At 35.1% G+C, this 72,089-nt stretch overlaps 6 protein-coding genes across 6 annotated transcripts; 3 read left to right on the top strand and 3 right to left on the bottom strand.

Moving 5' to 3' along the window:
• Positions 1 to 5,535: 5,535 nt before the first annotated feature.
• On the top strand, positions 5,536 to 10,986 carry LOC113692643 (uncharacterized). Its single transcript, XM_027211109.2, has 5 exons — positions 5,536 to 6,332; positions 6,804 to 6,907; positions 7,128 to 7,304; positions 7,986 to 9,862; positions 10,661 to 10,986. Exons 1-5 carry the CDS (start codon positions 6,142 to 6,144, stop codon positions 10,796 to 10,798), a joined length of 2,487 nt encoding a protein of 828 aa, XP_027066910.1. The 5' UTR covers positions 5,536 to 6,141; the 3' UTR covers positions 10,799 to 10,986.
• A 7,327-nt stretch (positions 10,987 to 18,313) lies between these two features.
• On the bottom strand, positions 18,314 to 28,043 carry LOC113694070 (uncharacterized). The gene is made up of 5 exons (XM_027212922.2): positions 27,858 to 28,043; positions 23,663 to 23,877; positions 19,957 to 20,199; positions 19,594 to 19,748; positions 18,314 to 18,752 (listed from the first exon to the last, which is right to left on the bottom strand). Exons 1-5 carry the CDS (start codon positions 27,954 to 27,956, stop codon positions 18,565 to 18,567), a joined length of 900 nt encoding a protein of 299 aa, XP_027068723.1. The 5' UTR covers positions 27,957 to 28,043; the 3' UTR covers positions 18,314 to 18,564.
• Positions 28,044 to 38,895: 10,852 nt separating this feature from the next.
• On the top strand, positions 38,896 to 44,282 carry LOC140008814 (uncharacterized). The gene is made up of 10 exons (XM_072053704.1): positions 38,896 to 39,357; positions 41,082 to 41,194; positions 41,275 to 41,403; positions 41,480 to 41,528; positions 41,658 to 41,810; positions 41,889 to 42,494; positions 42,728 to 42,871; positions 42,974 to 43,078; positions 43,769 to 44,125; positions 44,226 to 44,282. The coding sequence occupies exons 2-10, from the start codon at positions 41,088 to 41,090 to the stop codon at positions 44,280 to 44,282; spliced, it is 1,707 nt and encodes a 568-aa protein (XP_071909805.1). The 5' UTR covers positions 38,896 to 39,357; positions 41,082 to 41,087.
• Positions 44,283 to 45,889: 1,607 nt separating this feature from the next.
• LOC140008813 (uncharacterized) lies at positions 45,890 to 47,488 on the top strand. The gene is made up of 7 exons (XM_072053702.1): positions 45,890 to 45,919; positions 46,044 to 46,202; positions 46,274 to 46,396; positions 46,517 to 46,648; positions 46,741 to 46,847; positions 46,950 to 47,022; positions 47,129 to 47,488. The coding sequence occupies exons 1-7, from the start codon at positions 45,890 to 45,892 to the stop codon at positions 47,258 to 47,260; spliced, it is 756 nt and encodes a 251-aa protein (XP_071909803.1). The 3' UTR covers positions 47,261 to 47,488.
• A 6,581-nt stretch (positions 47,489 to 54,069) lies between these two features.
• LOC113708462 (protein FAR1-RELATED SEQUENCE 5-like) lies at positions 54,070 to 58,443 on the bottom strand. The gene is made up of 6 exons (XM_072053701.1): positions 56,326 to 58,443; positions 56,122 to 56,202; positions 55,883 to 55,954; positions 54,451 to 54,558; positions 54,269 to 54,337; positions 54,070 to 54,141 (listed from the first exon to the last, which is right to left on the bottom strand). Exons 1-6 carry the CDS (start codon positions 58,441 to 58,443, stop codon positions 54,070 to 54,072), a joined length of 2,520 nt encoding a protein of 839 aa, XP_071909802.1.
• An 8,051-nt stretch (positions 58,444 to 66,494) lies between these two features.
• Positions 66,495 to 70,868, bottom strand: LOC113693310 (protein FAR1-RELATED SEQUENCE 5-like). Its single transcript, XM_027211867.2, has 6 exons — positions 68,751 to 70,868; positions 68,547 to 68,627; positions 68,308 to 68,379; positions 66,876 to 66,983; positions 66,694 to 66,762; positions 66,495 to 66,566 (listed from the first exon to the last, which is right to left on the bottom strand). Exons 1-6 carry the CDS (start codon positions 70,866 to 70,868, stop codon positions 66,495 to 66,497), a joined length of 2,520 nt encoding a protein of 839 aa, XP_027067668.2.
• Positions 70,869 to 72,089: the final 1,221 nt, after the last annotated feature.

Below are 72,089 nucleotides of genomic sequence, written 5' to 3'. Positions count from 1 at the left end.
AGATTTCGATTATGTTTTTAGGGTAGTGTGGCACGTGTCCCAAAGAAACAATGAGATCTAATTTTCATGCGCCAGAAGACTCTGGCAGTTATGAATTTTTCGTTTTTGGTGGAGTTTTGGAAACCACACGTGGCAAGACAGTCTTGAGGATGGGAAGAAGTATGGTGATTTTATCACTTGATTGTCTCAATGGTTACGGTTAGAACTCACAGAAAGGGATCCCAGATTGCAAGTGGTGGTGAGAAGAAATCCTACAAAGGGAGATGGTGAATTGAAGCACCGTCTCACGAGTCAACTAGAGGTTGGACTCGGGGTAACTATACATGTTCATTTGCCGATTGAATCAATTTAGTGTCAAGACTGTATTGATTCAGGCGTGTAGTTTGGTACCATATTATTTTGTAGTTGAAGGCAAATGGTTGTTATAAGAAATTTTCGTCAAGGTGGAGATTTGTTAGGATATTGACTTAATTTCTTTTAGATAGAATTTTTATTTGTGTGAAAGTAACTAGTTTCGTAATTGGTTTTAGTTACTTGAAGTAGTAGCCAAGAAATATTCTATTTAGTTTAGGATTAGAAGTTATTTCCTATTCTATGCAAGTTTAGGAATTAAAATTGGTTTCCTATTGTTATTTGGGTTTTGGCCAAAAAATGTTCCTTATAAATAGATTGGTTGGCATACTACACAAGTGACACACAAGAAGACACAAGGGCATCATGTAGCCTTATACATGGGATGTGAGAGAGGGTTCTTGGGAGATGAGAGATGGTATACAAGGGTTGGACTTGAGTTCAAGTTGTATTCTTGTATAGGGTTTTCCTCTCATAATAAAAAACGAGTTTCTCTCTGTGAATGTAGGCTCAATGGTGGAGTCGAACCACATTAAATATTGTGTGTCGTCTATCCTTCATACTTGTGACTTGTTTGCCATTAAATTGTTATGCACTTGATATCTCAATAGTTGTTTATTTTGCATTTTGATCCTAACAGGATTATTTATAAGTTGAGTGTTATGTGTAAATATATTATAAAGAGCATCTCAATGCACTACTTTGGTTAATAAAGGGAAAAAATTATATATAAGAAAAAGCAAGTATTAACTCATAAATAAAATAAAATAAAATAGATAGAAAAAGTGTATATTATGTTTGGTGGCAATTTCAATTGGTTTATTCAGGTTTAACAAGTGCTAAATATTTTAAGATAATTTAAAATATTGTTAAATATTAATGTATGAATGAATAAAAGTGAATGAGAAGAATGCACGTTGTGTTTGGCAGCAATAATAATCTTTATCTTTGTAATAAGTCGGATTCAATTTTAATTTTTTTTTTGTTTTTGAAATTACATCCCTTTTATTTATATGCAATAATATAAAGTTGAAATATTTAATAAACTTTTCAAACTGTAGATTTTTTAGAGATATAATTTAACCGGAGAACCATTTACATGATCATTTAAAGTTATATTTGACAAACTAACTTAAGTTTTAATTGAATTACAACGTTATTATCATTATTATTATTTGAATTTATATTTATTTCAACAGTTTCAATGTTCATTGCCTGAGTTTCCAATCATAAGTTACACAGTGTATATAATTCAATACTAAGCTGCTAGTAATAGTTTATTTATGAAACTTGTGAATATCTACGAAACTTAACCAGCATTTTATCAAATATTAGGCATGCTAATTATAAGTGAAGTGACTAACCTAGAGTAAAGTGAAAAACAACAAAAATCTTGAGTACTGAAAGTAATGTTGCAAAAGGAAAACACGATATATGCAAAAGAAAGTATATGATACTATAGCAAGGTATAAATTCATAGATTTGCTGAAGTAAAAAGTAAGAAAAATTGTATTACCAAACATGAGAAAACAAGAAAGTGAATTCTAGCAAGTATATGAATTCTAGTAGTATTTCATTTGAAAACTACATATCAAACAAAAGGAGGCACCGACAGAGCCAAACACTACCTACATAGGTTACAATGTAGGAGGTTGGTGGGTTGAATGTGATGTCCAATTTATTGTGCTAAAATTTGGAATTATAGCATTGAGTTGTGTTTGGTAATAATAGTCCAAAAGAAAGCATTATTGGCGCTAGATGTAATGTTTCAATCTTCATTTTTGCCTTGAATTGACAAAAAGCCAGGTGATCTTTTTTTTTTATTAGATTTATTTGCATATTTTGAAACTAGTGAAAATATAAATTTTCTCAAATAAAAAGCTTTGAATTAGTATTTATTTTTGTTCCAGCAAAAGTTTTGCCAAATCATGTGTTTGATAATTAACCAGAAGTTGATGTTTCGTGGTGGTTCATGCCAATTATTTAGATTTTTCTCCCCAATAAAATATATGAGAATCATTAATCACTAATGAACAAATCTCAGTGATGCTACACTTGACCAATCATATATTCTTAGTAAATCAAAATTAAATCTTGCAGAAACAAAAATGAATCTTATTAATATTCATAACAATTTCGTTGTAATTCATTAATCCTCATCAATCTTCTAAATAGTTTATCATGTGGTCCAAAGCTTAAATTTTATTCTCCATAATCAAAAGATGGTAAAAATTACCCGGGATTCTATTTTTCTTTAAAATTAATCAATGTTCATGTAAAAAAAAAGAATTAATCTTCTATATACTGACAGTGTATACACTTTCACCATTAGATGCATGATATATAATTCGAATTTGAATTCGAAACTCAAATTTTGCATATGTGTCGTATATACAACTGTGATAGTGTATTATATACGACCAGTGCATATAAGATTTACTCAAAAAAAAGTGAAATATATAGATTGCCTTTAACTGAATTTGGTAAAATGATTCCTAATTATGTAACAACCATAAGATTTAGGTACAACTAATGCAAATCTCATGTCCCAACAGCATTTCAAAGCTTTATTCAGTTTCTTTCCCTACTAAGTACAAAAAAATTGGAGACATAATGATGCACAAAAAACCTATTGCCTTGAATAGATTATACCAACTTCCTTCAAAAAAAAAAAAGGATCATACCAACCCTCTTGAGTTTTATCCAGCATCCATCTTATTTCCAAATATAACTCAAGCTCTTTCAAATTTTTTTTGAAATTACAAAATTAACTAATAACAAACCAACATAAAGACAAGGCTGCTATAATTTCACATCAAATATACCTAATTTAGTTTGATCAGCTTGACGTCGGATCAAAAGCAACTTGACAAATGAATGACTAGGTAGTCAAGCACTTTTCCAATAGTGAGACAGACTTGAAAAAGTTTCTATGCAATTGCACAAGTGTCTAAAATTTAGAGGGCACATAATCTCCAATTTTCAATTGTTTATCTCTGCTATAATTGTTAAAGATTCCACGTCAATCCTTTGTTTGGATTGTAAGTTATTTGGGATATTTTTACTGTAGTACTTTTTATGATATGATGTATATAAGAGAAAAAGGTAATTGAAAAGATAAAAAGGTATATTAAAAATTGTAATGATGATGTAAGCAAATAAAATTGGAAAAATAAAAAATCATTTTCTTTTCTTAAACGTAGAAAGTTGAAACAAGTGATTAAGGGATTAATTTCATATTCATTTGGAACCAAAAAAAATGCCAAACAAAAACGTAACTCAATCATTTTCATGCATCATGCTTTGCCGTTGCTCTTTGAGATGGAGTCTACCACACGGGTCTTCGACTTGACTTGAGGATATTCTTGGGATATTTCCTTTTTCCCCTTAGAATTGGACTTTTCTAATGATCCCATTAACCAGTAATTTCTAACCAATTTCCAATTTAGTTGCCTTCTTCAGAAATTAAGAAAAATCCCACACTCCATGCTAAACCACAAAAAAAAAAACAACAAATACCGGTGGTATTATTGGAAATAATTAATTCTATAATTGAACTTAATCCTTATGGGGTGTTCTCTATTTATACTATAGTCACACTCCAAAATAAATTAACACTATATAGTTATCTTAGGATTAATATTATTTATAGGGTTCGTGTAAAGAATTTTTTACTCTAATAACTCTAGATCCATGCTTTCAAACCTACTAGTATTCTGCGGTCGACGTGTTTAAATATTTAAGTTAATATATTCAAACTTCATTAGCAACTCAAACTTAGTATTATGATCTACAAATAAGTGTTTTAATATGATTATAAGTATAATGGTGCCAAACGATTATTTTCATTTTTGTTCAAAACAGTTAAAAAAAAAAAAGGTCACAAAAATTATAGTTAAATAAAGATGAAAATAAAAAGAGAGCGCAACATGATTGAAGGGGCGCGCCATGAAGTCCTAAGCAGGGTGCATGCAAATTATGATAGCAAGGAAAGTCCCCACCAAATAATTTTGCATCCCATATATTTAGTCACTCGAGGAGTTTTTACCCCACCATAGTTTGACAGTTATTATTATGATGGTAAATCATGAACTCCATTTGGCTCCACCATTTGACCCAGACTTGTATTTTCCATTTTGTGATAATTTAGATTTCTTAAACATATATATGTATATATATATATTGTCCAATCATGTGCAATGTCTTATTAAAATATCCAAATTTTGGAGCATAAATCGAATTCCTAATAAGCACCATTCCTGGAAATTGAGAGAGGAATTTCTTTTGCAATTTCTAATTGGACATTGAAATTTTAGAAAATAAGTAGTCAGGGAGAGAGTACAAATGATTTATCTTCAGCACTCTTTTTTCTTTCTTCTTCCTTTTTTTTCCTTTAGGAATTTCTGATGCAATAATCGAAATATCATTTTCAAGATTACTATCTATATATTTAAAGTTATATAATCATAATATATATATATATATGTGTGTGTGTGTGTGTGTAATTTTTGTTTGGCAAGAAACTACTTATAATACAATATTCAGGCCTTATTTGATAATCCAATTCAGCACTTAAATTTAATGAATTCATATCTTAACATATTCAGACCATTTAATAACCAAAAATTGAATATTTAAATTAATTAAGTAGCACTGAAATTTCTAGACAAAACCTGCTTCCAAAATTAAGTGATAAGCTATTCACTTATCACTAAATATGATATACACTCAAATGTATTATATTTAATATTTAACAATTTAATAATTTAATGAATTCAGACTTTAGATTTTAGATTTTAAACTTCAGTTTTCAGACTTCAGTTTTATCTGACGCACCCTAAATCAAACTTTACTTATGATATACTTGATCACTATAATAATTAATTTTCATTTAGTACTACAATATACTTGATTTTACTTACATTTTACCTATTAAATCATCCTTTTATTAATTGCTACAATACACCTAATTTTAAGTTTTACTATAAAGTCAATTCAAATGGAAATGAAAAGGATTGAATTTAAAACTTAGAAGAAGTAAAATATTTTTGTTATGTGCATTAATAAAACTATAAAAGAAAGAAAGGCAAATCCTCAACTAAATTGTACTATACAGAAAAAACCAGCTCATCCTGAAAAGGACACCCTTCTACAATAAACCATAAACTAAAAGCGACAACAACCGAGCAAACAAAAAATTGGTCAAAATCCAAACACTAAACTATTGCACAATCACCACTTTTTTCTTTTTTCCCTTCCCCCATTATTTCTTCTTCATTCTTTCTCTTCAACCTCTTCTAACCAGAAAGAACCAAATTTCTTATTCTATCCTTCTCTCTCATCTCTTATTATTACTTTTTTGTATCTTAAAGAAGAAATCAGAAAAATAAAAGGGTGTAGAAGAGAAGATATAGCTGATCACCAGAAGATTATATTAAGTATCCCTCCCAATTTCAGCTCTTACCAGCTTGATTTTCTCTTATTTAAAGAATTCATTTAGCCCCTCCTCTGATTTTCAGCTCCTTTCTCTTTTAGTTTTCTGCAACTCTCTGGCTAATATTTCTCCATAATTGCCTCTCTTGTTCCCTAAATTTCTTGTTTTCTTTGCTGTAAAGTTCCACGATTGAAGCGAACCTTTTAATTTTATTGAATTTTAGACAAATGGGTCTGATCAAAATCCCAACTTTTTCCCATATCTTCAACCTGTAGAGCTTTTTCAGGAGCTTTTGCCAACTGGGTCTTGGAAAATTTAGGTTTTCAGCTGAAGAATCTGTAGAAATTAGGACTAAGATGGCCATTTCTCCGGTGCCAATGGAGCCAACTGGCGGGGCATTGACTGAAACGACCTTGAATTCTGAGGATTCTCGTCGTTTTGGGAATCTTAGAGGTGTCCAGTGGCGTATTGATTTGGGGATTTTGCCCTCTTCCCCTTCCTCCTCCGTTGATGATCTCCGCCGTGTCACAGCTAATTCCCGTAGAAGGTATATTTATAACTTTCATTTTGTCTGCCTTTTCATTTTTGGGCTAAAGCTTCTGTTTTACAAAGATTTGGATGTTATATTTTTCTGTTCTATTGGGGAAAGTTTCTAATTTCCGACTATCTATTGTGAATATTCATATGTTTGAATTATGGGATTCCTCCCTTTTTTTTATGGTAATTTTCTCTGTTCTTAGATATCATATTTGGGAAGTTGTCAAGTTGCTTTAAATAGGATTTGATGTACTTGAAAAATGTTTTAAACTTTTTAGTTTCTTTGACTGTTGTTGTTGTTGTTTTTTTTTTTTTTTTTTTTGGGAGGGGGGGGGGGTGGTTGCTATGGTATTGATGTTACGAATTGCTGTACCAATCTGGTAATGTTTTGTGGTTAGCTTTTCTGCTAAAATGGTGGCGAATGCTACTTAATTTGTTGGTTTTGGTCAACCAGTCTAGCTAATTCTGTTGCCATCTGCAGGTATGCTGCTTTGAGGAGGCAGCTTCTAGTTGATCCACATTTGCCAAAGGATGGAAGTAGTTCTCCTGATCTAGTGATTGATAACCCGTTGTCACAAAACCCAGGTCAGAATTTGCACCATCAAGGTCTTGTTGCATGATTTGGCATTCATTCTGATTGACTATGCTTCTAACTGCTATTCAAATGCTAACCAGCCTTGGTGTTTGCTGCAATAAGAATCTTGTCAATGTTATTTAATTGGTCATTTGGGACTCTATATTTGTGTTCAGATCCTCATTCAGATATTGATACTGATAATTGGGTTTTCTTCATATTGTTATGCAGATAGTATGTGGGGTCGCTTCTTCAAGAATGCTGAATTGGAGAGAATGGTTGACCAGGATTTAACGCGTTTATATCCTGAACACGGTAGTTACTTCCAGACATCTGGATGTCAGGGCATGTTAAGAAGAATTTTGTTACTGTGGTGTCTTAGGCACCAAGAGTATGGTTACAGACAGGGTAAGTTAGAAGGATGTCAGGTGCTATTTTCATTGCTTTATGTATGGGTTAGACATCTTAGTTAATGCATATTAGCTCAGTGTGTTTTAGGCAGTTTTGGTATTACATCGTGTTTTTTTTTTGGGGGACCCATGGAGTCCAGACTATCAAAATCCACTTTTCAGTGTAGTAACAAAAGGTTGAATTCGGCAAACCTATTTGTTCTAGATACTTTCTGGCATTAGTTGATCAGTGGAACTTCACCCCATTGATGGAATTAATCAATTTGTGCCCTTTTCTGTGAAATCAGTTTTAAAATCAAATATATTTGAACTGCTATAATCCATTGTGGTATAGAAGTGATTTTATCTGTTCATCTTCACAAGTCTCTTCCCTTCTTGCTGTTGTTGTTTTACAAGTAAACATATTGCTACAAATGGCAGGGCTGTGCTCTTCATTCTTAACTCTGAAGCATCTAAAAAGCCTCATAGAAGCATTGCATATGAATTTGGTAATAATATTTTGGAAAGAAGATGTGTGCTTTTTTTTTTTTCCTCTTTCATGATTTGGGATTGGAATCTATTCTAGTTGGAATGGTATTATTATGTTACTCTTTGCAAACTAGTGGTAAAAGAGTTGTGCAGATGCTGCTGATTTATATGGCCTTGCTGATGTAACTGTGTTCCTTGGGTTTGTTTACAGGAATGCATGAACTCTTAGCACCGCTCTTATATGTTCTCCATGTTGATGTTGAACATCTTTCTGAAGTGAGAAACACATATGAAGACTACTTCACGGACAAATTTGATGGATTCTCTTTTCATGAAAGTGACTTGACATATAAATTTGATTTTAAGAAATTCTCAGAGTTGATGGAAGATGGGAATGGATCTGGAAAAGTTGCCACAAATGCTAGCAGCCTCAGTCAACTTGATCCCAATATACAAACTATTGTTTTGCTGAGTGATGCATACGGGGCTGAAGGTGAACTTGGTGTTGTCTTATCTGAGAAATTTATGGAGCATGATGCATATTGTATGTTTGATGCTCTGATGAATGGGTCTGGTGGTGCTGTTGCAATGGCAGAGTTCTTTTCTCCATCTCCTTTTGGTAGTTCACATATTGGGTTCCCACCCGTGATTGAAGCTTCTGCTGCATTGTACCATTTGCTTTCTCTTGTAGATTCATCTCTTCATACTCACCTTGTTGAGCTAGGGGTAGAACCACAATACTTTTCACTGCGCTGGCTGCGGGTCCTATTTGGGCGGGAGTTTGCTCTGGAAGAACTTTTGATAGTCTGGGATGAAATATTTGCTTGTGAGAATTGCAAGTTGAATAAATTGGCAGAAAACGATGTGGATGCAAGCTCTGGAGTACTTGACTCATCTAGGGGTGCATTTATCTCAGCTTTTGCAGTTTCAATGATACTTTATTTGAGATCTTCTTTGCTTGCCACTGAGAATGCTACTTCCTGCCTAAAGAGATTGCTGAATTTTCCGGACAATGTAAAACTGGAGAAACTGATTAGGAAGGCAAAATCCTTGCAGGCACTGGCAGTGGATGCAAACAACTCAAACCCACTGCTTATTCAAGCAGGAATGTTTGAAAGGAGTGAGTCAGGAGCTGTTAGAGGACATAGCCTTTCATTTGATGCCACTTCTCCAAGAACTCCCCTGACTTTAGTGCCTGATAGCTACTGGGAAGAAAAGTGGCGGAATCTACACAAAGAAGAAGAACGCAAGAAAGATGCCTTAGAAAAACAAGCTCCAAGCATCAGGAAGGGTTGGTCAGAGAAAGTGAAAATGGGCTTGTCTAGAACTGAATCTGCCCCATCCTCATCTAGTGTTGATAAGAGGAAAAAGGACCCAAAACTATCTGTTAGGAGAAATTTGTTGGAGGATCTGGCCCGGCAGCTTGGAGCTGATGAAGACACACAGAGCATTATGGATGATGAACGTGCAGATGTGAAAGATCAAGGGGTGGAAGATGGCCAGGATTTTAATGATAAATTTGCTTGTACAACCGAGCAGACATGTTTGAGTGGTAATGCAGGTAGTGAAGAGAACTCTTCTATTTTCTCTGATCCACCAAGCCCTATAAATGGGGTTAATGATCATGGAAATGAATCAGGGAGAAGTAGTGTTGCTTCAAATTCATCAATTGATGAACATGATGGTGGTACAAATACAGCAGAACTTTGTGCACATAATCCAGAAGGCTCACCTCTTCCAGTGGCTGATTCACCTGATGATGTCTCTTTAGAGGCCAGTCCAAATGATCAGACTGCTGCAGAAAAATCAACGGTTAGCTTGAAAGAAAGGAAGCTGCTATCTAATAGTAAATTTCAATGGCTATGGAAATTTGGACGGGGTGGTGGTGAAGGAATACCTGAGAAAGGGCATGTCTCTGAGGCAAATAAAGGTTGCAGCAACAGGTTTGATCATGATAGTGTTACTCGCTGTTCTGCATCTAATGGAGGAGTCATAGTGTCTTCTGAAAGTAGCAAAGGGGAGACTGTTGACCAGAATGTCATGGTCACTTTGAGAAATCTTGGGCAGTCCATGCTTGAGAATATCCAGGTATTACCAAGTATCTTTGATCTTAATACTAATCTGATTGAACATTTATTGGTTCAAATCTATTGGCCTCTTATTACCCCACTAATTTGCTTGTTACCAAACCCAATTTAGTGGACTACCGTGATGTTTTGATGAGATGATGGCATGCCGAAAAACTTACTGATTGTTTCTCCTGCGAACATGGGTCTAGAAAGGAATGATGTTTGTTACTGAAAGCAGAATAAATTTTTGCTTGGTTTCAGGGTAAAGATGTCGTAGAGGAATTTAATGAGAAAATGATACTAGTTTGTTCCATTTACTACTATCTCTGCTTGTTCTCAGATGCTTCTAATTTTCAAAGCAGAATCAGAAGCTGAAAGCATCTTTTTATGTTGCTTCTCATTTTCAGCTTTTTTTTTCCCTAAAAGGTGTTTGAAGCAGTATTTGAAAAGCAATTGTGAACAGAAGAAAATAGCTTTTCGCAAGTAATAGCTAGAATCTCGCATCTAGAATCAATCAAAGATAGGCTCTGTGATTTCTCCAGAATCTTTTGGCTTGGTAAAAGCACATGAGAATACTACCTGCCCCTTTGGAAGTAAAATAAAGATACAAAGCGTAACAAAATTTAGTGAACAGGAAAATGAAGTGGTCTGCGCAAGTTCTGGTCTTCTTTATGCTTCTGTATCTCCAATAAATTTTATTGCTTCATAAGTAGGAAATGATTGCCTTGATGACTAGATTCCAAAACTGATTTTGAATCTTTTGTTTCCAATTGCTTTTCCACAAGGTTTGATAGATAACAATGGTAATGTCTTGCAGGTGATCGAATCAGTTTTCCAGCAAGATCGAGCTCAAGCAGCGCCCGCCAAAAACGTTCTTGTTGGTAAAGGACAAGTTACAGCTATGTCAGCCTTGAAAGAGCTTCGGAAGATTAGCAATCTTTTGTCTGAAATGTGAGCTGGGAATTATCTGTCAACTTTGTACATACGATTTTTTTTGTAATTACTACATCCTGAGTGCGAAATAAAGACCATTCATCGCCTTTTTATACCTCTTTCACGTCTGGTCATACCAATTTTGTAATGTATCAAGACTGTCATGTAAATACAGATTTGTTTCAGTAAAATTTGATCAATATTGTTAAAGTTTGGAGAGCAGCAAGTACCAAAATTAGTCCAAGCAGAAATGAGTTTTGAGACGGTTTTATTTGGTTGGTTTGTTTAGGCTTTCATTATCCATCTCAAAGGCTTGATTCTTGATCATGTTTTGAGTTGATGAGCTAATTTTACTTGGTTCATAATTTCAAGAATTCATGTGCTGATTGCATGTATGGTACGCATTCACTACGCAACAGCCATGGCCTAGACTAACTCCATAAAATTTGAGAATTTCAGGTAGGAAATATTCGAGTTTGACAACAAAAAAAAAAGGAAAACAAATAATAAATCAAAGAAAGAGAGAGAGAGAGGGAGAGAGAGAGGCCCATTTCCATTTGGTAAACTTTACCGTACGAACCAATCAGTCAACTGGCTTAAAAACTAGCTTGAGAAACTACTCATCACGAGAATTTGAGATCATTGTGTGTACTTTCCAAATGCTAAAAAGAGTACTTTTCTTTAAGTACTCTTTATTATTTTTTGTACTTTAAGTGACCATTTACACTATGTTGAGAAACATTTTGGTGGTTAGTGTAGTGGTTATTACCAGTATTATTGTTATATCTTTGGTTTCTTTGGCAATACATAATTAGTGCACATTTTGTTGGCATGGGAGGGATACATTTTATTTAAGGTTGATTCTTTGATTACTATTCTGCTAGACGAGGGAGGTGTAACTTTTTCTTTATTTGTAAGGTAAGCAGTGGAGGTGTTCGGGCCGGGTTGAAGCGCCGGGTCCGAGCCGTAGGGGATTAGTCGGGCCCCGTAAGAATTGACCCGGACACCCCTGTGTCGACAAAAAAAAAAAAAAAAAGGTAAGCAGTGGAGGTGGGTGCCTGTCCCACGGGAAGAAACATGGAGTGAGGGGCATGTGAGCCAAGTTCCGGGGGTGGGGGTGGGTGGGTTGGGTGGTGTGTGTTGAGGCTTAATTAGAATAAAAATTTTAATTAGTTCTATAATTGTAATTAACATTTTGCACATCATTTTATGCTTCTAATTTTGGGAGTATTCTTAATCCTAATGTTGGACAACTCAAGAAACCTGATTTTGCTAATATTTTTCCTCCACTATGCCTCTTTTCTTGTTGATATTATTAGAAGTAATAATAATAATAATAATAAATTGAGCTATGGGACACAAAGGGCAAAAGAAAGGGGATAATTTCAGAAACCTCCCTTGAGGTTTCTAACAATTTCTCTAGTTTCTCTTGAAGTTTACAAAATTACACAAACCTCCCATGAGGTTAAGGTTTTGATAACAAAATTAGTCCAATTAGAAAAAACAACATAAAAAAGTAGGGATAATTTCAGAAACCTCCCTTGAGGTTTCTAACAATTTCATTAACTTCCTCTGAAGTTTACAAAATTACACAAACCTCACTTGAAATTAAGGTTTTGATAACAAAATTAGTTCAATTAGAAAAAACAACATTAAAAAGTACTTTAAGGAGAAAGACGAAACCTTTATTTCATAAATACCTCTTATACATGTATATAAGTTGTATTAGTAAAAGAATAAAAATAATTAAAAATTTAAAAAAATAGTACACGCATTTTATCACTCAAAAAGTTCATATTTAATAAATTAGATAACACAAATAAGTAACAAAACTACTCTAATGATCACAAGATTTAACAAAATAGGTTAGTCATTTCTTTTGGCATGATGTTTGTTATGATTTTTGTGTTTTTTAACAGAAAAAATTTTCAAATTTTGCCTTTCTTTTCCCTCCATTTTCCTTAAATACATAAGTTGAGGTGGTGCAGGGGATCCAGAATAGCATATTGAAGACATTGCAGCAGGACTGGTAGTTAAAAACCAAGTACAAGAAAGAGTTGATGATTTTTTTTAGAGATTTTATTTCAATTAATTCAAATTATTTTCATCTCAAAATTTTTTTTAAAATTCCATGACCTAGGAACAAGAGGAAGAGGAAGTAGTGCATCATGAGGACGCTGAGTTGGTCTTAGGTCATGCTCAGGTATTGGACGAATCGGTGACTAAATTTTTTTATAAATTTATTTTTATCTTTTTTCATGCAATACCCTTTCAATTTATAGAATAATAAAAAAATTTATTCAATTATCTGTGCTTAGGAAAATGGTGTGGTAGAAGCTAGAGAAGAGAAACTTGACGTTGCGTTGGATATACCTCAAGGTTAGGCACTGGACGAACTGGTGACTAAATATTTTAAAATTTTTATTTATCCTTTTTATGCAAACCATTTTAACTTATAGAATAATTTAAAAAATTATTCAATTCTCTGTGGTTAGGAGCATGAGGAGAACGAGGAAGAGCATATGGAAGAAGCTAGAGAGGGGAAATTATGCATGCTGAGGAAGCCGTAGGGCAGGTGGTCCAACCTCAGGATCTAGATGAACTCGTGACTGAGTATTTTTTAGAGTTTTATTTTATCATTTTTTTTATTAAACATGACTTTTACTTAATGAAAAGAAAGGTAAAATTTGAAAATTTTTCTATTCAAAATCACAAGAATCATAGTAAACATCATACTAAAAGAAATGACTAGTCTATTTTGTTGAATTTTGTGATCATTAGTGCAGTTTTATTACTTATTTATATTATCTAATTTATTAAATATGAGCTTTTTGAATAGTAAATTGTGTGTATTAATTATTTCTAACATTTAATTATTTTTATTTTTTTACAAATACAACTTATGTACATGCATAAGGGATATTTACGAAATGAAAGTTTCGTCTCTCTCCTTAAAGTACTTTTTTAATGTTACGTTTTCTAATTAGACTAATTTTGCTATAAAAACCTTATTCTCAGGGGAGGTTTGTGTAATTTTACAAATTTTAGGGGAGGCTAGTGAAATTGTCAGAAATCTCAAGGGAGGTTTTTGGAATTATCCCGAAAAAGAACTTTAAGGAGAGAGACGAAACTTTTAATCCATAAATACTCCTTATACATGTATATAAGTTGTATTAGTAAAAGAATAAAAATAATTAAAAATTAAAAATAATTAGTACACACATTTTATCATTTAAAAAGTTCATATTTAATAAATTAGATAACACAAATAAGCAACAAAACTATATTAATGATCACAAGATTCAACAAAACAGGCTAGTCATCTCTTTTGACATTGTGTTTGTTATGATTTTTGTGATTTTGAACAGAAAAAATTTTCAAATTTTGCTTTTCTTTTCCCTCCATTTTCCTTAAATACATAAGTTGAGGTGGTGCAGGGGATCTAGAATTGCATATTGAAGATGCTGTGGCAGGGCTACTAGTTCAAAACCAGGTAAAGGAAAGAGTTGATGATTCTCACTTAAAGATTTTATTTCAATTAATTCAAATTATTTTCATTTCAAGAGTTTTTTAAAATTCCGTGACCTAGGAACTAGAGGAAGAGAACGTTGAAGAAGTCGGTGAAGAGGAAGTAGTGCATCATGACAATGCTGAGCTGGTCTTAGGTCAAGCTTAGGTATTGGATGAATCAGTAACTAAATTTTTTTAGAGATTTATTTTATCCTTTTTCATGGAATACCTTTTTAATTTATAGAATAATAAAAAAATTTATTCAATTCTCTATGCTTAGAAAAATGATGTGGAAGAAGCTGGAGAAAAGGAACTTGACACTGTGCTGGATGTACCTCAAGGTCTGGTATTGGATGAATCGGTGACTAAATATTTTAAAAATTTTATTTTATCCTTTTTATGCAAGCCATTTTTAACTTATGAAATAATTTAAAAAATTATTCAATTCTCTATAGTTAGGAACATGAGGAGAATAAGGAAGAGCATGTGGAAAAAGTTGGAGAAGAGGAAGTTATGCATGCTGAGAAAGCTGAAAGGCAAGTTGTCCAACCTCAGGAGCTAGATGAACTGGTGATTGAGTATTGTTTAGAGTTTTATTTTATCTTTTTTATTAAACATTATTTTTACTTAATGAAAAGAAAGGTAAAATTTGAAAATTTTTCCATTCAAAATCACAAAAATCATAGCAAACATTATGCTAAAAGAAATGACTAGTCTGCTTTGCTGAATCTTGTGATCATTATTGTAGCTTTATTGCTTATTTATGGTGTCTAATTTATTAAATATGAACTTTTTGAATAGTAAATTGTGTATATTAATTATTTCTAACTTGTAATTATTTTGATTTTTCTTCTAATACAACTTATGTACACGCATAAGGAGTATTTATCGAATGAAAGTTTCGTCTCTCTTCTTAAAGTACTTTTTAATGTTATTTTTTCTAATTGGACTAATTTTGTTATCAAAATCTTGATCTCAGGGCAGGTTTGTGTAATTTTTCAAATTTTAGGGGAGGCTAGTGAAATTGTAAGAAACATCAAGGGAGGTTTTTGAAATTATCCTTAAATAATACTTTAAGGAGAGAGACGAAACATTTATTCCACTAATACCCCTTATACATGTATGTAAGTTGTATTAGTAAAAGAATAATAATAATTAAAAATTAAAAATAATTAAAACACACATTTTATCACTCAAAAAATTCATATTTAATAAATTGAACAACACAAATAAGCAACAAAACTAATTAATGATTACAAGATTCAACAAAATAGACCAGTTATCTCTTTGGACGTGATATTTGTTATGATTTTTGTGATTTTGAATAGAAAAATTTTCAAATTTTGCCTTTCATGCCCTCCATTTTCATTAAATATATAAGCTGAGGTGATGCAAGGGAAAACTAGGTACAGGAAAGTGTTGATGATTTTTGTTTAGAGATTTTATTTCAATTAATTCAAATTATTTTAATTTCAAAATCTTTTAAAATTCTATCACCTAGGAACCAGAGCAAGAGAACTTTGGAGAAACCGTTGAAGAGGAAGTAGTGCATCATGAGGATGCTGAGTTGGTCTTCGGTCAGGCTCAGGCATTGGACGAATTGGTGACTAAATTTTTTTAGATATTTATTTTATCCTTTTTCATGCAATACCTTTTTAGTTTATAGAATAGTTAAAAAATTTATTCAATTCTCTGTGCTTAGGAAAATGGTCTGGAAGAAGCTGGAGAAGAGGAACTTGAAGCTGCGTTGGACATGCCCTAAGGTTAGGTACTGGACAAACCGGTGACTAAATATTTTTAAAAATTTATTTTATCCTTTTTATGCAAACCATTTTAACTTATAGAATAATTTTAAAAATTATTCAATTCTCTATGGTTAGGAACATGAGGAGAATAAGGAAAGGCATACGGAAGAAGTTGGAGAAGAGGATGTTGTGCATGCTGAGGAAGCTGTAAGGCAAGTGGTCCAACCTCAGGAGCTAAATGAACTGGTGACTGAGTATTTTTTAGAGTTTGATTTTATCTTTTTTATTAAACATTATTTTTACTTAATGAAAAGAAAGGTAAATTTTGAAAATTTTTCTATTCAAAATCACAAGAATCATAGCAAACATCATGCTAAAAGAAATGACTAGTCTGTTTTGCTGAATCTTGTGATCATTAGTATAGTTTTATTGTTTATTTGTGTTGTTTAATTTATTAAATATGAACTTTTTGAATAGTAAATTGTGTGTATTAATTATTTCTAACTTTTAATTATTTTTATTTATTTTTACTAATACAACTTATGTATACACATAAGGGGTATTTATGGAATCAAAATTTCGTCTCTCTTCTTGAAATACATTTTTAATATTACTTTTTCTAATTGAACTAATTTTGTTATTAAAACCTTAACCTCAGTGGAGATTTGTGTAATTTTACAAACTTTAGGTGAGGCTAGTGAAATTGTCAGAAACTCAATGGAGGTTTCTGAAATTGTCCCAAAAGGAAATAAAGTTGCTAGGCACTATAGGAGGGGGAAGGGGGGGGGGGGGAAGGGTGGAGGGTGGAGGGTGGAAGGACAGGGGTTGGGGGAGTGGGGCAGGGACATGAGAGTTTTCTAACGACGAGGTGAGCTGCAAGAGAAGAGTCTCCCGGTCGAAACCCGTCTCCTTGCCATTTCTATTTAGGGAAATTTGCTAAATTGGTCCCTCACATTTTCAGAAAATTTTTTTTTGTCCCTCACATTTAAAATTAGCCACAATAGTCCTTCAGATATAAAAAGATCTACCCTATTGGTCCCAAAGTTCGTTCTCGCTCAGTTCTCCAGCCAAAAAGTGCACACCTCTGACCTCTCTCATGTGCTCATAATTTCAAGAACAAAAATGAAAATACACTTAATTTTCTCTCTCTTTTTTTTAAAAAAAAAGAAGACGAAAATATAAGCGACCAAACCCTTTCTTCCCCCCTTTTCCCTATTTTTTTAGCTACCAAAACCCTAATTGTAAGCTACCAAATCCCCAGTCAAAAAAAATTTCAATATGATTACCTACAAGTAATAGAAGAAATGAAAGAAAAGACACCTCAAAAACTCACCCCTTGAAGAGTACAATGAAACAAACAATAATCGATGTCATTGTGGCAAAGTGCTCATGATTTTGACTTCTTGGAAACCTGCAAATTCTAGAAGGGAGATTCTTGGAAACCGGTGTTGTTGTTGGCGTGATATTAAAGAATGAAGAAGTTAAAATCTCTCTTGTTTAATCTAGGTTTATATTTAAGGATTTGGTGACTGATGTGTTTCTTAAGAGGAAACGAAATGTGTTTTCATTTTTTGCCCTTAAAATTATGGACACATGAGAGAGACGTGTGCTTTTTAGTTAGAGAAGTGAGTGAAATCAAGTTTTGGAATCAATCGGGTAGACTTTTTTATATTTGAAGGACTATTGTGACTAATTTTAAATATGAGGAACTAAAAAAAAAATTTCTAAAAATGTAAGGATCAATTTGACAAATTTTCCTTCTATTTATTTAACTATGTTGTATTTGTAATTTATATGATTTATTATATGACTATCAAAATCATTCGCACTTCAACCCGACACTCAAACCCAAACCCAAAGAAAAAAAAATTCTGTAGATTTAATTTAACCACATCAACGTGAATTCATATTTGATTTGCCATGTCCAACTATCTTCTTCTTATGCTTTATTTAATTAAAAAATTTGTCATAGTTATTAACAGATCCTTTTCTGAATGAAATTACTCATTGGTTCAACACGAATTCCTTTTAATATGTCTAACAATGATTTTGCCAAAAGCATCAACTCGAATCGGTTGCGAGTTATACTCTGAAAGCTAAATACAATCTATATTTTAATAGCTGGGAGTAAAATCTTTAGGAATATATGTGTTTTAATACAAATTCTCATCCTCCATAAATACCTGTGCCCCCTAGGAACTCAAAGGTTTACGCCCCCCACCGTGCATCACCAATCTAAGGGACTTCCTCAATGAGGACCTGCTATGGTAGAATTTTCCGGGTAAAGCCTAAAATACCATAGGGAATATGTTATTTATATTAAGGCCCTTACATCATTTCAGCGGACTGGTTCTGGGAAAATCCATTTCAACATACATACAGCCTCCAACAGTCTCCAGAAAGTTATGGCATTCACATTGGTTTGTTTTTTGTTTGTGGGGTGGGTGGGGGGAGGTGGTGAAGAAAAGGACAGCCTGTTTAACTCTCCCACCTTTGTCAGAGTAACTATAATGGATCTAAATCCATTTACAGTTTAATCTATGTTATGAAAGCCAGGAAGTAGTGATGTGATGAAGCCAAAGACAATCAGTTGGATCTCCTTCACAATTACCCACAAGCGGTTGCCACCTTCAGCTCTGCCAGGTTCCACGCCAGGTTCATTCTCTACTGCCCCATTCTCGTTAAGAGGCTGATGCTCATTTTCGCCTACAGGTTGTCCATCTGCCAAGATTGAAGATGGTCATGTGTTAGGAAATGATTACTCTTTTGGTGACAACCGTAGTCTGAAATAAGTAAGGGATCGAGAATGGAACTTCATGTAACCACTGACATATCAAAATGCAGGTCATTTATGAGTTTTGTCCATTAGATTCTGATGATAACAATCTTTTATCATAGTGCTAGATGAGCTGTAAGGTTGTTAAGCAGAAATTGCAAAAATGCAGATGGTGCAGCTAAGCAAACAAAGATGAGAATCACATCAACATCAAGAAACTACAGCAGGGAGCAACTGTAACAGGACCATTCTCTTTCCATTTGATATTGTCTATTTGCACTCTTCATGGATTCTTTATACCCAAAAAAAATTGACTTTCAGACTAATTGATTCACGAATAATGGGAACCTAGCCGAGCCCACAAACAACCTCTGATATGGCTCACCAAAAAAACAAGTAAATGAAAGTTGTTCAAGACAGATTCCTTCCCAGGGAACCCAAGATTGTTAGATAAATCACCAAATAAGCAGATGTGAGTTTCTCCGTGTGCGTGTGTGTGCAGAGAGAGAGAGAGAGAGAGAGAGAGAGAGAGAGAGAGAGAGAGAGAGAGAGAGAGAGAGAGAGAGAGAGAGAGTAGAAAGTGAAACATATGAGGCTTCCAATAAGAAGGCTATACAAGAGAATCTGGAAGTAACTCAATCAGATTAAATAAATAGCCAAAATATATTCTTGTTGAGAGCTCATCACAGGATTGGGAAAAATTAATTTTTTAAATACAAGTTCTTGCCTTTTTTTCTGCATTACATGCTTACAGATTTTCAATAGAGATATAGTTAGTCAAAGTACCGGCAGCAGCAGCATCATTCTCATTTCCAGCTCCCTCAGGAGCATGAGCATTATCTGCCCGCACAGCAGGCCTTGGTGGTTGGGGAGGTGCAGCTGCCCGGTGCATCCCCTGTGAAAGCCACCGAACTAATGGTGCCAGAGCTCCAGTTTGATACCTGCATCAGCCAGTAGAATAATTGCAGCTCTTATTAGCTGGAGAGCAAGAAAGACAATACCTGAACAGTATAAACCATGTAACAAACTTTTGATTGAGTCATGAACTTTTTGATTTTTTTCATTGGAAACAAAGAATTCAGTTGCCCAGTGGTTTTTGGCGGTGGACAAACAACAAAAGCGAAAATCCTGAGAAACTCTGCTACTTACAGATAAACTAATGAAGCAAAAAACACAAGCAGCACCAGCCTTTGTCTAGATCCATCTTGGTTAAACAAAAAGATAACTGCCACCAGCTTTAGAATAAGCAGCAAGTCAAGCTGGAAAGCAATTTGAAATCTCCTTACAACAACTTGTCGATGTCCAGGCTGCATTTGCTGCGGCTGTTGCTGCTCATGTTGCTGTTGTCCTTGATTCTCACCCACTGCTCCAGTTTCTGGTGGACTTGGCCCACTGTGAATGGTACAGAGTTGCCAAATCAGTTAAATAAAATCACCAAGACCTCCTGTACTTAGAATTCTAGATTTGCAGTTGCAGTTGGAAACAATTACGATTTTCATAAAATAGTGCATAATATGCATGTCAATGGATTGTTGTTAACTTAACTTCCTACACATTATTATTATTGCATTCACATAGAAAATATCATGACACTATTCGGAGGCCAAGACATGTTGCCCAACATGTTTGATTTCTGCATTTATTAAAATGCCTTGCTGATTGCCTCTGCAAGCTAAACAAGCAAGGTAAAAACCTTGAAGTAAGTTAACTAGTTTTTACCAAACTACCACTTCAAATCTTTTTAAAGGATATGGTAAATTCTAAAATGACGGTTTACTTTCTTGTGAATCCAAAATCTCAGCTGCGAAAGGAGTGCTTCACATTCTGCATGTCTAAAACCCCAAAGGGCCCAAACTCCAATAGTCCTAATATCCTGACAGATAGTAACCAAATAAATGGAGCCATAATATGAAGAAGAGATTACTATGAAAGGAACATCTATAACTATAAAAGATTAGGACAAAGTTTCATTTCCCTCAAAAGGTTCCATGTAGTTCTTTATCAACAATATTTGATATATAATTTGTTAGGGTTTTGGAGGTGGAGAAGGGCCGAGTCTGCAAGCATACTTTCAACAGACCTTATTTGATTCAACAAACTCTAACGCTTGTTCATAAAATTATCCAACAATCATTTCTTATGCGCACATACCAACAATAACCAACTAATAACATAATTTGTTAGCTACTGAATGAAAAATAAAAGGGCATCATTTACTTTAACAAGGATTGTACTGAATCTTAACTGAAATTAATGTCAGAAAACATACTTTTATCCTCTTGCACCTAGGGCTGTAAACAAATCAAGCCTTAAGGAATAGTTCGGCTCAATTTGTCAAAACTCAAAAGCTCAGTTCCAGTAAAATTTTTAGTGAGGTCGAGCTCAAATTTGAACAATGATTAGAATTCGATTAAGTTATCGAACTGAGTTCGAATACCAAGTATTTGCCTCGTTAAGGCTCGGGTATTTTTTTTATATTTTTTAAGAAACATACAGCTATATTTTACATAGAATTACATTTTCACTATTATATTCCATAAAATCGATATATGTAATATTCATAAAATACTACTAAAATTTAAAAAATAGAAACAAATTTCGGGGTTTCCAGTCGAGATAGACCCTATAGAATACAAGATCGATGATAAGGATATGGTATCTACACAAGGTTCCCCTTTAGGTTAAGAAAGTCAAATTGAACTTGAGCTTAAATTCTAAGCTTGTACAAGATACAAGCTTGAAACCCAGCCTCACAGGTCAAAAGTTTTGGATCGATCCGATTTGTTTACAGCCCTACTTGTGTTATTACCTATTAACTCAATAAGAACAACCTATGGACTATATATAATAAAGCAAAATATGGAAACCTTGCAACTTGCTCAGGATTTAGTGAGTGATACTCCCAGAAACAACACTAAAGATCGATTTTATGCATGGAACAATAATTTCCCTGCTATATTGCATGCTAAGTGCACAATTTGTAACGAGGGACAACTTCTGCACAATGCATAAGAAGGGCCTATAATTGCCACGTATGCCCAATGATCTTCTGGGACTTTGGTTAATTTTGCTGAACACACTTAAAAAAGTGATGAGTGTGGAAGAGAAATGGTTGACATGCAGGGTCATGTTGTAACATGGAAAGGAAATTCAAACTTTTAAGACACATTACTAACAATTCAGACAAGTATACTTGGCAAATGCTTACGAGCTTCCATCAAAGTCTCACATGCAGGAAAAGCTTTCAGTAGATCCACTAAACATGTACATCTAAATAAGCTAGTAAAAAAGCATAAGAAATATGTGACGCCCCAGCTAGGCCCAATTCCAAACTTACCATCCTAAGCCTGCCTACTCTCGCAAGAAAAAAGAGGAATCAAACCTACTGAAAAAATAACTCTCCTTAAATTAACATAATATCCTCAAACATCTTGTCCAGGGGACCTAGCAGGTCCAGCTACTGAATTGGCACCAGATTTAGTCTTAGAAGGATCCTCGTAACCAGTGTCTAAGAATTCCATGCCCTCTAGGTCTTGATTGGCTAACCTAGTCATGGCCTGGCAACCTGCTTGAAATTCACTAATCCAAATCCTGACCTCATTAGTCACTTCTTGAAAACACCAGATATGTTCTTCTAACTCAAGGTGCTTCTGCTTAGTCCTTTACCTCTCCTCCAGCACATTCACACACAGTGTTTGGAGGTGGGTCCCAGTTGGGACATTACAGAAAAAGTTTTTGACCTTGTTAGCTTAGAAGTATACCCACATAATCATCCTATATATTCCAACAGAGAGGAGAACTAACATGGTGATTGAGTTTTATATGCCGCTGGAAAAGGCCCATTTCCAACATGACATAAGCATTTGCATTTCCATTGTCCTTTCTTTTACCTTTTCCAATTTCTAAGCCAAAGTAGTCAAGTGCTTTATATCAGGGAATACATGTTGCAGAGCTAAATATGCTAAGAATGATAGATTCACGCAATACCTGGATGCTTATGAAGACCAACAACGGCTTTAAAAAGTTGCTTAAGTGTAAGATATCAAACAACAAAAGCTACACCCTAGTAGTTCAAACTATGGAGGAAATAAAATGGTATTAGGTTTTAAAAATTGTAAATCTGTAATACCATCGAAAGATTCCTCTCCTGGCCCAAGAATCAGTAAATATAAAAAGATGTCCATCACTTTTAGTGATAAAGATTCTAATAGAGATGAAGTCACCCATCTGGCCTTTCATCATGTTCTACACCACATAGCAGATCAGTATATCCATTTAAACTATGATGAACACATATCTCAGGCATTGCCAAATAAAGTTCAATTTGATTTAACCAGTTTCTTGCAATGAGTAAACTTAAGTGTTTAACCAAAGATTAACATCATTTTGATGTGCAGATAAAAGTAAACACCAGAGGGACCATTTCTTTATGTTTTATTTAAGAGGCACCATTTTTCTCCTTACCATTTTTTGCTTCAGAAATTATAATTCCATTCCTTTAATATGCAGCAATCCCAGTAAACAACCTCAATGCATTTTGTCCTGTTAAACTGTAAAAATATTGTTGTTTGCCTTTTTTTTTTTTTTTTTTTTCTGGTGTGTAATAGCTTGATATTTAGGTGAGGATTCCATTTTGTAATGTCTCTCTGCTGGAAAAAAAAGGCAAAAGAGGAAAATAAAAAGATTACGAAAAAAATCTTATATGCAGGAAAAAATCAAACAGACAAGAAAGCGTTGGACTTGCAAAACCATTGTAAAGTTGCATGCAGCACAAAGAATCAGAAAGATTACTTGACCTAAGCAAAATACTACTGAATTATTATACCATCAAGTCATGCATAGCTAGAACACTCACGAAGGTATATTATAGGTGAAAGGGATTAGAGTATTTGGTGCAAATGCAGCAGTAGGCCCCATGAATGGAAAAGCTGGAACAGCATAAAGGCCACGTCCATGATTCATCTGTTCCTGGTTCTGTTGTGGAGGGTAAAATCCAGGAAAATATGAAGGATACATGATCGGGAGCGTCTGAAAATCTCCATTTAGCGAAGGTAAGCTGCTAAACTGTGCCTAGACAATTGAAACAAAGAGATTAGGACCCAATTAAGGAATGCATATAACCATATGAGCACAAAGTATTGAGTCTCCACAGCAACAAAATAAAGTTTCTTAGCTTTGCTTGTCAATGAAAATAAAGTTAACTACATCATTCTTCATGTTCTAAACAAAGAAAAGAAAAAATATGAAACCTTTCCAGTTCTGAATGAGAAAGGAATGGCAAAGTTAGTTGGAGGAAATCAGAATGATGAGGGAAAAAAATCATAATTTATTCACAGCGTTAACCACACTGGGAAATAAAATCCCTGAAAGCTTTTATTTTCATTTATTTGTACTTCACAACATAGGCAGAACCTAATGTAGCACACCTTCCACAAATTTGGCAAAAAAATAAGCTACCTCCAAAAGATTTGTGGTGGGCTATGGTGTTAAATTGTTGGCAAAAAGTCACATTAAACTTCAGCTTTAATGAAAACACTTCCTCATCTCATATTTTGAAAAATCAAATCTGAAAAGAAAATAACAAAAGGTTCTTTTCCTCACATCTTGCTAGAAATACCAGGATAACCCTTCCAAATAGGTTGATTCTAGCCTTGAATCAAAAGAAGTAGAATTCCAAATGTATATCCTTAACTCCAACTTAAATACTGCATGATCTTACCAGCCAAGAAATCAATTCCTTGTTTAGTTGCTAACTAGTGGGTTTTGAACAACTTGTGTACTCAGTTTACAAATACAAGAAGGAAAAGATTTTGATATAACCAGTTCACGGAACGTGGACTAGAACAATAATTGTTCAAAAAAATAAGCTCAGCGGCAGTTGATATAACCAAGCACTGGAAAAATGTTGCTATTCAGCCCATATCATAAGAGCATTTGGGGACTCAAAGACTAAGGTGACAGCTGGCATGATTTGTGTATTGGTTTTTTCCATTCGTGATCACGCACTAACAAAAAAGATTAATATTGGCAACTAAAAGAGTTAATACTCTGTCCTAACCAAAAATATTTGTAAAAATAATGCTTTTACTTGTTTAACCAAAGAAAGTTACTGGACAAAACATGCATGATCATTACACATAAATGATGTACCCTCTTCGTTTACCAGTATAAAAGTTCATACTCCTCTCTTCTCTTGTCCCTGTTCATTGTACCCTTCCAGCTTCCTGCCTCACCCTGAAAAAGCAAACCAACCCACTTTTCATGGCTCATCCCTGGTTCCCCCCTGTCATCCTCCAAACACCCTTTTCTGTGAGTCAACACCCTCTTACCCCATTTCTGAATCATCTCTCTGATCCTCCCCTTCTTGGAGCCCCCCCCCCCCCCCCCCCCGACACTAGAACCTCTTCTTTGAAAAAGTTCCAAACACACACACACACACACCACTCATGCCAAAAAGAAAATGCCCTCACCAACCCCAAAAGGGTTGGACCATTATTGCACGCAAATAGACTCCTATAAATATGAGGAACAATTTAATGGGTGCAATAGTTGCATTTGTTACAGCCAAATTGGATATTCAGTTTCACACATGATACATAACTCATCAATTTAGGACAAAATACGCTGATTGAAGACAGTGATGACAGATTGTCTAGGTGAAAGGAGTATAAAACTTGGACAAGCTTAATGGTTGGCAACGCCACCAGACTGGGCCATTTGTGGTGCATTTTGGGTGGATTCAAGTCTCAATATCAAATCTTGGGCCATCAATGATATCTAGGCTGAGAAAGTGTCCCACAGGCCATAAGCTAGACAGTCACTGCCAGGTACCACAGATTGTTGCCACAGAAAATAGTCTTTCAAACATAAGAAAGAGATTTACTAAAAAGAAAAAAGGCACGAAAAAAGGCTCTTTCATAGAATCAATCCTATTTTCCTGCGTTGTAACAAGGATACATGTATCAAACCTATTTATATTCATCCTACAGAAGTAAACATAGCAGAGCATGTATTCTATTAATATCAGATGCAAAACACCAAAAACATAGGTGGTATCAAGTGGCCCCAATATTAAGCTAATTTTGTGCTTTCTTATAATGGTAATAACCGACCACCTAACCAATCGTGACCTTACTAAAAGTGATAAATTGAATGAAAAGTACGATCTAACTGAAAATGCAAACTGTAATTATCCCTCAGCTCTCCATGTAAACAATCTAAAATTGAAACCATTAAGCAACATTCTAGCAGTAAGGTTCCACATTTAAAACGTATCTAGTTTATAGCAAAAGCAAATGGCAAAACCTGATTAACTTTTGTTTAGCGTGAATCCTCATAACAGCATAGAACCACCAGACAATCTTTTAATGGCGCATTAGTTCCATAATATCACAAATCAGTGAGATAACAACTAGTTTCTACCTCCAGATCTAGGTGGAAAAAGTATCCTATTCCCTTATATATAACAACTATTTCTTTGCTGTAACTTACATCCTATAAGAGCAATGTTGGTGGAACAAAGTACACTCTGAATGCATCCACATACCATGTGACAAGTTTTTCACTTAATACTACCAAAAGGACAACAAAATCTTCAATGATGGCTTTACTATTACAGAACTAACGCAATTTAAATGCGTTACAAGAAAATGGGATATAGTAATTCTCTGTGAATCCCAGTTTCTTAACCTAACAACATCATCATGCACACTAGACTGGACTTTGGTGATTCTGTGGAGATATTATGCTTACATTTCAAGCAAGTTGGAGCTCAATAAATTCAAGCATAATTCGGGTGATGGAGATAGATAAAGTGTATTGCTTTTATTGGAAATGTAGTTGATCATCTACACCCAGATGCCACCTGGCAACCATCACCTAGTCCAGACCTCCAACATCACCAAAGATGAAACAACAAAAATTTAAAAGGCAAGCAAAAAAAAAAATTTCCTTTCCTTGTATACCAACCAAGCATTTCCATCACTGATGACATCTAAGATCAAGACGGTAATCTTAATTTACTCAAACACGAGTTTTCTCCATTCAAACTAGTAGGCAAAAGCTACCTATCTCCAGCATTCTCAGATTTAAATGCAATTTAAATGCGTTACAAGAAAATGGGATATAGTAATTCTCTGTGAATCCAGTTTCTGAACCCAACAACATCATCATGCACACTAGACTGGACTTTGGTGATTCTGTGGAGATAGATAAAGTGTATTGCTTTTATTGGAAACGTAGTTGATCATCTACACCCAGATGCCACCTGGCAACCATCACCTAGTCCAGACCTCCAACATCACCAAAGACGAAACGACAAAAATTTAAAAGGCAAGCAAAAAAAAAAAAATTTCCTTTCCTTGTATACCAACCAAGCATTTCCATCACTGATGACATCTAAGATCAAGACGGCAATCTTAATTTACTCAAACACGAGTTTTCTCCATTCAAACTAGTAGGAAAAAGCTACCTATCTCCAGCATTCTCAGATTACACATGGAACACACGCTGAAAATTTTGGACAAAGCAATCATTCCACCAGTGCTCAACAGTAAGATTTCTTACAAAAACAAAGTAATACTAAATCCCCACCTCAAGGCATGGCTCTCCTCTCTCAAAATCTTCCCCCCGAAACACTAATACAAAGTAACATTTAGCGAGAAACAAAAATGAAAAGGAACTTTCTAAATAAACCTAAACCCCATTTCCTTCCATTGAAGAAACTCAATTCTTTAAGGGTTTTCATCGCCTTTTTCTCTCTCTCTATGTTTCTCTCTCTGACACACACGGACGATCATATGCCAGAAGCTAACAGAGCCCAGATCATAGAAACAAAATTAAACAAATACACGAAGAACCCATGTAAAAAAAATTGAAAAAACCATAAAATCTGAAAAGCAAAAAAACAAAGAAGATAAAAAAAAAACCAAAAATGCTAAGTTTATGGCATTTCTGAGCACACATATATCCACATATGAGAAACCCCAAAATTGAATCTTTTCCATTGCGATTTCTTCAATTTTTTTTTAAAAGAAGGGAACATTCTCTACCTGGGTTTGCTTGTTGAGAGTTTCTTCGGCAGCAGAAGAGGAAGAAGAAGGGGAAGAGTGAAGCTGTTGCTGCTGCTGATGCTGCTCTTCGTCAGCCATGGGAGCCAGCTCTCTCTCTCTTTCTCTCAACTCTTCTTCCTCTTTGGGTTTTTTATTATTATAACTATTCGATTTCTGCTTTTTATTTTTACGACTTTTTTTTCCCTTTTTTTCTCTATTTTTCTTCCTTTCAATCGAATGTCGGTCTGAGCTACGTGGTACTTTGTAACGTTGACCAATGGAGCATTGCCACGTCATTGCTTGAATTCTTACATTTGTTGGGTTTTTAAACTTAAAAAAAAGGGAAAAAAGAAAACAGGTTTTATACTTTATAAGACCATTTAGAACAATTTGCTGGATGCGTACATTTTGTAATCGTGTATAAAAAAAAAAAAAAAAAAAAATCGGCTACAAAAAAATTTTTATTGAACCAAAAGAAATTTTTATAGATGCCGAACTAAAGATCTAAAATTGCTTTTTGAATAAATTTTCTCTTTTTTTTAGGCATACGGGCTTTTTTGTTTTCCTTTCTTTTACTGAGAGGGCATATACACAAGCTTGTTACAATTTTTTTGTATATTAGTAGTAAGGTTTGTACCTAAATTTAAAAAGATTTTGGATTTTGTACATGCCCATGCAATTTAAATCACGCATTATGATTTTTTTTCACAAACTTTTCTCTATGGAGATATGATATACGAGTAACAGCTTTCCATGCTTCTATGAAATTTTTTGTTAAGATATTTTTTACAGGGTTTATGTGGTTTTATGGTTCTTCTACTTTATATGTAAAGTATACCTATCTTGTCACTATATGGTTTTTCCAATTAATAATAGCTTAGGCTAATTGAGTGAATTATTAGGTTAATGACATACAACCCATACATGAATAGAGGGGGAGGATTGGGTTGGATGGGGGACAGAAGGATTGTACAAATCATACATTAATAAGTTATGAATTAATTTTTTTTTACATTGTTAGTATATATACAAGATTTACTCATAAGTTATATGGTGGAATATGGCAAGATTCACCCTCCACGGATAACTCGACGGGGACTAGTTATCAGTCTTTTATTGGAAGGTCTCGAATTCAACTCCTGTGAGATAACTCGCTGGCATCCTTGGTCTGCTAGTCTTAAGGGATTAGTCTGACCAAATAAAAGATAGGACACCCCTAAGTGAAAAAAAAAAAAAAAGACTATGGCAAGGTTCAAATAAAAAGTAAACACTAACCAATTGAACAAGTTAGGTAAAATCGAGCTAACTTAACTATTTGTACATTGTAAATAATCAAACAGAGAAATTTGAACCTCCATCCAAGTTTTGATATTAAAATAGACAAAACTCTATTTAAAATGCTTAGTGCAAAAAAAAAAATTCTCAAATTTATTATTGAAAGACAACTACTTGAGGACATATTTGTCAAAAACATAAACATGAGGACATAAATTTTATGTTTCCTCTTCAACTAGAGCGTGCTAGTCCTGTTAAATAGTTTGCAAACAATGATGGTCTTTTCTTTTGTTTTTCTTTCCCACCCAATTCTTCAAGATACCTTTTCAATTGTAGAGGCGGTAACTTTGGAACGCATACTGCTGCTCACGCCACGATGTTGTGTAGAATTCGTGTCTAATTTATACGGATACGGGGCAGGAACGGTCTCCTCACAAACACAACCGTGAGGACTAGAAATAACCACGTCGATTAGTTTTGGGAAGGTAAAAAAATGACATCACATAAATTAGTAATGGAAAAAAAACTTTGACGCTTCTGACGGACCTCGTCATGAAACATTAGCTCCGTTCCACAAAATCCCGCTCAAATGAATCATCAAACAAAAAGTTCATTTGCTTTCCCTCCACAATAATTGCCATTTTTCATTTATCCATAACACCAGAAAATGGAAGCAAACAGAGAATACAAGAAAGTGGCTGGAGGCAAAATAAGAAAGTGGTTGAAGGCAGACTAGGTATAAGGGAAAGCAGGGAAAATACAATTGCACTAAGGTATATTACAACAAGAAAAATGAAGAAGTAGCGACAGAAGAGTTGAGTTTCGCATCCGGAGAAGAGATAAAGCAGGAAACATCCAGGTAACAAAACAACAATGGTATCACATAACTTTCAAAATTTGACAAGGTCATGGAGCGATGTGAGTAGTTGTCATTGTTGGACAATGTTGTGAATGAATAGGTCAATTGATTTTTAATGGTTTTGGTGGAATAGACTGTTCACTAGTCTTGAGTAGAAGAACGTAGGTATTTTGGTGGCCAACATAGGGGAGGATAGGTGAGGAAAATTTAGTGCGCCAAGTGTTTGTAAAATCGTGTGAATGGGATGGAAAATTGCTTGGGTAATAATATAACAAGGGTACTGATTGTTTTTATGAATTTCTTATAGATTTTGTTGATTAGTAGTGCCTGCGTGCAGATTATACGTTATGTAGTTTCTACATACTATTCATGGCAACATACAAAGCGAAAGAAAAAGCATTACAAAGATAATTTCCTTAACAATGCCTCTTACAGTATGTTATATAAGAGACATTTCATATGAATAAATAATGACGCGGAGTAAAATTATTATGCGGAATAAAATAACATGATACTCAGATTGGTAGATGCATTGCAGAGAAAAAAGTTATAAGTTTTTTTAGCTAGTGGGGTTGGACACCATGTTGAATAACTGTTACATGCAGTTAGTCAACAGTTACAGTAGAAGAACTGATATGTAATATTGCGTGAGCATACTGTAAAATTGCTACCTATTATTTGTTAATTAACTGGTATTTGCATAATCACAGGATAAATAGAAGAAAAGGTTAATTGTTTGAAACTTGATAGTTAGGGCAGCAGACGACAATCTGAACATGGTAGGCAAAATGAATAACATAGTTTTTAACTTGGCACACTCAATGTGGAAAAAGGTTACAAGTTTTACTTTGCTAGTGTGTGTGGACATGAAGTTGAATAACTGTAACATACAGTGAGTTATCAATTACAATATAAGAACTGCTTTGTAAAATTTCGTGAATATAACTGTGAAATTGGTACCTCCTGATTGTTACATTAACTCATATTTATACAGTAGGACAAGAAATAGAAGAAGAAGTTAATCCCATCAAACTTGATAAATGAGTGAGAGTAAATTGTAAGTGGAATTGGTGAGACAGAATAATTAACCTACTGTTAATTTTGACAAACAGAGTGTGAAAAATAAGTTACAAGTTTTCATAACTATTGTTACTAAGATTTGAAAGTGATATATTATTTATCTTAGTACTTTGTAATGCATTAAGAATAAATGGGGAAAGCATAATGGAACTGAAGTGCAATTGTCTGTGTAAAGTTTAAATGGACAGATGCTCTGATCTCTGAAAGGGATGCATTGGAGATTAAAAATCTTGGGGCTTATGGAAAAGGAAAGTTGGTAACATGTTATTTATTGTTTAGCTCATTTCATATAAAAAGTATTGGTGTATGTATTACGTGGCTTTGCTATTGAAATGGTTGGTTTAATTTGATGTAAAAGGTTGGACGACATGATCCGGACAAGAATAATATGGTGCGTGGCGTACTAAACTACCCCCTGATTTGGTAGGGATGATGATGAATAGCGGGCATGCTGATATCGGTGTAAATGAGCCTGTTCCATGGTTAACGAAATTTATTGTTTGGTTTGACGTAATTACTGCATATTATTGTCAACATTATGGGTCATTGATAGGTTTATCAACTTGTAACTACATACAGTTACAGTTAATATATGAAACCAATCCCAATATTACATTGAACAAATAAGTTATCTTGAATTAAATCACACGCATGTAAATACATAAATGTAGTAATCTTTTGGATAATCATATTATAAATAAATGAAAATTCAGTTTTTGCGGTGACCATTTTATTTATTGCCATAGAACTTACAGTTAAAGAACCTATGCCAACAGTACAAATGTTAAATTTATAACTTTCACTTAGATGTATTATTGTATATGCGTGTATTATATTCCATTCTGGAGAGTATGTGGCTCATTTATGGATTGATAATGTCTTCATGTAACTGCAGGCTGAGCTAAATGAGTTGTATAACATTGTTGTTAGTAGGCATACTGTCAAAATACACCATGTCAGCTGCATATGAAGCGAACCTGACAAACTGAATTGAGTATAATAATTAAGTGTGACTTTATTCAAGTTACATCCAGATAAGCTTAATATCATGTTAAGCCAATTGGAAAGTTACAGTGTGTTTGAAAAATTGTTAGTTACATTGTGTTTAAAAACTATTACAAAATAGTTATTGAAAAGTTACAGTATGTTTGAAAACTGTTACCAAAAAAATTATTTAGGAAGTTACAGATTAAAAATTAATACAAAACTCCGTATTTGACTATTTGTTGACAATGTGTTTGTAGGTTGTTACAAAATAGTTATTAGAAAGATACAGTGTGTTCGAAAAATATTACAAAATAGTTATCTGAGATGTTACAGTTTGAAAATTAATATAAAACTCCATATTTGAAAACTGTTAGTTACAAAGTGCTTGTAAGTTGTTACAAAATAGTTATTGAAAAGTTGAATGTTATTGAAGACTGTTACAAAATACTTAATTGGGAAGTTAGAGATTGAAAATTAATACAAAACTCCATATTTGATGATTACATGTTACAGTGTGTCTGTATGTTGTTACAAAATAGTTATTAAAAAGTCACAGTGTATTTGAAAATTGTTACAAATAGTTATTTTAGCAGTTACAGTGTGATCCATACAACATAACACAAGCAGACCACATATAAATTTGGACCCAGTATGGGGTCCATACATGTCACATTTGGACCCAAGAATAGCTTTCGTAGTTCAAAATTTGTTACTCAGAGCACATATAAAGTTCGTACACATGCATTGTTATACAACATCGATCTGAACATGTCGACTAACAAACATAGCTCTATAAAATTTGTTTGCATTATTATCATGGGATATTTGCAGAAACCTCCCCTGAAATTTCTGATATTTACACTGACCACCCCTATCAATTTTGAAATTGCATTCACCTCCCCTGGAAAAATTTGAAGCCAATTTAAAAGGTAAAAGTGTGTAAAATTACTAGAGTACCCCCATTGTAACAAACCATTTACCAGATGAAAGGTTTGAGTACTTTCATCAAAACCAAACATTTAATTTGTTAAACAAATTAAACTAATCAAGCTATTTATGCATAGTTAAATTAATTAACTAATTAACTATTAACTAATTAACTAATTATCTAATTAACTAATTTCTATTTATCTAATTAACTAATCAAACTATTTCTGCATAGTTAAACTAATAACTAATTATCTAATTAACTATTAACTAATTATCTAATTGTTAATAGTTATTAACTAATCAAACTATTTCTATATAGTTAAACTAATTAACTATTAACTAATTATCTAATTAACTATTAACTAATTATCTAATGAAATAATTAATCAATTAACTAGTTTCTATTTATCTAATTAACTAATTAACTAATTTCTATTTATCTAATTAAATAATTATCTAATTAACTAAAGTTGTTGACTGTTCGAAACTAACAAACTATTTGCATGTTAAACTAATTAACTGCTTAACAAATTAACCAACTAATTATCTAATTAATTAATTAACTAATTTTTGTTTATCTAATTGACTAATTATCTAATTAACTAAAACTGTTATCTATGCAAAACTAACAAACTATTTGCATGTTAAACTAATTAACTAATTAACTGCTTAACTAATTAACTAATTAATTATCTAATTAATTGATTAACTAATTAACTAATTTCTATTTATCTAATTAATTAATTAAGTAATCAACTAAAGCTGTTGTCTATTTGAAACTAACAAACTATTCGCATGTTAAATTAATTAACTAATTAATTGCTTAACTAATTAACTAATTAACTAATTATTTGCATGTTAAACTATATGCAGTACACATTACCTATTTAAAGTATCGGTTCTTTATGGGTATTTTACTTTCAAACATTTAATTTATGATAAAAACATTAATATTTATAAGTAAAATTCAAAAAGTGTTACAGTAATATTCTTACAAAAAGGGAGGGGCATAGGGCTATAAATGAAATGTTTGAAAGTAAATATATTGATATTACTGTAACACTTTTTGAATTTTACTTACAAACATTAATGTTTTTATCATAAATTAAATATTTGAAAGTAAAATACCAATAAAGAGCCGATACTTTAAATAGGTAATGCGTACTGCATATAGTTTAACATGCAAATAATTTATTAATAGTTAGTTAGTTAAACAGTTGATTAGTTTAACATGCAAATGGTTTGTTAGTTTCGGACAGACAACAGCTTTAGTTAATTAGATAATTAGTTAATTAGTTAATTAAATAAATATAAATTAGTTAATTAGTTAATTAATTAACTAGATAATTAGTTGATAGTTAATTAGATAATTAGTTAATAGCTAATTAGTTTAACTATTAACTAATTAGATAATTAGTTTTTTTTTTAATTAGATAATTAGTTAAGCAAGTGTCAAGCAAATAATAATTGTCAAGCAAGATAAGGGCAAAATTGGAAGAAGTTTCTTATCTCACTTCTACAAATAAATTTTTAATGGGATATCAAGCTGTCAGGGGGTTTCTGCAACGAATTGTTACTGTTTAGGGGAGGTAAATGCAATTTCTAAACCTAAAGGGGAGGTCAGTGCAAATATCAGAAATTTCAGGGGAGGTTTCTGCAATTATCCCTATTATCATAGTAGAGATCAAAACATATGCGGCCTTAGTTACGCTGGCATTTCTGTATCTTTAACAACAAAATTGACTGGAATTTCATACATACTCATTTTCATAGGCAATATTAGTTGCTAGTTTACATCTTTAACGCCGCATATTACCACTCGAGAAAATAGAGTGGCCATGAATGAATGGCCATGATTTGTTATAAAAAAGTCCATGACTACTTTTTAATGCAAACTGAGTAATTATAGTTGTTATTTGTTTCTAAATTGACCTTTTATCATGACCATTACCCTAAACGTTGAAGCCAATTAAGTTGAATGTTTGGTGAATATTTACAATTACGTGGTAACTCCGTCCAAAATTTAAGTCTAGATTTTAGGACACTTACTCTTTTAATACAACAACTTTCATTACATAATATTTGTTTCTAAATATTACTTTTGTTATGAACGCATACCCTTTTTTTGTTGAAGCAAGCAGGACCATTTTGTGATATATCACGAGCACATATATCACGACATATCACGACAGTCATTTGTTGTGATATTCTATGAAAAATACCATAATCATAAAGAAGCACGTTCAATGGTATTGTAAAAATGTTAATTTTCAGTCAACTTTATAATTTCTTAACAACTTTATACAACCCATTACAGAACAATTGATGACTACTAATACTAGATATGATTACAATTGTAACCCACTTGTCTAAATTTGAATAGTGTGAAACATTGAAAGTGCATGTCCATGCACATGAATAACTTGTAATAACTTATTAACTGCTTGTAACGTAGATATGCAGCATTCTCAATCAGGCCGACATGGAGGTCCAATAACAAATGTTCTTCGAAAAACACCGTAAATCTCGTTCAAGATAGCTAATGTATGAAAATAAAAAAAAAATATAGTCAGTTATAATCAACATGCACTAATTCATTTCAACATTATAGATTAAAAGAAACTGATAATAGGAAAGCGATTGAAACTGAACAATATCTTCAACAGAGAAGTACTTACATCAATAAATGAGGTCAACTTGGTGAATGGATAATCGAAACTAAATACACGTAATGGAACATACGGTTAATAATATACGATATCCAAGACATCCAATTAACAATACTACATAAATATGTGATGTAATGATAAGAATTTGTTACCCGCGGTGATGGTGAAAATACATGATATGCATCAATATCATAGCATGTTGAAATTGTCGCATGCTCCTCCTACATTATATAATATAACTGTTCAACTGTCAATAAATCATTACTAGCGCCTATATTGCTCACTTCAAAAGTTAAATTAGACTAAACATTATTAAAAAAAATTATATATCAAACCATTAAGATATCTCTGACGAAGTTATGTTTGAAAAAAATAGAAAATTTGGGTGTATCTATTCTGTACGGACTGTCGCAGGAGGCTCCTGATTAACCAAACGGTGGACCTTCGGATAATACAAAATAATATGTCATAGAAGCGAGTATACGTTAACTATATAATATACATGCGTTGAAGTGTTCAGGTGTCCACCATTACAATAATCAGAAAAGTAGTTTTACGATACGAACATCTTTATTTTTTCAACTAAATGTATGCATACCATTTCATTTTTTTTTATTTCGAGAGCAACGGCGTTTGGAGGATCATTCACTGATTGGCTCCTTGAATGCGTTTACGAGTTTTGAATGGCTCCTACATTGTATAAGAAAGACCAAATAGGTATGTCAGGTGTAACGAAATTATCACATAATGTAACATCCATGTAACTAATTATACCGTTAGAAACATTTAAATAAAAGCTAAAGCCATGGCCATCACCTCTTAACATATTCAGAAAGAATTGTCTTTATGCCCACAGTATCAAATACCTTCAACGCGTGCCTATACAAAATTCCTTCATTCTCATATTTTTTGCAACTACAGTGTATATTTAGATCATTCCGATTGAATACCACTATTCTTTCGGGTCCTCCATCATACCTCATGACCGCGAACTCCTCAAACATCCCTGCATCTTGTTGTCTTAATATAATCATAGTTGTTGACTCGCCGTATTCATTTTGGAATGCATCAAATACTGTTAGTGAATACGTCTCTGCTGCATGTACAAGTATATGTGTTTATCTCAACCCAATCATGGACAGTTTTTGCCTTATTTCATATTCTGCGATGAGTTCATTATGTCTCTTATCATCAACCACTCGATTGAAATGTTTAAACAACTACACAAGGTTGTGATCCAGTTTCAATGTGCAACTCATGGTTATGCTCTAACACAAGGTCATGCACATGGTACTTCATTGTCCCTCTAAACAATACGATAACCATTTTAACTCCATACCCTGTTTTCGTCTACGCTCGTGCCCTCTTTGGCATTATATCACTTTCGTACTTGCGTTTCACACCTTTCTTGCAGCAACTATATCTCCTAGATGTGGCACTCCGTCTTTGTCTTTATTTAAATAGTTTTTGCGTACACTAAAATCCATTTTAGAGGCATATTTGTTATAAACTTGTACGCATTCTCTTCACCGTTGAACTCTATTCCTAACTCAAGGGTCCTATCTTCTGTCAATTTGCTGCAATCCATTACTTCTGCTCCTACCAATTATGTATCAAATATCCTAATTTGCAATACTTCATGAATAGTATGTACATAAACAACAATATAAATGTATATTACTGTTTATAATGTGTTATAAATCACACATTACTCGTATACCAAATCCTATTATTATGCTTATGAATATGATTAATGATTCACATCACTTTACTTTAACTCTAAGACAACGGCATTATTTATGTACAAATACAACTCCATGTACACTAAGTTATATGGACTGTAATATGTTGGTCACACGATGTAAGTTTTTTTTAACTGTATGTACATCTACTCTGGTGATTATATTTAGATTCTAGGTTCCTTAACTCACTGAACCGTATGTCATTCGTTAATTATATAAGTTTAAGCCAACTTCGCATTTTATAATATTTCTACATTTTGAGGGCCAAACAAGTATTTTCTACTCATTGTAATATATTTCTTACATCATGTAATTTATTTACAACATTAGGTACACCCATTTGTTATTCACATCTATTTTGCCTTTTTTTCTCTGTTTCACCTCATTCAACTCTATACCTCTATTTTATACACACTGCATGGTCCGGAGAAAGGCAAACTAAGATTGTATAATGAGCATGGAACAACTATTAGATGCACAATGATTCATACCAATTGTAATATGGTGGCTATAACCTGTAACTTATTTACAACAAGATGTACATTCATTCACTTGTTACATGTGATTTTGTTTCTCTCATCTTTCCCCAATTCCGCTTGATGTTTTACTTCAATATATACCCCTGAATTTTCGGATAACTACTATCTTATTATAGTTCATCACTGAAAAGCTGAATGCTCACACGCACACACATATGGTGCAAATTCACTATTCTTCACAACCAATATTATGTTTTTAGTGGATCTAATTTCATCCCTAAACCCTAAACCGATGTGCATTGGGTGACAAATGATTGGCCACAGTTGAAGACGATGGTTCAGTCACGTTACCTTGGTATGCTAATACGCTTTATGTTTCACCGAATTCGGAGAGCACAGTTACTTCTGCTATTAAGTTGCATGACTGAACCAAGTTTGTCAGATGATGAATTTCCTCTGTTTGCTTCTACCTTCACTTTGCTTCCTGTTTGCATCTAATAGCTTGCTTCAGTTTACTTCATAATACTTTGCTTCACGACCTTCAGATTGCTTCATAATAGTTTGCTTCACGACCTTCACTTTCAACCAAGTTTGCTTCAGTTTCCTCTCTCTTTGCTTCCTCTATTAGAAAACAGTTCAGTTGGGCAACCACTCTCCAGTCGTTTGCTTCCTTGGTTCAGTCGTTTGCTTATGCTATTAGCGACTCAAAGAGCACCCTTTTCGGTCGATTTTGTTTTGTGCGGTTATTTCAAATTTTCAATTTTCAAAATTTCAACTCTTCCGTTTGCTCCGTCTGTTACCGTTTGGGTTAGTGCAATTTTTTTCTTTTAAGCACCCATCATTTTTTAGCCTTTCTGACGTGGTTATTTCTAGTCCTCAAAGTTGTGTTTGTGAGGGGACCGTTCAGGGACGGTCATTCTGATGACCGTCCCTGCCCCGTATCCTTTATGGATACGGGGCAGGAGCGGTCCTTGCGGTCCTGAACGGTCCCCTCACAGAAACAAAGGTAAGGCCAGAAATAAACCACGTCAAAAGGCTTCAGTTTGGCCCAAAACGACGTCGTTTTATTAAGTGAGACAGTAAAAAAAATGGTTATGCTCTGCTGACCGTAACGGCAAGAAACGGAACGTTATGACCACTAGTAAGCAAAGTCCCGCCCAAATCGAAAGGTTGAAAATGAAAAGCCGCACTTAGACTCCCACCCAAACCAGACGAAGCAGTTGCATGCGAAAAGCCACGAAGGGAGAAATAAGAGGGGAAAATACGAGATTGGCAACACTCTCCGGCGTGACATTGCGAAAAGCTGTGGAAGTGCAACATTGGATACTGAAAAAATAGCAAGGAGAAGCAAGAAGTGGTGGAGTGGTGGACAAATTTCTGGTGATTCGGATTTATTATAAGAAGAAGAAAGGTGAACCCAAGGTTGAAGAGCGGAAGATCGTAAAGCGCGGGAGTAGTGAACGACCGAAAATCAGTCAGGTATTCAAATTTTTTTGAGGCCTACGATGATGCAGTAACATGTGTGATTTGACATGCTTGTTGAAGGACCTTACTTGTGGATGTTGTTGGCGTACAGTAGGATGATCGCTTAGAGGGATATCACTTGAGCACAATTTTGTGTATAGTAATGAGTAAGTGCAGCATGATAGGAGTATTATGAGTTAGTTTTTGAGCATGACAGAGTGAGAGTGGGAAAGAAGGGGGAAATCGTGCGGCACAACTGTTTGAGAAAATGTGTGCATGGGTTCGATAGTTAGTATTGAAAAAATGGATGCAGATTATAATTGAAAAAATGTTATCATGAAATTGGGATGGCGTTTTTGGGTCTTGAATGGTGTAAGTTTATTGTATTAGTTCGTGTGCACGAACACAGTGTTGGATAATTGTTACATGTTGTGGTTGAACAGGTACATAGAAATAATAGAGTTCAAATGTTTTGTACTGAGTTGTGCGTCTCATACTTGCTAATGAAAATGTTATTTTGAAATTGAGATGTCATAGTTGGGTCTTGAATGGTGGGAAAGTTATTGTATTAGTTCGTGTGCAGGAACACAGTGTTGGATAATTGTTACATGTTGTGGTTGGATAGGTACATAGAAATAATAGAGTTCAAATGTTTTGTACTGAGTTGTGCGTCTCATACTTGCTAATGAAAATGTTATTTTGAAATTGAGATGTCGTATTTGTGTCTTGATTGGTGTAAGTTTATTGTATTAGGGCGTGTGCATTAACACAGTGTTGGAAAATTGTTACATGTTGTGGTTTAACAGGTACAGAGAAATAACAGAGTTTTAATGTTTTGTACTCAGTTGTGCTTCTCATATTTTCTTTTACATTGATGTTACAGGTTATTGGTTTACTTGCATAAAGAGAGACAAGTTTCTAGGTTGGAAGTGAATGAGTACGAGAGTAGGTTATAAGTTGGCAATGTGAGACAGACGGAATAACAAATCATGAGGTTTAGCATAGTTAGTGTGGAATAACGGTTAAGAATCTTACTAGTTATTGTAGGTGCACATCATGTTGGATAGTCATTACACGCAGTCATTTAATAGTGACACTAGGAGAAGTGCACTGTAAAATTGGATGAACAATGACGTAAAATTGTTTAACGGGTTTGTTGCTTCATTCATATTGTTGAAGAGGGTGATAAATAAAGGAGAATGTGATTGAATTGAACTTGATAGGCAGGGGAATAGATTATGAAATGACTAAATGAGGGATAATTAACCAGAAAATTTGGTATTGAGACAAACAAATTGTGAAAAGGAAGATTACTTGTACAATAATTGTTGTGGTTGGACATCATCTTTGATAGTTGTTACACGTAATAGATCAGAAGTTACAATAATAGAACTGGTCTATAGAATTTCATGAAGATACTATAAATTTGGATGACCCCTTATTCTACTGCATTGGTATTGTACAGTAGCATAATAAACAGAAGAAGAAATTGATGGATGAAGTACAATCTGATAGGTAGAACAACAGATTATGTAGATTAGTGGCAGTTGGAATAAATAACAAACTGTGAAGAATGAGTTACTGAGTGTGAGAAAAAATGTTACAGGTTGTACTATAACTAGCGTGACTAATATTTGATGCTCATATATTATGTTTAGCAGTACTTCATGATATGTTATGACTGTGGCTGGAAAAAAAATTTTGGAACTGAAGTGCAATATGTTTGTTAAAAACATTAGTTTACAATGGCAAGAACGCGAGCAGGAAGCACACTTCAGGAAGCAGGCAGAGAAGAACTCGCCGAAACAAGTGGTGGTACAGAACACGGTGCAGCACCCACTTCATCGAATAGGTAAGTGGCCAATGCTTGCGTAAGGTCTTGGCAGGTTAGACTTGGCATCATTATTCAGCATTACAATGTTGACTGTTCAGGGGCAGGATGGGAAGGAAAAGAAGCAGTAAAAGGAATGATCGTTTAGGTGGGGAGGAAGAACTGATTACAGCGGGAACAAGCGAGGTCGCAGAACCAGTCCCACCATTGAATCCATGGATGAAGTTCAGGTAAGATTATTGAATATGAGGGAAAAATAATGGTACTAAATAGCACATATAACTTTGGAGTTTTGAATGTGGACAGGAAAGAGTATCAACACACGGTTTCGGCGAAGGGTGTTAAGCTGACCGAGGTATGCTGTCCTAGCAAAATAAACTGAAGAATCATTGAACTGATGGGGTGCCTAAGGGAAAAATAGTGAAAGGAGCAATTATTTTGTGTTTAGTCTAACGTGTTTTTTGATTTTATTTATTCAATGCAGTACAATGACATTGCCCGGGCAGCATATAATAAGTTGAGTGAGGAAGAAATGAGGAAGCGAAAGGAGGAATATTTGAAAGAGAAAGAAGAGTATGAGAAAGAAATGGAACGTCTAGGAAAGCCGATATTGCGAAAAGCACGAGTTCAAATCAAGGTAAATACACGGCATGATTCATCAAACATTTAATGACACTTATATTAGTCTAATGCATATATCTAAAAAATGGTGTAGAATCAGAAGTACACTATCCGATGCTCACCAAAGCAGATGTCAAGTTTAGTTTCACGAATCGATGAAACTAAGAAGCAGCAGATTAGAGACATAGGATTTGGAGGGCTGCTAGACATACAGTGTCACTGGATTCCTAGTGGCATAGCTACCTGGCTTGTTGACAACTTTAATCCGACATTGAGCAGTTTAAATGTACATGGAGATGGTGTGCTACCTTTAACGTCAAAGGATATCAGTTTAATCCTGGGGATCCCGAACGAAGGTCCCGTTCCAGTTGAAGACACCGATACAACCGAGGTTGGGGGAACTGGACCAAGCCGTAGGACATACAAATGGAATGAGCTCCCAAATGAGTTGGTAGCCATGAATGCAGGGGAAGAATTCGTAAGACTATTCGTGGCATTTTCTTGTGGATGTCTACTGGCTCCAACCACTAGAGCCGAGCACAAAATAAAGGTTTGGAACTGTACGCAATTGGTTGATAGGGTAGCCAGATTGAACTGGGCTGAGTATGTGAGGATCGTACTATGCAATAAGGTGCTAGAGGTGCAAAAGAAAAGTGAAAAGCAGCACCAATACGTTGGCGGTTGTATCTTCGTTCTGCTGGTAAGATTAGATAGTTGTAGTCATGACGAAAATATGCTCTAATTGTTACACAGTGCACCAGAGAGTCAATTAGTTTTGCGTGCCTTCATAACTACTGTCTGTATTTTCACATTTTATCAAATTCAGTGCGATGGATTGATTAGATTATGCTCAAATGAATGCGTCTACGATGATGTTTTAACAGTGTGGTCAAGTTTATCTACAGTTGAATTAATTACTGTATTGTATTGCAGATTCATTATCTTGATCGGGTACAAATACTGAAGCATAAAGTGTCGAGGACTACTCCGCGAGCTAAGGCATGGACAGATGCTCTGATCTCTGAAAGGGATGCACTTGAGATTAAAAATCTTGGAGCTTATGGAAAAGGAAAACTGGTAAAATGTTATATATTATTGATCTCATTTCATATAAAAGGTAGTGGTCTATGTATTGCGTGGCTTTTCTATTGAAATGGTTGGTTTAATTTGTTGTTAAAGATTGGACAATACGATCCGGAAGATAATGAATATGATGGGCAGAGTACTGAACTACCCCCTGATTTGGTAGGAATGTTGATGAACAGCGGGCACGCCGATATCGGTGTAAGTGGGTCTGTTCCATGATTTAATGAAAAATATTTTGGTTGAGTAGACGTAATTACTGCATATTGTAAGCAACGTTATTGGTTATTGGGACTCGGGGCACGGACTCAGGTGCAACCGTCCCTGTCAATTTTAGTCATTATGAACTGCGCGTAACTTTCTTCGTACATCGTGTAACTTTTTTTTCACAGGATGTATTTTCACAACAGATAGTGGTGGGTCTCACACTTGGCGCAAAAATCGAGTTACATGGTGTTATCTCAGCCGCACAAAATTTTGAGGGCAAATTTTGGCCCTTAACCGTGCAGGGACGGTCACTGCCCCAAATCGTTGGTTATTGATAGGCCTATCAACTTCATTCATGTTATAGTATCATGTTAATATGTGATACCAATCCCAATATTACATCCCTGTCTAGAGAGTTATTAAAAATTAAGTCACATGAATGGAAATACAGAAATATAGTGATCTCTTGGCCAATCATGTTATAAATGTATGAAGTTTCAATGATCCCGAGTGACCATTTTAATTTTTAGTATATAAGTTACAGTTATAGAACCTATGGCCGCAATTCAAATGTTAAATTAAGAACCTTTGCGTAAATGTACTATTGTATATGCCTGTATTGTATGAAATTGTTGAGAGCATGTGGCTCATTTACGGATTGATAATTTCATCATCTAACTGCAGGTTGAGCTAAATGAGCTGTATAACATTGCTGTTAGTAGCCAACGAAGGATATTGAAGATTGCAGAAATCCTCTCCTCTCAGCCGAGAGCAAAAGCTTCCACTTCTGGGTCTGAAGCATTGGACAAAGGAAAAAAACCTGTACAGGAGGACTATACAATGCACAAGAGTCCTGATACCGAAGAAGAGCCGGAATTTCAATCTGCCGAAGAAGGGGAAGACGACGAGGATGATGATGCTGAAGAAATTGATGCGGAAGGGTCTGATGAAGACGAGCATAATGCAGCGCAGGCCGAGAAAGACGATGCCAATACGAGGACAAATATTGAAGGTATCCAAGATCCAGAGCTGAATGAAGATGTAATGGACGTGGAGATTCCAATTCCTACCTCATCAGTCGTACCCGATAACATCAGTCGCGGATTGAAACAAGGGACCACCATGACAACAACTGCGCAAGGAAGCATTATACAGCTTCAAGAGCAAGAACAGGAGCAATACAGGTCAAACGTCATAGAACCTGCCGAAGAGGGTCAACGTACGGTGCAACCACCTTTGCACGCCAGTGCATCGACGTCACATCTGCTTGAGCAAGAAATGCCACGAAAGTTGCGATCATATGGTCGAAAGCGGAAAGGTTGGTATACTGTTATTATTCATAAGGTTGTAATTCATGTAGTATGACTGTAACATGTATTATCATATACGGTAACTGTGTTTATACCATCATGATGCTACGTACACGGGTCTGAACTCTGGCTTGTCATCATCGAAAACTTGTTAAGCATACTGTCATACCCTGTCCGATATGAAACACATATGAAGTTGATGTAACAAATGTAATTAGGCATATTATGAAAGTATGACTTTATTCATGTTAAGAAGTTAGTGTGTTTCGAAAAATGTTAGTTACATTGCAGTGAAAAAATGTTACAAAATAGTTATTGAAAAGTTACAGTGTGTTTAAAAATTGTTACCAAAAAATGTGGAAACTTATAGATTAAAAATTAGTATGTTTGAAGAATGTTTACAGTGTGCTTGACGTTTGTCACGAAATAGTAACCTGAAAGTTACAGTTTGCTCTAATGAATACACAACTCCATATTCGCGGATCGTTAGTCGCGGAATTTATTTTACATTATTGTACAATAGTTACCGGAAAGCTATTTCATAATTAATGCAGGTGATGTAATTGAAGAATTTTAGTTACGAAGTGTTTGTAACTTGTTACATGAGTGATTATTTAGACGAAAGTTGAATGTTATTGGAGACTGTTAGTGATTATAATTAATAGATAAGTTACAGTTTCCAAAATTCAAACATAACTCCATATTAAATGATTGCTGTTTAAATGTGTGTTTGTAGGTTGATACTCACTTATTTATTGGTCAAAGTGCATTTGAAAACTCGTAGAAACTGTTAGTTTAGCATACTGTTATGGTGTGATTGAAGTCTGTTACAAATTAGTTATTGAGAAGTTAGTGTGTTTGAAAATTTATCACAACTGTTTGAAAAGTGTTAGTTACAGTGTGTCTGAAGAGTTGTACAAATAGTTCTTAGGACAGTTACATTGCATTCGAAAAATAATCGATTGGTGTTTGATGACTGCTAATTGCATTGTGTCTGAAGAATGAAGCAAAATCCTTATAATTTGTTAGACGACAACAAATGAATGTCATATGAAATGCATGTTATTTGTCTTTTGTAGGAGGCCTTGACGTTGAGGTGAAGCACAAGTCTACACGTGCAACAAAGAAGAGCACTGTTCTGCGGTCAGCAGAGTTCATTCTACCAGCACCTGTGACAGTTAGCCTATACGAAAAAAATTTGGCTGCATATGCATGGGATCCGGACCAAAATCCCAAGTAAGATTCTTGACAAAACTATTAATTCGATTTTGTCATCCGTTCACTACAATAAGTACGCGTGTGGTTCATAAGAAGATGGCATAGAAAAACAGATTGAATATGGATGAGATTGGAGTTCATATACATTAGTCAGATTTTCGTGTTTTGGAGTAGGAGTAATAATTATTAGTAAATCGTTTAATTGTGTCCTGGATGTGATAGGGACATACTTGTTCAAATGTATCAATTTTCGCTGACTCGGCTTGACTTGAAGACAATGGAAAATGGCATGCATGTGTCTAATCGGGTCAGTAGTTCATTACTTTTAGTCAAAAAGTTTGATTATGTATCTATTGATTGGAATAGTCATACGTAAACTCACCCAAGCAACACTCAATTATATGTTTTGATCACTATTTGCCATTGATTAGGTGATTGATATGTTTGCCCGTCTCATGAATTGGGGTGGAAGAACTGCCAAAATTAGGAAGCTTGAACGCTACATCGTAGAACCTGTTGCAGTCGTGAGTTTGAAATTTGGACTGCATCCTACAGTTGTGTTAAAGATGCTCATCATCATATCTGAATTGGTATTACGATCCAACGCACTATTATTAATGTCTTCTATGCACCTTTCACTCGGCTATGTTATTGGTTGCAGGAAGGAATTTTAAAAATGGGAAAATTCGACAAGCTCTCTGATGCCAGCTTATCTGCTAAGCTTCTAAAGCTCTTCAAGGTTCGCAATAACAATACGGGGGTTGATCCTGCAAATTGTGATTGGGTATGCAATTATCAGTTTTAATCCAAAACTTCTTATGTGACTGTTAAACATTCAAAACATAGTCATACTTGGTTATGTAGAATGACCTGTCTGACCTTTTTCATACCTCATTGGGCGCAGATACTTGTGCCAGTATGCATAGAGGGGTCTTGGTTTGTCTACAGCTTTGGCGTCTCAGAGAAAGAAGTGCACGTGCTAGACCCTGATAGCAGTCAAGCAAAGAGCAAAGATATTAGTGTACTGAATCGACTGGTATGTTGGACAAATTGGTAAATGCATTACACGACATGACAGTGACACATTAGTGGATTGTAATCAGTTTTACATAATCTTTGGTGATATAGAAACGTTCACTGGGTTTGGTCGTGGCGGCAAAGTTTGGCAAGGAAATTGACTTCTCCAGTTTCGGATTTTCTGTTGCCGATGTCCCTCATCACTCACCCAACAAAGTGTAAATAGTTTGACTTCTCCCGTAATTATTGTTAGAGCGTGTACTAAGTTTTTTGTCCAACATATATATCATAACTGACTAATGAGAAGACAACGTGATCAGGTGTGACAGTGGTGTTTTCGTTATGACATTCCTAGAGCATTGGAGCGGAAGGTTGGCTGTTCGGCTTACAGAGGTATTACAATTGATATCCCTTTTCTCCCTACAATCCATCTGAAATTCAATTAATGCTTGTTACCTCGGCACTCAACTATGCTAATTCCTACCTCTTGTGCTGATAGGAAAATGTTGGCAAGTATCGAGTGCTGTACACAGCTCGATTGTGTAACTCAGCGGAGAACTCAAAGTTTCCGGACAGCTTCGCAAACCTGCAAGTACCTAAACGGGCGCAGTTGAATGTTGGTAATGCCTGATTTATAAGTATTCATGACTGGGAGCGAAGGAAATTCACAAAATTGCATTTGACGTGCTTTTGTATATTATTACATGTGTATTACAGCTTTTGGATTGCTGTAACTAATTTTATTATGGAGTCTACTCAGAAGGACCTTTCTTTTGAGACAGTAGTTTTGTTTTTCTGGAGACATTAGCATCAAACAAGATTAGCAATTTGTATCATGGTGCTGTTTATTTACAAAGAGTTTGTGGCCATAAATTCTGAATTTAATTCAGATTTTCTATTGACACTAGAATAATGTCAGTAATAACATTAACGGAGCATTAATTGGTTCAATTGTGTCGTGAATCTATGGTTCAAAGATGCTCGTCGTGACTCTGTGCCAACTATACTAGAACCTACATTGAACAATGTGTAACTATAGAACAAGCGCCCAATTAGTTTGTTGCAAAATTAGTTATTGACAAGTTACAGTTTGAAAATTAATACAAAACTTCATATATAACTGCTGGTAGTTACAAAGTGTTTGTAGGTTGTTAGTCAAGAATTATTGGGAAGTTACAGTATTTTGTATGACTGTAACAAAATAGTTATTTGGGAAGTTACAGTTTGAAAATTAATACAAAACTTCATATTTGAAAATTGTTAGTTACGATGTGTTTGTACGTTGTTACAAAATAGTTTTGGAAAAGTTATAGTGTGTTCGTAGAATGTTACAGAATAGTTAGTTGGGAAGTTGCAGATTGAAAATTAATATAAAACTCCATATACATTTAACTGTTAATTACAAAGTGTTTGTAGGTTGTTACAAAATAGTTTTTTAAAAGTTACAGTGTGCTCGCTAACTATTACAAAATAGTTAGTTGGAATGGCGCAGTTTGAAAATTAATACAAAAGTCCATATTTGAAGTCTGTTGGTTACGAAGTGTTTGTAAATTATTACAAAATAGTTATTGGGAAGTTACAGTATGTTCGAAAACCGTTACAAAAAACTTAGTCGCAAGGGGATAGTTTGAAAATTTTTACAAAAGTCCATATTTGAAAATTGTTAGTTACGAAGTATTTGTAGAATGTTACAAAATAGTTATTGGGAAGTTGAATGTTATTAAAGACTATTACAAAATGTTTCAATGGGAAGTTAGAGTGTGAAAATTAATACAGAACTCCATGTTTGATGATTGCATGCTACAGTGTGCTTATAGGTTGTTACAAAATAGTTATTGTGACAAATGACGAATGGCATGAAAATAAAATAGTTTATTTGAAGACACTCGAAGATCGCATGCATGTGTCAAATCGGGTCAGTAGTTTATTACATTTATTCAAAAAGTTTGATTATCAATTTATTTATTGGATTAGTGATACGTAAACCCAATTGTAACAGTCAATTACATGTTTTGGGTTTTGTGTATGTTTTCAAAAAACATGTTACTTATTCTATACTTACTAATTCTCCAGAATTTAGTTACTAGCTTATATCGTTTCTTGCCACATATTAACTCCCACCTATGTGTTGGTCCGTGTTAGCTCATGATCGACACACAACCATGAATTCAACAGAAGGTTAAAACACTAAAGCTTATGTGACCCAAAAGGAGTTTTAGATCGTTCAAATGTCTTCATCGAGCAATTTTGGTGGCGGATCTACTGAGTTAAGGTACCAATATCGGTACTGCCACTGCGGAAAAAGGGCTGGGCTGAAGATCGTGGAGTCACAGAAACCAACGAAGGGGTTGCTGTACTTCTATTGTGAAGGAAAAACCTGTGCTTTTTTGCTTGGTGTCATCCAATAGGGAGGAATCATGAGCAAGTTCAGGCTAACTACTGCCCTCCCTCACCGAATCGACAAGCAATAAGTAGAGAAAGCTCCTTCGACAGTCCCGGAACAGTGCAAAATGAACCAAACTCTTTCCCGTATCATGTGCATCGAATCGAACAAGATATTCGACAAATGAAAACCTTCATGATGATATCGGTAGCGGTCGCCTTTCTGTTGCTCCTAATAGCAATTTTTCGCTGACAGCACTTTCAATTTTTCGCCTCATATGATATAAACTTCGCCTGTAGTTTGTCGGAGATGTATCCTTCATAGGCAAAGTTACACTGACATCCTTGTACTGTTGACTTTCCATTTTGGCAGGTGATCTAGAAGATAGAGTAAACAGTAGATGCAGTCGTATAGTTGTATGAAACTGGTGAAGTCACACTATTAGTTTTTTGTGGAGTTATATGATTGCTCTTTTATCTGAAATCACCTGTGTTGTTCAATTGTTTTGTGTTAATGACTCCAACTAATTGAAACTATTAATTGTATAATGATGCACAAATGGTTACCTTAATTGTAAATTGTTACAATTCGTACGTTCTTACTTACAGCTTTGTTCGTCCTAAGTTACAACATTCAGTGAATTAGTTGTAAAATTGAAAATCTTTAATAAAGTATCAGGATCAGAAGGAGGTGCTTATTCAGGTACTATCACATTGTGGGTCATTGAATGACCAAGGCCATTCAGTTTTACACATCTGACTCTGGGCCAAAAAACTGACATTCATTGTGAGATTTTGTGCACAATATTTTGCATACTACTGTGTATGCACAGTGTCGAAATTAAGGTCACTAATGTGTAATTCAATATTCACATCGGTACCCTTAATGTTGCAATACAGGTCTTACCATGATAAAAATTGCCCAATTGGTATGTTATTTTTTGATGCTGATTAGTGACACGATGTAACACTTATTATTTTATGTATCGATACTAAAAATATAGTTCAACAAATTTTGTCCATACGATTGACAAACTGTTCATATATTGTTACAATTCGTGAGTTATTATTTACCTCTTTGTTCGTTCTGAGTTACAACATACATAAAATTTGGGGTCGAATTTGAAATCTCCTATAGAGCATTGGAGCAGAAGGAGGTACGAACCGCTCATAGAGGTAGTAAATTTGGGTCATACACTGACCAAGGTCATAGACTGTTACACATCTGACTCTTGGCCAAGAAACTGTTGCATAATTTGGGCTGTCATACCTCCCTGTGACAGTGTAACTGTGCATGCACACATTGAAATGTACATGAATCTAAGGTGTAACTCTGTATCCACGTGACTCTTAAAAGTTGGTGGACAGGACCAAAACATGATAAAAGCTGCAAGGCCATGTGTTGAAGTCTGTAAACGATTGGCAACAGCACGTAACACGTATATTCACTGTCGGTACAACAAATCTGGCCTGGAAACGTAACAAAACTTATCCGACATGGTTCAGGCACTGCATGTGGGTCTACAGTCTCTTCTCCCGTGATGTACTAGTTGCCCTCATATGCGTTCGTGAAGATCTCACTATTTTAATGAGATGTTCGAGAAAGTCTCGCTACGCAATGTTTTGGGGTTCGAAACGATCATCGTAACTATTCTCAATACATACTTAATAAAGTGTCTAAGAAATTTAATGTGTCAGTGGGAGGAATTATCGTTTCTGCCACGGGTAATAGCACAAACAAGAGAAGAGGAAAGGTTCATCGAATATTAACTAGTTGTATTATCACTAGTTGTAATTCGGGGAATATCTAGTTCGAATATTATTCAGTTTTAAATAGAGCAGACGAAAAGCTGCTGATTGCAAATTCATTAGTTATAATAAATTGTAACATACATCTAACCGGTTGTAACGCAATCCGTACATAGTGAAACGTACACGTCACTGATGTGTAACTGTTTATCCACATGACCCTTGATATTGGTGTATAGGTCATTTCATGAGCCAGGTGCATAATTTGTTTTATTGTGTGAACAGATTTGACACAATTCAATGGCATGCATCGAACTCTACAGCTTCCACTGCCACGACAAAATTGTTTGGCCTGGAATGCGTTGTCCAGTGATATTTTACCACATCGTGAGGGTCCTGCGGAGTATAAAAGGGTGTGGTTGCAGTAGTATATCCCTCAACAACAAAAATTTTTTCGTCCACCTTTCATTACTACACAAACATTTTTCATTTTCAATAACTTCACACTTCCCATTTCATTCTACTGAAGGGTGGCAATGAATCCGTGCATGAAATTTATTATTAGTATTCTTCAACCCTCCTCTAACCTCAATTGCAGTGTCATCAATAGAGGGTTCACACAGAAATCAAGCTCTTGGGTGTCAAATAGCAGCCAGTAGGTTGCATGATGTTCGAGAAGATCTCGCTAATTTAATGAGATGTTCGAGAAGGCCTCGCTACATCAATTGTTTTGGGGTTCGAATCGACCATCTCTATGTTCTCAATAGACACTTACTAAAGTGTCTAAGAAATTATATGTGTTAGAGGGTCGGACTTATTGTTTGTGCCAAGGGCAATTGCGCACACGAGAGAAGAGGAAAGGTTCATCGGATATTAACTAGTTGTAGTATCACTAGTTGTAATATCAGGGAATTTCTAGTTGTAATATCAGTAGTTTTAACTAGATAAGACGAAAAACTGCCGTTTCCATATTCATTAGTTGTAATGAATTGTAACATATACATAACTGGTTGTAACTCAACATGTACATGGAGTAATCAAAATTTGTTGCATTTTAAATATTAGTTACCCTACTTTCAAATTACTTGTCCCAACGAAGTATCATGTTCTTCTGCGAAACTGTTACTTATTATGTGGTCATGTGGAACCAAGCCAAGCCGCCAATTGTAAGTTCGTTTCTGTACTGAAGGAGTAATACCTATTGAAGTGCTTGTAATACTATCTGTAATACTTATCGTTAATACAATTGTAAACAAATTGTCTAAATTTTAACATATAGGCAAATGACAAGGTGCCTGTACAAGAACATCAATAAGCGGTAACAGCTTATTAACGTCCTGTAATTTATGTAAATACTGGTGATAACTTCTTGTTACACTTGAAAAGTAAGGTGACTGACGAATAATTGGGTATTCACCTGACCCAATTGTTGTTGGAGTACAGGTCATGATCGAATCAAATTAAACAATTATTTCATCCACACACTATACATTTGACTAAATGTTGAGTCTATTGTCTCGTTAATAGGTGGTTGCCATGCCTTCATGTACTCACCCAGGAGTACTATCCCGTGGAGAACAACATGAAATGACATAGGAAGCAGTTGGTGAAGTTGTCAGAAGAAACCATTTACTATGCATGGTCTTAAATAGGTGCTCTGTTAAAAATTTCTACCTCTTTTTTTCTCCCACCTAATTCTTTATCAGTAGATCCTTCCTTTCATCCAACCAAAAAGCAATAGGTATTAGCATAGTCATGCAATCCACAAACGAAGGTTCTCATACAAGCTCACCATCAAATGTTCGGCAAAAAAGACGGAAAGTATCATTAGATCCAACAAATGCCATAAGCAAGTATGAAACACCAGATGGGAGGATTTTATATGGTACCAAACGCGAGTTCAGGAACGCTCCACTTAACACCAACAACTCTCTGGGACTAGCTGGTCACATTTTTAAAAATACGGTCAACGATCATCTACCGTCTGGCTATTTCGTTATGGACCATGAACCCATATGGGAGCCTGTTCGTGAGCGAAGAATGGAATTAGAGGTATTTTGTCGCTGGCATGGCATCCGCATCCCAAGAACAAGGTCAGCGGATCTTGTTATAGGATCACAAACCAATGATGCAAGCGTATTACATAGACTACAGCGAGAAGTTATGCAGATGGAGCGTAGGCTTCACAGGTTCCATGAGATCCAGGCCGCAAAAAGACATGGTATGGTTCAACACATTTTAGCAGATCCCATGCTTATATCGGACCCGGACCTATCTGACTTTACTGAATCAAGCGACGATGACTTTCAAAGGTATATACCCCACTGTTTAATGCATGACGGCGTTCCCAGGTGTTGTATGGGATACAACTGATAACAAGGGATGTAGTCCAATGTTCATCAGGGTAGCGATAAAGCTATACTCATTATAATCTCTACTCCCACAAATTGCTTACCATATTTGGATGTTAATGATGCATGTTAAACAGTCGTAACTAGTTGTAACGCAACAGTAACATATCCCTTACTGGTTGTAACCCATTGTGTACTGTTCGTTCTTCCTTTTTGTGACATTGTAAAACTTCGTTTTAACGTTACAAATTAATTCTCCAAGGAATCATTTTCTTATGCGCACCTATTACCAACATGTGGTCGTGACCTGGCTTGACCATAATTCAATTAACCTAAAAACTTGTACCTAATCCTTGTAATACCAATTGATGTGTCTGTGATACATCATGTCAATGGGGCGCTAAATTCGGCAATCGATACAAAACAAATGGCCTAAATGATAATATTTTAATAAAAATAGCCCAATAATAATTCGAATTTAGTATCGTAACAAAATCAAGACAATTTATACTTTAGACTGTGTTATCTTATACATCGTACCTTTGGCGGTGCGATCTATGCCAATAAATATGTTATTAAGGTATGCAATTGAATGTAGTAGAATGGTATACATATCACGACAGCCATTCAACTGTTATGGTCGATTTAGTGAAAAATATCCGATCACAAAAAACACGTTCAATTCTATTGTAAAATTGTTACTTCAATTTTCTACCAACTTTATAATTTCCTAACAATTTTATATAACCCAATACAAACATTGATGATTACTACCACTACATGTGATTACAATTGTAATCCACTTGTCTAAATTTGAAAAGAGTGAAATATCAATGGTGCCTGTACAACCTCGTCAATAAGTTGTAACACCCTATTAACTGCTTGTAACACGTACATATGCAGTATTCCTAAGTTGGGACAACCACTTAATGTCTCGTTCAAAAAATATAGTTACACATCATTCATCAATCTCATTCTCGGGGGAGGCGACGTCAACGCGAAATTGCAATCCCTGGGTGTTATTTCTTCCCTGAAATGCGTAACGATGGTGAATCAGCAATATTATTAATGAAACATACGATTAATGATATACGATATCCAAGTCTCCAATTAACAACAGTACATAAATATGTGCTGTAACGATAAAAGTTTATCACCTGGGGTGAAGATGCAAATACATGATATGCATCAACATCACAGTGTGTTAAAAGTGCTGCACGCTCCTCCTACATTACATAGTATAAGTAATCAACTGTCAACAAATCATTACCAATGCCTATATTGCTCACTTATAAAGTTAAATTGGACTAGACATTATAATGAAAATGATATATCAGACCATTAAGACATCTCTGACAGAGTTATCCTTGGAAAAAATAGAAAATCTGGGATGCATCCATTCTGTAGGGACACTTGTAGGAGGCCTCTGATTAACCAAACGGTGAACCTTCGAATAATAAAAAATAATATGTTATTAAAGCGAGCATACGTTAACTACATAATTTGCATGATTTGACAGCTTTCGGGTGCCCACCATTACAATACTATAAAAAAAGGGTTAATATCAGAAACCTCCCTTGAGGTTTCTTCTAATCACACCTAGAATCCCTCATGTTTTCGAAATCACACATAGCACCCCTGGAATGACAACTTTGGTATCATTGTCCGCCCCTCATTATTTTTGTTCCACTTTTACCCTCCTTGTGAACTCTATTTATGTAGAGTTAATTTCGGAAACCTCCCTTGAGGTTTTCCCTAAATTATGTAAAACTATTATATAATTATGTAATATTTTTTGTACAAAGTGTAATTCTAATTGAACTATTTGTAAAATTTATCAACACAAATACGATTATTACATATTGGACTCATATGTACAATAACAACTTATCAGACTTCTATTGTAAAGATGTACAAGAAATTTACATAAAATTACAAAATGCTCAAAAAATATTACACGATTTAGGGATGGTTGATCTAACAATTGTTCCTATCCCACTCCCTAATATTAAATAGCTATAGAGTTTCCAGTGATGTTGACTTTTGGCAATGGACATAGTGTCATTGCCAAAATTGCAATTTCTAAGTGAATAATAACATAATGTAAAAGCAGTTTAAAGATGATGGGAATTCACGAGTATATAGCATTAGCAATCCATTTTTACTTGATAATAGGGTATCGCAATACTAATAACTTACAAACTCCATTCGACTAGAATGCACAAAAAACTATTTATACGACCTCATTTTCATAAAAATGGAAGAGCAAGTTGATTTACAACTACAATCACATATTGAAACTATTGCTGCCATTATAACAATCCATAGTCACATTTTTTTTTATCACCGTTCAGATCAATGTAACATTTTTTAAACAATGTGTAACTTTATGTGAATTATTTGTAAAACTTAATAACAGAAATGCAATCTATTATAAAGATGTACAAGAAGCTTACATAAAATTACAAAATATTCAAAACATGTTACACTGCTTGAGAACGATTTTGTAGTGTTACCTTTGCGTGGAGGGATGTGAGTTACATAAATAGAGTTCACAAGGAGGGTAAAAGTGGAACAAAAATAATGAGGGGCGGACAATGATACCAAAGTTGTCATTCCAGGGGTGCTAAGTGTGATTTCGAAAACATGAGGGGTTCTAGGTGTGATTAGAAGAAACCTCAAAGGAGGTTTCTGATATTAACCCTAAAAAAAAGGTAGCTCTACTACACGAATAAGAAGGTCTTTATTTTAACTACTGAATATATACATACCGTTTCACTTTCATCGATATTCGGAGCAATAGCGTTTGGAGGGCCATTCACTGTCTGGCTCATTGAATGCGTCTACGAGTTTCGTATGGACCAAATCATTGTATAAGACAAACAAAATAGGTATATCATGAGGGATGACAGCCGTAACAACATTATCACACAATGTAAGATCAATGTAACTATTTATGCTGTTAGAAACATCCAAATAAAAGCAACAGTCATGTCCGTTTTATACTAACCGAAACAGAGTCAGTAGATGAACGACATCCCATAAACATGTATTCCTCATATGAAATCGATGTCGGCTCCGATTCTGAGGCCTACAGTATTGACACGGCAATAATATTATTTCATAATGAATGATACCTAAACTTTAGTTAATAGCATAACGATAACTTAGTTTTAGCATAAATGTTCCCTGAGTACCAAAATTTGATCCATACCGTAGTTTGTGTAGTCCTTGATAATCTAGATTTTCTTTTTACTCTGTCAAATTTATCGATCCAACTTCGCATCACTCTACTTTTCTTCCCACCACCTCGTTTTTTAATGCCTCTTGCGACTACTGCCTCCCCCATTTCATTCACAATTTCAATTTTATCCCGTTCCTCCATATTCAGATTTTTTTGATTTTGCAAAGGTTGTTCTTCACTTTCTGAGAGGAGGAGCTCAACTCTCTTTGCCAAATCGGATATGATAGTGATTGCTACTTTGCTGGTGTCCTCCGACATTGCTGCTCGAGTTGCGACCTTAATCATGGCTGGAGCGAGCTCCCGATAACGAGTTGAAATCATTATTTTAGGATCAGCCACAACTTCCTGTCTTCGCCTATCAAAACAGTCTCCAGCCCGAGCTCTTTTTGTCCATCGCCTCTTAATGTATTCAGGAGGAATTATTTTTATGCCCACAGTATCAAACACCTTCAACGCGTGCCCACATAAAATGCCTTCATTCTCGTATTTTTTGCAACTACAACGTACACTTAGATCATTCCGATTGAATACCACTATTCTTTCAGGTCCTCCATCATACCTCATGACCGCAAACTCCACAATCATCGCTGCATCTTGCTGTCTCAATATAACCATAGCTGTTGACTCGCCATATTCATTTTGGAATGCAACAAATACGGTTGGTGAATACGTCTCTGATGCATGCACAAGCATAGGTGTTTGCCTTAACCCGACCATGGGGAGCTTTTGCCTCATTTCATATTCTGCGATCAGTTCATTATGTCTCTTTTCATCAACCACCCGATTGAAATGTCTAAAGAACTGCACAAGGTCATGATCCAGTTTCAAATGATTTTTAATTGCTGCATTTAGGCTTTCGCTAAGTTGGGTGCTTCGCATTCCCGCGGTCCATCTTTCTTTCATCATGCACCTTGCCCATTTATCACGAATTCTATACAACCCAGAGAGCCATTCATTATTTTCAAGATTGTGTTTCTTCACCATCGCCTCCCACACCCTATTGAATTGTTCCACTTCTTCAAACTCATACATGCATGCACCAAACATGTATGGAAGATCACTATTTTCCTTGTAGTGATTGCCAAGATGTTTCATAAAATTACGCCTTATGTGAAACGTACATAGACCGTGAAATGTTTCAGGCATAACAACTGAAAGAGCGGCTGCCATGGCATGATCTTGGTCGGTTAGTATGGTACTTGGACGCTTTCCGCACATTGCTGCTAGAAATGTACCAAACACCCATTTGAAAGAATCTATAGTCTCATCATACATAAGGGCAGCACCGAATATCACAATTTGCCTATGTTGATTAAAACCCACAAACACTCCAAGTGGCCGGTATTCTTTATTTGTTTTGTAGGTTGTGTCGAATGTGACTACGTCTCCAAAAAATTTGTAGTCAATTAACATTCCTGCATCAGCCCAAAAGATATTCGTTATCTGCTCTTCACAGTCCAGCTGTACGGCATGAAAAAACGATGGATTCTCGAGTGTTTGCTCTTGAAAATAATTCAGCATGCTACCTGCTTCTCCATATTTCAAACTCCTTTCCCGTCGAGTACGAAGATATCGTTTCAGGTCTTCCCGAGTATATCCCACATTTCCCATCCCACCTGCCTCCTTTCCCATAAGCTCATGACTCTGTTTCAATGAAAGCCCAGCGTCCTCGCTTATTTCAGCTTGGAATCCTTGAGTCTCGCTCACTTTTCTTTGTGATGGCATCATGTGCGCACATTGAGCAATGTGCAACTCATGGTTATGCTCTAAGACAAGGTCATGCACACGGTACTTCATTGTTCCTCTAAACAACACGATAACCATTTTAGCTCCACACCCTGTTTTCGTCGGCGCTCGTGTCCTCTTTGGCATCACATCACCTTCGTACTTGCGCTTTACACCTTCCTTGCAGCAACTATATCTCCTAGACGTGGTCACGCCGTCTTTGTCTTTATTCAGATAGTCTTTACGTACACTAAAACCCATTTTAAAGGCATATTTGTTGTAAAATTGGTACGCATCCTCTTCGCTGTTGAACTCCATTCCTAACTTAGGGGTCCCATCTTCTGCCAATTTGCTGCAATCCATTACTTCTGATCCTGCCAATTATGCATCAAACACCCTAATTTGCAACACTTCATGAATAGTATGTACATAAACGACAACATATATGTATATTACCATTCATAATGTGTTATGAATCATACATTACTCGTATACCAAATTCTATTATTACGCTATCAATATGATTAATGATTCACATCACCTTACTTTTACTCTAACACAATCTGTGTACAAATACAACTCCATGTACACTAACTTATACGATTGTAATATATTGGTCACACAATGTAAGTCTATTTTAACTGTATGTACATCCACGCTGGTCATTATATTTTGATTCTAGATTGTTTAGCTCACTGGACCTTATGTCATTCGTTAATGACAACCGCATAAAATAGACTAAATAGTCTTTGTGTTTATTTAAATAATCTTTGCGTACACTAAATCCCATTTTAAAGGCATATTTGTTGTAAAACTTGTACGCATCCTCTTCCATGTTGAACTCCATTCCTAACTCATGAGTCTCATCTTCTGCCAATTTCTCTACAATTCATTACTTCTGCTCCTACCAATTATGCATCCAACACCATAATTTACAATAGTTCATGAATAGTATGTATGTAAACGACAACATAAGTGTGTATTACCGTTTATAATATGTTATGTTACACACATTACTCGTACACCAAATTCTATTATTACTCCCATCGATATGATTAATGATTCACATCACTTTACTTTTACTCTAATACAATGGCATTATCTATGTACAAATATAACTCCATGTACACTAAGTTATACGGACTGTAATGTGTTTTTCACTCCATGTAAGTCTATTTTAACTATATGTACATCTACTCTGGTGATTATATTTAGGTTCTAGGTACTTTGTTTCATTGGACGTTATGTAATTCGTTACTGACAATCGCCTAAGCCAATTCCTGTGCATTTTCTACTATTTCTACATTTTCAGGGCCAAACAAGCATTTTTTACTCATTCTAATACATTTCTTACATCATGTAATTTACTTACAAAACCAGGTACATCTATTTCCTACAATCCATCTGAAATTCAATTAATGCTTGTTACCTCGGCACTCAACTATGCTAATTCCTACCTCTTGTGCTGATAGGAAAATGTTGGCAAGTATCGAGTGCTGTACACAGCTCGATTGTGTAACTCAGCGGAGAACTCAAAGTTTCCGGACAGCTTCGCAAACCTGCAAGTACCTAAACGGGCGCAGTTGAATGTTGGTAATGCCTGATTTATAAGTATTCATGACTGGGAGCGAAGGAAATTCACAAAATTGCATTTGACGTGCTTTTGTATATTATTACATGTGTATTACAGCTTTTGGATTGCTGTAACTAATTTTATTATGGAGTCTACTCAGAAGGACCTTTCTTTTGAGACAGTAGTTTTGTTTTTCTGGAGACATTAGCATCAAACAAGATTAGCAATTTGTATCATGGTGCTGTTTATTTACAAAGAGTTTGTGGCCATAAATTCTGAATTTAATTCAGATTTTCTATTGACACTAGAATAATGTCAGTAATAACATTAACGGAGCATTAATTGGTTCAATTGTGTCGTGAATCTATGGTTCAAAGATGCTCGTCGTGACTCTGTGCCAACTATACTAGAACCTACATTGAACAATGTGTAACTATAGAACAAGCGCCCAATTAGTTTGTTGCAAAATTAGTTATTGACAAGTTACAGTTTGAAAATTAATACAAAACTTCATATATAACTGCTGGTAGTTACAAAGTGTTTGTAGGTTGTTAGTCAAGAATTATTGGGAAGTTACAGTATTTTGTATGACTGTAACAAAATAGTTATTTGGGAAGTTACAGTTTGAAAATTAATACAAAACTTCATATTTGAAAATTGTTAGTTATGATGTGTTTGTACGTTGTTACAAAATAGTTTTGGAAAAGTTATAGTGTGTTCGTAGAATGTTACAGAATAGTTAGTTGGGAAGTTGCAGATTGAAAATTAATATAAAACTCCATATACATTTAACTGTTAATTACAAAGTGTTTGTAGGTTGTTACAAAATAGTTTTTTAAAAGTTACAGTGTACTCGCTAACTATTACAAAATAGTTAGTTGGAATGGCGCAGTTTGAAAATTAATACAAAAGTCCATATTTGAAGTCTGTTGGTTACGAAGTGTTTGTAAATTATTACAAAATAGTTATTGGGAAGTTACAGTATGTTCGAAAACCGTTACAAAAAACTTAGTCGCAAGGGGATAGTTTGAAAATTTTTACAAAAGTCCATATTTGAAAATTGTTAGTTACGAAGTATTTGTAGAATGTTACAAAATAGTTATTGGGAAGTTGAATGTTATTAAAGACTATTACAAAATGTTTCAATGGGAAGTTAGAGTGTGAAAATTAATACAGAACTCCATGTTTGATGATTGCATGCTACAGTGTGCTTATAGGTTGTTACAAAATAGTTATTGTGACAAATGACGAATGGCATGAAAATAAAATAGTTTATTTGAAGACACTCGAAGATCGCATGCATGTGTCAAATCGGGTCAGTAGTTTATTACATTTATTCAAAAAGTTTGATTATCAATTTATTTATTGGATTAGTGATACGTAAACCCAATTGTAACAGTCAATTACATGTTTTGGGTTTTGTGTATGTTTTCAAAAAACATGTTACTTATTCTATACTTACTAATTCTCCAGAATTTAGTTACTAGCTTATATCGTTTCTTGCCACATATTAACTCCCACCTATGTGTTGGTCCGTGTTAGCTCATGATCGACACACAACCATGAATTCAACAGAAGGTTAAAACACTAAAGCTTATGTGACCCAAAAGGAGTTTTAGATCGTTCAAATGTCTTCATCGAGCAATTTTGGTGGCGGATCTACTGAGTTAAGGTACCAATATCGGTACTGCCACTGCGGAAAAAGGGCTGGGCTGAAGATCGTGGAGTCACAGAAACCAACGAAGGGGTTGCTGTACTTCTATTGTGAAGGAAAAACCTGTGCTTTTTTTGCTTGGTGTCATCCAATAGGGAGGAATCATGAGCAAGTTCAGGCTAACTACTGCCCTCCCTCACCGAATCGACAAGCAATAAGTAGAGAAAGCTCCTTCGACAGTCCCGGAACAGTGCAAAATGAACCAAACTCTTTCCCGTATCATGTGCATCGAATCGAACAAGATATTCGACAAATGAAAACCTTCATGATGATATCGGTAGCGGTCGCCTTTCTGTTGCTCCTAATAGCAATTTTTCGCTGACAGCACTTTCAATTTTTCGCCTCATATGATATAAACTTCGCCTGTAGTTTGTCGGAGATGTATCCTTCATAGGCAAAGTTACACTGACATCCTTGTACTGTTGACTTTCCATTTTGGCAGGTGATCTAGAAGATAGAGTAAACAGTAGATGCAGTCGTATAGTTGTATGAAACTGGTGAAGTCACACTATTAGTTTTTTGTGGAGTTATATGATTGCTCTTTTATCTGAAATCACCTGTGTTGTTCAATTGTTTTGTGTTAATGACTCCAACTAATTGAAACTATTAATTGTATAATGATGCACAAATGGTTACCTTAATTGTAAATTGTTACAATTCGTACGTTCTTACTTACAGCTTTGTTCGTCCTAAGTTACAACATTCAGTGAATTAGTTGTAAAATTGAAAATCTTTAATAAAGTATCAGGATCAGAAGGAGGTGCTTATTCAGGTACTATCACATTGTGGGTCATTGAATGACCAAGGCCATTCAGTTTTACACATCTGACTCTGGGCCAAAAAACTGACATTCATTGTGAGATTTTGTGCACAATATTTTGCATACTACTGTGTATGCACAGTGTCGAAATTAAGGTCACTAATGTGTAATTCAATATTCACATCGGTACCCTTAATGTTGCAATACAGGTCTTACCATGATAAAAATTGCCCAATTGGTATGTTATTTTTTGATGCTGATTAGTGACACGATGTAACACTTATTATTTTATGTATCGATACTAAAAATATAGTTCAACAAATTTTGTCCATACGATTGACAAACTGTTCATATATTGTTACAATTCGTGAGTTATTATTTACCTCTTTGTTCGTTCTGAGTTACAACATACATAAAATTTGGGGTCGAATTTGAAATCTCCTATAGAGCATTGGAGCAGAAGGAGGTACGAACCGCTCATAGAGGTAGTAAATTTGGGTCATACACTGACCAAGGTCATAGACTGTTACACATCTGACTCTTGGCCAAGAAACTGTTGCATAATTTGGGCTGTCATACCTCCCTGTGACAGTGTAACTGTGCATGCACACATTGAAATGTACATGAATCTAAGGTGTAACTCTGTATCCACGTGACTCTTAAAAGTTGGTGGACAGGACCAAAACATGATAAAAGCTGCAAGGCCATGTGTTGAAGTCTGTAAACGATTGGCAACAGCACGTAACACGTATATTCACTGTCGGTACAACAAATCTGGCCTGGAAACGTAACAAAACTTATCCGACATGGTTCAGGCACTGCATGTGGGTCTACAGTCTCTTCTCCCGTGATGTACTAGTTGCCCTCATATGCGTTCGTGAAGATCTCACTATTTTAATGAGATGTTCGAGAAAGTCTCGCTACGCAATGTTTTGGGGTTCGAAACGATCATCGTAACTATTCTCAATACATACTTAATAAAGTGTCTAAGAAATTTAATGTGTCAGTGGGAGGAATTATCGTTTCTGCCACGGGTAATAGCACAAACAAGAGAAGAGGAAAGGTTCATCGAATATTAACTAGTTGTATTATCACTAGTTGTAATTCGGGGAATATCTAGTTCGAATATTATTCAGTTTTAAATAGAGCAGACGAAAAGCTGCTGATTGCAAATTCATTAGTTATAATAAATTGTAACATACATCTAACCGGTTGTAACGCAATCCGTACATAGTGAAACGTACACGTCACTGATGTGTAACTGTTTATCCACATGACCCTTGATATTGGTGTATAGGTCATTTCATGAGCCAGGTGCATAATTTGTTTTATTGTGTGAACAGATTTGACACAATTCAATGGCATGCATCGAACTCTACAGCTTCCACTGCCACGACAAAATTGTTTGGCCTGGAATGCGTTGTCCAGTGATATTTTACCACATCGTGAGGGTCCTGCGGAGTATAAAAGGGTGTGGTTGCAGTAGTATATCCCTCAACAACAAAAATTTTTTCGTCCACCTTTCATTACTACACAAACATTTTTCATTTTCAATAACTTCACACTTCCCATTTCATTCTACTGAAGGGTGGCAATGAATCCGTGCATGAAATTTATTATTAGTATTCTTCAACCCTCCTCTAACCTCAATTGCAGTGTCATCAATAGAGGGTTCACACAGAAATCAAGCTCTTGGGTGTCAAATAGCAGCCAGTAGGTTGCATGATGTTCGAGAAGATCTCGCTAATTTAATGAGATGTTCGAGAAGGCCTCGCTACATCAATTGTTTTGGGGTTCGAATCGACCATCTCTATGTTCTCAATAGACACTTACTAAAGTGTCTAAGAAATTATATGTGTTAGAGGGTCGGACTTATTGTTTGTGCCAAGGGCAATTGCGCACACGAGAGAAGAGGAAAGGTTCATCGGATATTAACTAGTTGTAGTATCACTAGTTGTAATATCAGGGAATTTCTAGTTGTAATATCAGTAGTTTTAACTAGATAAGACGAAAAACTGCCGTTTCCATATTCATTAGTTGTAATGAATTGTAACATATACATAACTGGTTGTAACTCAACATGTACATGGAGTAATCAAAATTTGTTGCATTTTAAATATTAGTTACCCTACTTTCAAATTACTTGTCCCAACGAAGTATCATGTTCTTCTGCGAAACTGTTACTTATTATGTGGTCATGTGGAACCAAGCCAAGCCGCCAATTGTAAGTTCGTTTCTGTACTGAAGGAGTAATACCTATTGAAGTGCTTGTAATACTATCTGTAATACTTATCGTTAATACAATTGTAAACAAATTGTCTAAATTTTAACATATAGGCAAATGACAAGGTGCCTGTACAAGAACATCAATAAGCGGTAACAGCTTATTAACGTCCTGTAATTTATGTAAATACTGGTGATAACTTCTTGTTACACTTGAAAAGTAAGGTGACTGACGAATAATTGGGTATTCACCTGACCCAATTGTTGTTGGAGTACAGGTCATGATCGAATCAAATTAAACAATTATTTCATCCACACACTATACATTTGACTAAATGTTGAGTCTATTGTCTCGTTAATAGGTGGTTGCCATGCCTTCATGTACTCACCCAGGAGTACTATCCCGTGGAGAACAACATGAAATGACATAGGAAGCAGTTGGTGAAGTTGTCAGAAGAAACCATTTACTATGCATGGTCTTAAATAGGTGCTCTGTTAAAAATTTCTACCTCTTTTTTTCTCCCACCTAATTCTTTATCAGTAGATCCTTCCTTTCATCCAACCAAAAAGCAATAGGTATTAGCATAGTCATGCAATCCACAAACGAAGGTTCTCATACAAGCTCACCATCAAATGTTCGGCAAAAAAGACGGAAAGTATCATTAGATCCAACAAATGCCATAAGCAAGTATGAAACACCAGATGGGAGGATTTTATATGGTACCAAACGCGAGTTCAGGAACGCTCCACTTAACACCAACAACTCTCTGGGACTAGCTGGTCACATTTTTAAAAATACGGTCAACGATCATCTACCGTCTGGCTATTTCGTTATGGACCATGAACCCATATGGGAGCCTGTTCGTGAGCGAAGAATGGAATTAGAGGTATTTTGTCGCTGGCATGGCATCCGCATCCCAAGAACAAGGTCAGCGGATCTTGTTATAGGATCACAAACCAATGATGCAAGCGTATTACATAGACTACAGCGAGAAGTTATGCAGATGGAGCGTAGGCTTCACAGGTTCCATGAGATCCAGGCCGCAAAAAGACATGGTATGGTTCAACACATTTTAGCAGATCCCATGCTTATATCGGACCCGGACCTATCTGACTTTACTGAATCAAGCGACGATGACTTTCAAAGGTATATACCCCACTGTTTAATGCATGACGGCGTTCCCAGGTGTTGTATGGGATACAACTGATAACAAGGGATGTAGTCCAATGTTCATCAGGGTAGCGATAAAGCTATACTCATTATAATCTCTACTCCCACAAATTGCTTACCATATTTGGATGTTAATGATGCATGTTAAACAGTCGTAACTAGTTGTAACGCAACAGTAACATATCCCTTACTGGTTGTAACCCATTGTGTACTGTTCGTTCTTCCTTTTTGTGACATTGTAAAACTTCGTTTTAACGTTACAAATTAATTCTCCAAGGAATCATTTTCTTATGCGCACCTATTACCAACATGTGGTCGTGACCTGGCTTGACCATAATTCAATTAACCTAAAAACTTGTACCTAATCCTTGTAATACCAATTGATGTGTCTGTGATACATCATGTCAATGGGGCGCTAAATTCGGCAATCGATACAAAACAAATGGCCTAAATGATAATATTTTAATAAAAATAGCCCAATAATAATTCGAATTTAGTATCGTAACAAAATCAAGACAATTTATACTTTAGACTGTGTTATCTTATACATCGTACCTTTGGCGGTGCGATCTATGCCAATAAATATGTTATTAAGGTATGCAATTGAATGTAGTAGAATGGTATACATATCACGACAGCCATTCAACTGTTATGGTCGATTTAGTGAAAAATATCCGATCACAAAAAACACGTTCAATTCTATTGTAAAATTGTTACTTCAATTTTCTACCAACTTTATAATTTCCTAACAATTTTATATAACCCAATACAAACATTGATGATTACTACCACTACATGTGATTACAATTGTAATCCACTTGTCTAAATTTGAAAAGAGTGAAATATCAATGGTGCCTGTACAACCTCGTCAATAAGTTGTAACACCCTATTAACTGCTTGTAACACGTACATATGCAGTATTCCTAAGTTGGGACAACCACTTAATGTCTCGTTCAAAAAATATAGTTACACATCATTCATCAATCTCATTCTCGGGGGAGGCGACGTCAACGCGAAATTGCAATCCCTGGGTGTTATTTCTTCCCTGAAATGCGTAACGATGGTGAATCAGCAATATTATTAATGAAACATACGATTAATGATATACGATATCCAAGTCTCCAATTAACAACAGTACATAAATATGTGCTGTAACGATAAAAGTTTATCACCTGGGGTGAAGATGCAAATACATGATATGCATCAACATCACAGTGTGTTAAAAGTGCTGCACGCTCCTCCTACATTACATAGTATAAGTAATCAACTGTCAACAAATCATTACCAATGCCTATATTGCTCACTTATAAAGTTAAATTGGACTAGACATTATAATGAAAATGATATATCAGACCATTAAGACATCTCTGACAGAGTTATCCTTGGAAAAAATAGAAAATCTGGGATGCATCCATTCTGTAGGGACACTTGTAGGAGGCCTCTGATTAACCAAACGGTGAACCTTCGAATAATAAAAAATAATATGTTATTAAAGCGAGCATACGTTAACTACATAATTTGCATGATTTGACAGCTTTCGGGTGCCCACCATTACAATACTATAAAAAAAGGGTTAATATCAGAAACCTCCCTTGAGGTTTCTTCTAATCACACCTAGAATCCCTCATGTTTTCGAAATCACACATAGCACCCCTGGAATGACAACTTTGGTATCATTGTCCGCCCCTCATTATTTTTGTTCCACTTTTACCCTCCTTGTGAACTCTATTTATGTAGAGTTAATTTCGGAAACCTCCCTTGAGGTTTTCCCTAAATTATGTAAAACTATTATATAATTATGTAATATTTTTTGTACAAAGTGTAATTCTAATTGAACTATTTGTAAAATTTATCAACACAAATACGATTATTACATATTGGACTCATATGTACAATAACAACTTATCAGACTTCTATTGTAAAGATGTACAAGAAATTTACATAAAATTACAAAATGCTCAAAAAATATTACACGATTTAGGGATGGTTGATCTAACAATTGTTCCTATCCCACTCCCTAATATTAAATAGCTATAGAGTTTCCAGTGATGTTGACTTTTGGCAATGGACATAGTGTCATTGCCAAAATTGCAATTTCTAAGTGAATAATAACATAATGTAAAAGCAGTTTAAAGATGATGGGAATTCACGAGTATATAGCATTAGCAATCCATTTTTACTTGATAATAGGGTATCGCAATACTAATAACTTACAAACTCCATTCGACTAGAATGCACAAAAAACTATTTATACGACCTCATTTTCATAAAAATGGAAGAGCAAGTTGATTTACAACTACAATCACATATTGAAACTATTGCTGCCATTATAACAATCCATAGTCACATTTTTTTTTATCACCGTTCAGATCAATGTAACATTTTTTAAACAATGTGTAACTTTATGTGAATTATTTGTAAAACTTAATAACAGAAATGCAATCTATTATAAAGATGTACAAGAAGCTTACATAAAATTACAAAATATTCAAAACATGTTACACTGCTTGAGAACGATTTTGTAGTGTTACCTTTGCGTGGAGGGATGTGAGTTACATAAATAGAGTTCACAAGGAGGGTAAAAGTGGAACAAAAATAATGAGGGGCGGACAATGATACCAAAGTTGTCATTCCAGGGGTGCTAAGTGTGATTTCGAAAACATGAGGGGTTCTAGGTGTGATTAGAAGAAACCTCAAAGGAGGTTTCTGATATTAACCCTAAAAAAAAGGTAGCTCTACTACACGAATAAGAAGGTCTTTATTTTAACTACTGAATATATACATACCGTTTCACTTTCATCGATATTCGGAGCAATAGCGTTTGGAGGGCCATTCACTGTCTGGCTCATTGAATGCGTCTACGAGTTTCGTATGGACCAAATCATTGTATAAGACAAACAAAATAGGTATATCATGAGGGATGACAGCCGTAACAACATTATCACACAATGTAAGATCAATGTAACTATTTATGCTGTTAGAAACATCCAAATAAAAGCAACAGTCATGTCCGTTTTATACTAACCGAAACAGAGTCAGTAGATGAACGACATCCCATAAACATGTATTCCTCATATGAAATCGATGTCGGCTCCGATTCTGAGGCCTACAGTATTGACACGGCAATAATATTATTTCATAATGAATGATACCTAAACTTTAGTTAATAGCATAACGATAACTTAGTTTTAGCATAAATGTTCCCTGAGTACCAAAATTTGATCCATACCGTAGTTTGTGTAGTCCTTGATAATCTAGATTTTCTTTTTACTCTGTCAAATTTATCGATCCAACTTCGCATCACTCTACTTTTCTTCCCACCACCTCGTTTTTTAATGCCTCTTGCGACTACTGCCTCCCCCATTTCATTCACAATTTCAATTTTATCCCGTTCCTCCATATTCAGATTTTTTTGATTTTGCAAAGGTTGTTCTTCACTTTCTGAGAGGAGGAGCTCAACTCTCTTTGCCAAATCGGATATGATAGTGATTGCTACTTTGCTGGTGTCCTCCGACATTGCTGCTCGAGTTGCGACCTTAATCATGGGTGGAGCGAGCTCCCGATAACGAGTTGAAATCATTATTTTAGGATCAGCCACAACTTCCTGTCTTCGCCTATCAAAACAGTCTCCAGCCCGAGCTCTTTTTGTCCATCGCCTCTTAATGTATTCAGGAGGAATTATTTTTATGCCCACAGTATCAAACACCTTCAACGCGTGCCCACATAAAATGCCTTCATTCTCGTATTTTTTGCAACTACAACGTACACTTAGATCATTCCGATTGAATACCACTATTCTTTCAGGTCCTCCATCATACCTCATGACCGCAAACTCCACAATCATCGCTGCATCTTGCTGTCTCAATATAACCATAGCTGTTGACTCGCCATATTCATTTTGGAATGCAACAAATACGGTTGGTGAATACGTCTCTGATGCATGCACAAGCATAGGTGTTTGCCTTAACCCGACCATGGGGAGCTTTTGCCTCATTTCATATTCTGCGATCAGTTCATTATGTCTCTTTTCATCAACCACCCGATTGAAATGTCTAAAGAACTGCACAAGGTCATGATCCAGTTTCAAATGATTTTTAATTGCTGCATTTAGGCTTTCGCTAAGTTGGGTGCTTCGCATTCCCGCGGTCCATCTTTCTTTCATCATGCACCTTGCCCATTTATCACGAATTCTATACAACCCAGAGAGCCATTCATTATTTTCAAGATTGTGTTTCTTCACCATCGCCTCCCACACCCTATTGAATTGTTCCACTTCTTCAAACTCATACATGCATGCACCAAACATGTATGGAAGATCACTATTTTCCTTGTAGTGATTGCCAAGATGTTTCATAAAATTACGCCTTATGTGAAACGTACATAGACCGTGAAATGTTTCAGGCATAACAACTGAAAGAGCGGCTGCCATGGCATGATCTTGGTCGGTTAGTATGGTACTTGGACGCTTTCCGCACATTGCTGCTAGAAATGTACCAAACACCCATTTGAAAGAATCTATAGTCTCATCATACATAAGGGCAGCACCGAATATCACAATTTGCCTATGTTGATTAAAACCCACAAACACTCCAAGTGGCCGGTATTCTTTATTTGTTTTGTAGGTTGTGTCGAATGTGACTACGTCTCCAAAAAATTTGTAGTCAATTAACATTCCTGCATCAGCCCAAAAGATATTCGTTATCTGCTCTTCACAGTCCAGCTGTACGGCATGAAAAAACGATGGATTCTCGAGTGTTTGCTCTTGAAAATAATTCAGCATGCTACCTGCTTCTCCATATTTCAAACTCCTTTCCCGTCGAGTACGAAGATATCGTTTCAGGTCTTCTCGAGTATATCCCATATTTCCCATCCCACCTGCCTCCTTTCCCATAAGCTCATGACTCTGTTTCAATGAAAGCCCAGCGTCCTCGCTTATTTCAGCTTGGAATCCTTGAGTCTCGCTCACTTTTCTTTGTGATGGCATCATGTGCGCACATTGAGCAATGTGCAACTCATGGTTATGCTCTAAGACAAGGTCATGCACACGGTACTTCATTGTTCCTCTAAACAACACGATAACCATTTTAGCTCCACACCCTGTTTTCGTCGGCGCTCGTGTCCTCTTTGGCATCACATCACCTTCGTACTTGCGCTTTACACCTTCCTTGCAGCAACTATATCTCCTAAACGTGGTCACGCCGTCTTTGTCTTTATTCAGATAGTCTTTACGTACACTAAAACCCATTTTAAAGGCATATTTGTTGTAAAATTGGTACGCATCCTCTTCGCTGTTGAACTCCATTCCTAACTTAGGGGTCCCATCTTCTGCCAATTTGCTGCAATCCATTACTTCTGATCCTGCCAATTATGCATCAAACACCCTAATTTGCAACACTTCATGAATAGTATGTACATAAACGACAACATATATGTATATTACCATTCATAATGTGTTATGAATCATACATTACTCGTATACCAAATTCTATTATTACGCTATCAATATGATTAATGATTCACATCACCTTACTTTTACTCTAACACAATCTGTGTACAAATACAACTCCATGTACACTAACTTATACGATTGTAATATATTGGTCACACAATGTAAGTCTATTTTAACTGTATGTACATCCACGCTGGTCATTATATTTTGATTCTAGATTGTTTAGCTCACTGGACCTTATGTCATTCGTTAATGACAACCGCATAAAATAGACTAAATAGTCTTTGTGTTTATTTAAATAATCTTTGCGTACACTAAATCCCATTTTAAAGGCATATTTGTTGTAAAACTTGTACGCATCCTCTTCCATGTTGAACTCCATTCCTAACTCATGAGTCTCATCTTCTGCCAATTTCTCTACAATTCATTACTTTTGCTCCTACCAATTATGCATCCAACACCATAATTTACAATAGTTCATGAATAGTATGTATGTAAACGACAATATAAGTGTGTATTACCGTTTATAATATGTTATGTTACACACATTACTCGTACACCAAATTCTATTATTACTCCCATCGATATGATTAATGATTCACATCACTTTACTTTTACTCTAATACAATGGCATTATCTATGTACAAATATAACTCCATGTACACTAAGTTATACGGACTGTAATGTGTTTTTCACTCCATGTAAGTCTATTTTAACTATATGTACATCTACTCTGGTGATTATATTTAGGTTCTAGGTACTTTGTTTCATTGGACGTTATGTAATTCGTTACTGACAATCGCCTAAGCCAATTCCTGTGCATTTTCTACTATTTCTACATTTTCAGGGCCAAACAAGCATTTTTTACTCATTCTAATACATTTCTTACATCATGTAATTTACTTACAAAACCAGGTACATCTATTTATTATTCACATATATCTTTTCCTCTGCTTTTCCTAGGTCAAACCCCAGACCTCTATTTTATACACACTGCATACTCAACAGAGGGGCAAACTAAGATTGCGTGATGACCATGGACCAACTAGTGGATGCACAAAGATTGTAATAGGGTGGTTATAACATGTAACTTATCTACAGCAGCATGTACATTCATTC

This window comes from Coffea arabica, chromosome 6c, assembly GCF_036785885.1.
Source record: "Coffea arabica cultivar ET-39 chromosome 6c, Coffea Arabica ET-39 HiFi, whole genome shotgun sequence".
NCBI lineage: Eukaryota > Viridiplantae > Streptophyta > Magnoliopsida > Gentianales > Rubiaceae > Coffea > Coffea arabica.
This window is presented reverse-complemented; position numbering and strand designations above follow the sequence as displayed.

Coding starts and splice junctions, on each gene's coding strand:
- LOC113692643 (XM_027211109.2), top strand. CDS start 6,142: ATGGCCATTTCTCCGGTGCCAATGGAGCCAACTGGCGGGGCATTGACT. Junction 6,908..7,127: donor CCCGTTGTCACAAAACCCAG/GTCAGAATTTGC, acceptor ATTGTTATGCAG/ATAGTATGTGGGGTCGCTTC. Junction 7,305..7,985: donor AGAGTATGGTTACAGACAGG/GTAAGTTAGAAG, acceptor GTTTGTTTACAG/GAATGCATGAACTCTTAGCA.
- LOC140008813 (XM_072053702.1), top strand. CDS start 45,890: ATGGAAAATGGCATGCATGTGTCTAATCGG. Junction 46,649..46,740: donor TTAGTGTACTGAATCGACTG/GTATGTTGGACA, acceptor TTGGTGATATAG/AAACGTTCACTGGGTTTGGT. Junction 47,023..47,128: donor TGGCTGTTCGGCTTACAGAG/GTATTACAATTG, acceptor TTGTGCTGATAG/GAAAATGTTGGCAAGTATCG.
- LOC140008814 (XM_072053704.1), top strand. CDS start 41,088: ATGGCAAGAACGCGAGCAGGAAGCACACTTCAGGAAGCAGGCAGAGAA. Junction 42,495..42,727: donor GTTGTATCTTCGTTCTGCTG/GTAAGATTAGAT, acceptor ATTGTATTGCAG/ATTCATTATCTTGATCGGGT. Junction 44,126..44,225: donor ATCCAGAGCTGAATGAAGAT/GTAATGGACGTG, acceptor CAACTGCGCAAG/GAAGCATTATACAGCTTCAA.
- LOC113693310 (XM_027211867.2), bottom strand. CDS start 70,868: ATGGATTGCAGCAAATTGGCAGAAGATGGGACCCCTAAGTTAGGAATG. Junction 68,380..68,546: donor CATCTACTGACTCTGTTTCG/GTTAGTATAAAA, acceptor CGAAACTCGTAG/ACGCATTCAATGAGCCAGAC. Junction 66,984..68,307: donor ATATCGATGAAAGTGAAACG/GTATGTATATAT, acceptor TATTATTCGAAG/GTTCACCGTTTGGTTAATCA.
- LOC113708462 (XM_072053701.1), bottom strand. CDS start 58,443: ATGGATTGCAGCAAATTGGCAGAAGATGGGACCCCTAAGTTAGGAATG. Junction 54,559..55,882: donor ATATCGATGAAAGTGAAACG/GTATGTATATAT, acceptor TATTATTCGAAG/GTTCACCGTTTGGTTAATCA. Junction 54,338..54,450: donor CTGTCAGAGATGTCTTAATG/GTCTGATATATC, acceptor TATGTAATGTAG/GAGGAGCGTGCAGCACTTTT.
- LOC113694070 (XM_027212922.2), bottom strand. CDS start 27,956: ATGGCTGACGAAGAGCAGCATCAGCAGCAGCAACAGCTTCACTCTTCC. Junction 23,878..27,857: donor CTCTCAACAAGCAAACCCAG/GTAGAGAATGTT, acceptor TCAATTGTCTAG/GCACAGTTTAGCAGCTTACC. Junction 20,200..23,662: donor TTCACCTATAATATACCTTC/GTGAGTGTTCTA, acceptor TACCATTCACAG/TGGGCCAAGTCCACCAGAAA.